This window comes from Bubalus bubalis, chromosome 2 (assembly GCF_019923935.1).
Source record: "Bubalus bubalis isolate 160015118507 breed Murrah chromosome 2, NDDB_SH_1, whole genome shotgun sequence".
Lineage (NCBI taxonomy): Eukaryota > Metazoa > Chordata > Mammalia > Artiodactyla > Bovidae > Bubalus > Bubalus bubalis.
Window position 1 is genome coordinate 93,636,800 of NC_059158.1, and position 72,089 is coordinate 93,708,888.

At 39.4% G+C, this 72,089-nt stretch overlaps 1 non-coding gene and 1 pseudogene across 1 annotated transcript; both read right to left on the bottom strand.

Moving 5' to 3' along the window:
* Nucleotides 1–24,285: 24,285 nt before the first annotated feature.
* On the bottom strand, nucleotides 24,286–25,676 carry LOC102412368 (annotated as a pseudogene).
* A 25,483-nt stretch (nucleotides 25,677–51,159) lies between these two features.
* Nucleotides 51,160–51,231, bottom strand: TRNAC-ACA. Its single transcript has one exon. It is a non-coding gene; the product is annotated as a tRNA-Cys (tRNA).
* Between the last annotated feature and the right edge of the window lie 20,858 nt (nucleotides 51,232–72,089).

Genomic DNA, 72,089 nt, shown 5'->3' on the forward strand with positions numbered 1-72,089 from the left:
CTTTAGCATCATTCCTTCCAAAGAAATCCCAGGGCTGATCTCCTTCAGAATGGACTGCTTGGATCTCCTTGCAGGCCAAGGGACTCTCAAGAGTCTTCTCCAACACCACTGTTCAAAAGCATCAATTCTTTGGCGCTCAGCTTTCTTCACAGTCCAACTATCACATCCATACATGACCACTGGAAAAAAAGGGCAGTTTATATTTGCAGGCTAGGAAGACAATAATTTTAAGGAACAATAAATGTGAGTGAGGGAGGAGAAGAGCTTGTATAATTGAGGATGTAGAGCCATGTAGAGACTGGGCAGTCCAAAGTCTTTATAGCCATATAAAGTATTTAACTGTTTTATTCACACACAGAATTAAATTACTTAGAAGAAAAGCACATTTGCTTTCACATATTTTTACATAAAATTTCCTTAATCCTTAACTGAGCTTGCCTTAAAAATTCCTGATATGATCAATCATTAATTTCCCTAAAGCTTGGTGAGGTGAGGTTTCAATGTTACATGAAGAAGAATTTCAGTAGTATTGTATATTTTAGTAGAGGATTGAACCAAAAGACAAATGATTGATAATAATAAGTAATAGAATAATAGGTAAATTAAAAATTAGTTTTATTTAAAAAGTTAGTTTTATTGATGCAGTGTGCCAAAGATTTTCATTATCACATTAAGTTTCATGTCCATATGCTCATAGTCCCAGAAAGGCATGTGTTTGAAATACATACATATATGATAATTGCATATAGATCTATAGCTACAGGAACAAAAGTGAAAATAAAAAATACAGCTATTCATATTTAATTTAAAAAATACAGATGGTTGAGTCATTTATGTGTTAATTTTAAAAATAGACTTATCTGGACTTCCAGTTTTATTTCTCCCTCTTGCATTTCAGAATTTAGAACATACATACACAGAGGGAAAAAACATAACCATGCTTTGGCATTACTCAAAGTGTTTAATTAGTTAAAGGATAAACATTGTCATTTACTTTTTCAGCCCTGTAGGCAAAGTTTGCATTATTTAAAGAAAAGAGAATGAATTGCTGAGCAATAAGTGGGTGATTCAGAGCTGTATAAATACACCTCCCGGGGTATTCAAATTCTTATCTTTCATCAAACTCAAGATTGAGAGTCAGAATTATATGGACCATTTCCCCATCTTGCCACTTTGCCATCTGTCCTAAAATAATGATTATTTTCTACAACAATTGCATTGCGGAATCTTCATTAAGAAACAAACCACTACTTGGAACAATTAGGATGGCATTGAGGCTGTTGGCCCAACAAAGTGCGTTATTCACAAATCCCACATGCTCCACATATGTTGGTTCCTCTGCAGAAAGAAGGAGTCTGTAGTTTTACCCTAGACTTGAGAGCTTAGAATTAAGACCAGTAACTTAAGTAAAGCAAGCCAAACATCAATTTTCATTAAGAAGCAAAAGTCAAGATCTTAAAATCTCCTTAATTGTGGCAGCAACTGGAGAATTAGATACTTTCACTTTACTGATGTGTTCATTGACCATCAGTTCAGTTCAATTCAGTTCAGTCAGTTAGTCCTGTCTGACTCTGCAACCCTATGAACTGCAGTACACCAGGCTTCCCCATCCATCACCAACTCCCAGAGCTTGCTCAAACTCATGTCCATCAAGTCAGTGATGACATCCAGCCATCGCATCCTCTGTCATCCCCTTTTCCTCCTGCCTTCAATCTGTTCCAGAATCCGGGTCTTTTCAAGTGAGTCACTTTGCATCTGTTGGCCAAAGTATTGGAGCTTCAGCTTCAGCATCAGTCCTTCCAATGAATATTCAGGACTGATTTCCTTTAGGATTGACTGATTTGATCTCCTTGCAGTCCAAAGGACTCTCAAGAGTCTTCTCCAACACCACAGTTCAAAGACATCAATTCTTAAGTGCTCAGCTTTCTTTATGGCCCAATTTTCACATCCATACATGACTACTGGAAAAACCATAGCTTTGACTATACAGACCATTGTCGGCAAAGTAGTGTCTAGATTTGTCACAACTTTTCTTCCAAGGCAGAAGTGTTTTTTAATTTCATGGCTGCAGCCGCCATCTGCAGTGATTTTGGAGCCCCCCCAAAATAAACTCTCTCACTGTTTCCATTGTTTTTAAATCTATATGTCATGAAGTAATGGGACCAGAAGCCATGATCTTAGTTTTCTGAATGTTGAGGTTTAAGCCAGCTTTTCACTCTTCTCTTTCACTTTCATCAAGAGGCTCTTTAGTTCTTCTTTGCTTTCTGCCATAAGGGTGGTGTCATCTGCATATCTGAGGTTATTGATATTTCTCCTGGCAATCTCAATTCCAGCCTGTGTTTCATCCAACCCAGGATTTTGCATGATATATTCTGCATATAAGTTAAATAAGAAAGGTGCCAACATACAGCCTTGACTTACTCCTCTCTCAATTTGAAAACAGTTTGTTGTTCGATATCCAGTTCCAATTGTTGTTTCTTGACCGGCATACAGATTTCTCAGGAGGCAGGCAAGGTGAAATAGTTTTCCCATCTCTTTAAGAATTTACCACAGTTTGTTGTGATCCACACAGTCAATATCTATATTGATGGTAGACCATTATATCTACTATTGTGGGCAGGAATCCCTTAGAAGAAATGGAGTAGCCATCATGGTCAACAAAAGAGTCCAAAATGCAGTACTTGGATGCAATCTCAAAAACAACAGAATGAACTCTGCTCATTTCCAAGGCAAACCATTCAATATTACAGTAATCCAAGTCTATGCCCTGACCAGTAATGCTGAAGAAGCTGAAGTTGAATGGTTCTATGAAGACTTACAAGACCTTTTAGAACTAACAGCCAAAAGAAATGTCCTTTTCATTATAGTGGTGGGGAATGCAAAACTAGGAATCAAGAAACACCTGGAGTGACAGGCAAATTTGGCCTTGAAGAACAGAATGAAGCAGGGCAAAGTCTAATAGAGTTTTGCCAAGAGAATTCACTATTATAGCAAACACCCTCCTCCAACAACACAAAAGAAGACTCTACACATGGACATCACCAGATGGTCAACACCGAAATCAGACTGATTATATTCTTCGCAGCCAAAGATGGAGAAGCTCTATACAGTCAGCAAAAACAAGACTGGGAGCTTACTGTGGCTCAGATCATGAACTCCTGATTGCCAAATTCAGACTTAAATTGAAGAAAGTGGGGAAAACCACTAGACCCTTCAGGTATGACCTAAATCAAATCCCTTACAATTATACAGTGGAAGTGAGAAATAGATTTAATGGACTAGATGTGATAGACAGAGTGCCTGATGAACTATGGATGAAAATTCATGACATTGTACAGGAGACATGGATCAAGACCATCTCCAAGAAAAAGAAATGCAAAAAAGCAAAATGGCTGTCTGAGTGAAAAACAGCAGTGAAAAGAGAAGCGAAAAGCAAAGGAAAAAAGGAAAGATATACCAATTTGAACGCAGAGTTCCAAAGAATAGCAAGGAGAGATAAGAAAGCCTTCTTCAGCAATCAATACAAAGAGAGAGGAAAACTATAGAATGGGAAAGACTAGAGATCTCTTCAAGAAAATTAGTGATACCGAGGGAACATTTCATGCAAAGATGTTCTCAGTAAAAGACAGAAATGGTATGAACCTAAAAGAAGCAGGAGATATTAAGAGGACGTGGCAAGAATACACAGAACTGTACAAAAAAGATCTTCATGACCCAGATAATCACGATGGTGTGATCACTCACCTAGAGCCTGACATCCAGGAATGTGAAGTCAAGTGGGCATTAGGAAGCATCACTACAAACCAAGCTAGTGGAGGTGATGGAATTCCAGTTGAGCTATTTCAATTCCTGAAAGATGACACTGTGAAAGTGCTGCACTCAATATGTCAACAAATTTGGAAAACTCAGCAGTGGACACAGGACTGGAAAAAGGTGAGTTTTCACTCCAACCCAAAGAAAGGCAATTCCAAAGAATGCTCAAAGTACCACAGAATTGCCCTCATCTCACATGCTAGTAAAGTAATGCTCAAAATTCTCCAAGCCAGGCTTCAGCTATACGTGAACCATGAACTTCCAGATATTTAAGCTGGTTTTAGAAAAGGCAGAGGAACCAGAGACCAAATTGCCAACATCTGATGGATCATGGAAAAAGCAAGAGAGTTCCAGAAAAACATCTATCTCTGCTTTATTGACTATGCCAAAGCCTTTGACTGTGTGGTTCACCATAAACTGTGGAAAATTATGAAAGATATGGGAATACGAGACCACCTGACCTTCCTCTTAAGAAATCTGTATGCAGGTCAGGAAGCAACAGTTAGAACTGGACATGAAACAACAGACTAGTTCCAAATAGGAACAGGAGTACGTCAAGGCTGTATATTGTCACCCTGCTTATGTAACTTATATGCAGAATACATCATGAGAAACACTGGGCTGGGTGAACCACAAGCTGGAATTAAGATTGCCAACAGAAATATCAATAACCTCAGATATGCAGATGACACCACCCTCATGGCAGAAATTGAAGAGGAACTAAAAAGCCTCTTGATGAAAGTGAAAGAGGAGAGAGAAAACCTTGGCTTAAAGTTCAACATTCAGAAAATGAAGATCGTGGCATCAGGTCCCATCACTTCATGGAAAATAGATGGGGAAATAGTGGAAACAGTAGCTGACTTCATTTTTCTGGGCTCCAAAATCACTGCAGATGGTGATTGCAGCCGTGAAATTAAAAGACACTTACTCCTTGTAAGGAAAGTTATGACCAACCTAGATAGCATATTAAAAAGCAGAGACATTACTTTGTCAACAAAGGTCCATCTAGTCAAGGCCATGGTTTTTCCAGTAGTCATTATTGGTGTGAAAGTTGGACTATAAAGAAAGCTGAGTGCATAATTGATGCTTTTCAACTGTTGAGAGTCCCTTGGACTGCAAGGAGATCCAACCAATCCATCCTAAAGGAGATCAGTCTTGGGTGTTCATTGGAAGGACTGATGTTGAAGCTGAAACTCAATACTTTGGCCACCTGATGTGAAGAGCTACTCATTTGAAAAGACCCTGATGCTGGAAAAGGTTGAAGGCAGGAGTAGAAGGTGATGACAGAGGATGAGGTGGTTGGATGACATCACCAACTCAATGGACATGAGTTTGGGTAAACCCCAGGAGCTGGTGATGGACAGGGAGGCCTGGCGTGCTGTGGTTCATGGGGTCACAAAGAGTCGGACATGACTGAGCGACTGAACTGAACTGAACACAGTCAAAAGCTTTGGAGTTTTCAATAAAGCAGAAGTAAATGTTTTTCTTGAATTGTTTTGCTTTTTTCATTATCCCATGGATATTGGCAATTTGATCTCTGGTTCCTCTGCCTTTTTAAAAATCCCGCCTGAACATCTGGAAGTTCTTGGTTTATGTGAAGCCTTGCTTAGAGAATTTTCAGCATTTACTTTGCTAGCATGTGAGATGAGTGCAATTGTGCAATTGTTTGAACTTTTGGCATTGTCTTTCTTTGGTATTGGAATGAAAACTGACCATTTCCAGTCCCGTGGCCACTGCTGAGATTTACAAATTTTTTGGCATATTGAGTGCACTACTTTAACAGCATCATCTTTTAGGATTTGAAATAGCTCAACTGTTATTCCTCGGAGAAGGCAATGGCACCCCACTCCAGTACCTTGCCTGGAAAATCCCATGGGCAGAGGAGCCTGGTAGGCTGCGGTCCATGGGGTCGCTAAGAGTCGGACACGCCTGAGCAACTTCACTTTCACTTTTCACTTTCATTCATTGGAGAAGGAAACAGCAACCCACTCCAGTGTTCTTGCCTGGAGAATCCCAGGGACAGCAGAGCCTGGTGGGCTGCCGTTTATGGGGTTGCACAGAGTCAGACACGACTGAAGCGACTTAGTAGCAGCACCAGCAGCAACTGTTATTCCATCACCTCCACTAGCTTTGTTCACTGTGATGCTTCTAAGGCCCCCATGACTTCGCATTCCAGGATATCTGGCTCTACGTGTGTGATCACCACCACGTGATTACCTGTGTCATGATGAACTTTTTTGTATAGTTCTTCTGTGTATTCTTGCCACCTCTTCTTAGTATCTTCTGCTTCTGTTAGGTCCATATCATTTCTGTCCTTAATTGTGCCCATCTTTACATGAAATATTCCCTTGGAGTCTGTAATTTTCTTGAAGAGATCTCAAGTCTTTCCCATTCTATTGTTTTCCTCTATTTCTTTGCACTGATCACTGAGAAAGGCTTTCTTGTCTCTTCTTGCTATCCTTTAGAACTCTGCATTAAAATAGGTATATCTTTTCTTTTCTCCTTTGCCTTTCCATTCTCTTCTTTTCGCAGCTATTTGTAAGGCCTCCTCAGACAGCCATTTTGCCTTTTTGCATTTCTTTTTCTTGGGGAAGATCTTGATCACTGCCTCCTGTACAATGTCACAAACCTCCATCCATAGTTCTTCAGGCTCTCTCTGTCAGATTTAATCCCTTCAATCTGTTTGTCACTTCCACTGTATAATCATAAGGGATTTGCTTTAGGTCATATCTGAATGGTCTAGTGGTTTTCCCTATTTTCTTCAATGAATCTGAATTTTACAATAAGGAGTTTATGGTCTGACCTTGGTCAGCTCCCAGTCTTGTTTTTGCTGACTGTATAGAGTTTCTCTATCTTGGGCTGCAGAGAATGTAATGAGTCTGATTTCAGTATTGACCATTGGTGATGTCCATGTTTAGAGTCTTCTCTTGTGTTGTTGGAGGAGGGTCTTTGCTATGACCAGTGTGTTCTTTTGGCAAAACTCTATTAGCCTTTGCCCTGCTTCATTTTGTTCTCCAAGGCCAAGCTTGCATGTTACTCCAGGTATCTCTTGACTTCCTACTTTTGCATTCCAGTCCCCCGTGATTAAAATTACATCTCTTTCTGGTGTTAGTTCTAGAAAGTCTTGTAGGTCATCATAGAACCATAAACCTCAGCTTTTTCAGCATTAGTGTTGGGGCATAGACTTGGATTACTGTGATGTTGAATGGTTTGCCTTGGAAATGAACAAAGATCATTCTGTCGCTTTTGAGATTGCACCCAAGTACTGCATTTCAGACTCTTTTGTTGACAATAAGTGCTATTCCATTTCTTCTCAGGGATCTTGCCCACAGTAGTAGATATAATGGTCATCTGAGTTAAATTCACCCATTCCAGTCCTTTTTAGTTCACTGATGCCTAAAATGTCGATGTTCACTCTTGCCATCTTCTGTGTGACCACTTCCATCTTACGTTAATTCGTGGACATAACATTCCAGATTCCTATGCAATATTGTTCTTTACAACATCAAAATTTACTTTCATCACCAGTCACATCCAAAACTGGGCATTGTTTTCACTTTGGGTCCATCTCTTCATTCTTTCTGGAGTTATTTCTCCACTCTTCTGCAGTAACATATTGGGCATGTACCGACCTGGGGAATACATCTTTCAGTGTCATATCTTTTTGCCTTTTCATTCTGTTAATGGGGTTCTCAAGGCAAGAATACTGAAGTGGTTTGCCATTTCCTTCTTCAGTAGACCACGTTTTGTCAGAACTCTCCACCATGACCTATCTGTCTTGGGTGGCCCTGCACGGCATGACTCATAGTTTCATTGAGTTAGACAAGGCTCTGATCCATGTGATCAGTTTGGTTAGTTTTCTGTGACTGTGGTTTTCTTTCTATTGCCGTCTGATGGATAAGGATAGTTCTATTTAAAGCTTCCTATTTGACTCTTACTCTTTTACTTTATACTCTGCTGTCAGCAATTACAGGTGTCTTTTGGAGTGGCTTACAATCACTGAAATAAGTGAGAGATTTTATGTGTTTGACAATCTAATAATGTCACACTGTACTACTTCTCCCTAAGAATTGATATACATCTAAATGATACAAATATTAGCTAAGTGTATTAGATTAGTGTTCTCTTTACTCCTTTGTTCAGTAGTATGCAGTCAATACCTGCATAGCATACAGGCTTATCATGACAGGCCTTGAAAAGAAAGGGATGCTTAAGTAACGGAGATGATTGTGCTTCTGTATTGTTAAGTAATAATAGAGGGAAACAAAATAGATTTCATCAAGCTTATTGTTTTATTTTCTGGTGTATTATTTATTTCTTTTGCTTACATTCTGTTTGCTGCTGTTTGGCAGTGAATAAAAGTAGGACGTGTAATAAACAAAACATTTCCTGTACCTAAATTTTTCTGTGAATTCTTTTTGTTTAAAGGCTTAAATTATTTGATTATAAAATTTCATGTTTCTAATCACTAAGAGAAGTATCTGTGATATTTTTGGTCAACTCAAGTACAGAACATGAGGTCAGTATGGAAACAATGGTGGGTTGACATATTTTATCCTTTGCAAATTCTTTTTTTGTCTTTGCAAAAATTTAGTGTTCTTCTAAATCCAATATAATATTCTAGTGGAGAGTATAAAGAATTAAGAAGAATTCTTAATTCTTTTCATAATATGGGCTTCCCTGGTGGCTCGGATGGTAAAGTATATGCCTGAAATGAGGGAGACCCGGGTTCAATCCTTGGGGTGGGAAGTTCCCTTGGAGTAGGGTATGGCAACCCACTCCAGTATTCTTGCCTGGAGAATCTCCATGGACATATGAATCTGATGGGCTGCAGTCCATGGGGTTACAAAGAGTCAGGCACGACTGAGCAACACATACACACAGGGAAATGCAAATCTACTTCTCTCTTGCAATGGATAGTAATTAGGAATTTCATTTTCCAAAAATAATCTACAAAATTATTATTTTATAAATAGCAGTTGTTCTTTCTTAAAATGGAAACAAAAACTAACATATCTAATAATCATGCTTTTTCAACTTTAAATTAAAAATACCATCAAGAAAACTCTAAGATGGTGGCATAGGAAGACCCTGAGCTTACCTCTCCCACAGACACACTGAATCTATACCTACATATAGAGCAATTTCTGTTAAAGACTTGAAAGATGATAAAACATCATCTAAAGGGTATTATGTTAACTGAAATAAGTTAGACAGAGAAAAGCAAGTACTATATGACTTCATTTATATGTGGTATCTAAACAGCAAGGGAGACACACATATATAGAACAGTCTCTTGGACTCTGTGGAAGAAGGTGATGGTGGGATGATTTGAGAGAATAGTATTGAAACATGCATATTATCATATGTGAAACAGATCCCCAGTCCAGGTTCGATGCATGAGACAAGGTGCTCAGGGCTGGAGCACTGGGATGACCCTGAGGGATGGAATGAGGATGGAGGTGGAAAGGGGTTTCAGGATGGGGAACACATGTATACCCATGGCTGATTCATGTCAATGTATGGCAAAACCTACTACAATATTGTAAAGTAATTAGCCTCCAATTAAAATAAATAAATAAATAAAACACACAACAAAGGAACAAACAAAAGAGAAACAGACTCATAGATAGAATCATAGAAACAGAAACTGGTGGTTGTCAGACAAAAGGTGATGGAGGAATGGACAAAATAAGCAAAGTGAATTAAGAGTTTCAAACTTCCAACCCTAAAATATGTAAGTCAGGGGATGTAATGTAAACATAGACAATATAGTCAGTAGTATTACAACAGCTTTGTATGGTGATGGTAACTTTTTATTGCATTGATCATTTCATAATATACAAATACATCAAATTGCTATGTTGTACATCTAAACCTAATGTAGTTAGTATGTATGCTAATTATAACTCAATGAAAATACAGTCAAATGTAAGTGAAATAAAGTTTCACCCATTAAGACAGTTATTATAAAAATAGAAAATCAGTGTTGGAAGAAAATTGGAACTCTTGAGCACTGGTAGCATGAATGTAAAATGGTACATATACTTTGGAAAATGGTATAGCCACCCAACAAAAATTAAAAACAGAATTATTATGTTATCCAGCAATTCCACTTCTGGGTATATATATTCAAAAGAACTGAAAGCATGGACTAGACCCAGGTTCACAGCAGCATTAGTCACAATAGCTGAAAGGTGAAAGCAACTTAAATGCCCATGAATGGATGAATGGATAAACAAAATGTGGTCTATACATACAAAGGAATGTAATTCATCCTCCAAAATGAAGGATATTCTGAAAAATGCTACAACATGGATGAAACTTGAAAACATGCTGATAGGTGAAACAAGCTATTAACAAAAGGTCAAGTAATGTATATTCCACTTACATGAGGTACCTAAAGGAGTCAAATTCATAGAGACAGGAAATGAAATGGTGGTGGCCAAGGATAGGAGGGAAGATGGATGGAGCGTTACTGAAAAGTATTTTATATTTGCAGGATAAATTGAGTTTCAGGGATGGATGGTGGTGATGGATGCACAGCAGTGTAAATGTACTGAAAAGCACTGAGCTGTACGCTTGAAAATGGCCAAAATGGTAAAAATGTTTATATATATTTTACCACAGTTTTAAATTAAAAATGAAAAAATTTTAAATGGTGAAATAAGATTAAAATTCTTGTTCTTTCTTATAAAGTACATGAATGAACTCAAATGTGATTGAGTTTTCTGGCTATGTTAATATGTAATATGTATTTTGGGCTTCCCAGGTGACACTAGTGGTAAATAACCTACTTGCCAAGGCAGGGTTGATCCCTGGGAAGATCCCTCAGAGGAAGAAATAGCAGCCCACTCCAGTATTCTTGCCTGGAGAATCCCCATGGACAGAGAAGCTGGGCAGGCTATAGTCCATGGGGTTACAAAGAGTTGGACACACCTGAAGCGACTTAGCAGGCACATTTACAGATAAAATAACAGAATTGAAAATGAAGTCACCTTGCTTCTACTGGTTAACAATTCCTTTGTGCTCTCTCTGATCCACCTGCCTGACTTTTTTCAGAGCTCATCCAGCTACTGAGAACTGTATAGACACAACCAGAACAAGAAATTTTGAGCTTCCATGAGTGGCTTCCTTGAAAGAGCCTGTGCTTGATCAGGTGAAGCAGCAGGAAGCCACAGACTACTGAAAATGGAGAAATAGAATGCTATTAAAAATTAAAAATTAGAGAAACCAATCCATTTGCAAATATGATAGTGACTGTGTTATATACATCTGGAAACACAGAACAAAATGTTAATAAGAGCTATTCATTTTTGTTCTTTTTAATTATGTATATTTTCAATTTTGTACATAATGAGCATTCCATATGAAAAATTGAAAGGAGGAAAAAGCAGCAGAAGAAGAAAAAAATAAAATGTAGTTGGTTTTAACATTGTGTGATGCTAATAGCCTGATAAATATGGATTGTTTGGGAGTCATATCTCAGGCATTTTATGACCTTATTTCTAACTGAAAGAGTCCTTTTTACACAAACGTTGTCCTCTATCAAAGTTAACAGTGAGCTATATTTAGTACCATCTGCAGATTTAATGAATGTGTGTTTTCTTTCTTTTTTGGATGATTAACATAAGATGTGGTAAATATGCTACTGCTGCTGCTGGTAAGTCACTTCAGTCGTGTTTGACTCTGTGTGACCCCATAGACAGCAGCCCACTAGGCTCCCCCGTCCCTGGGATTCTCCAGGCAAGAACACTGGAGTGCGTTGCCATTTGCTTCTTCAATGCATGAAAGTGAAAAGTGAAAGTGAAGTCGCTCAGTCGTGTCTGACTCCTAGCAACTCCATGGACTGCAGCCCACCAGGCTCCTCTGTCCATGGGATTTTCCAGGCAAGAGTACTGGAGTGGGGTGCGATTGCCTTCTCTGGTGATAAATATGAGGTCTCACCAATCTCTATAGCATCCTACTTGATAGTTCCCCTTTATCCATTAAGAATGGTCATTAGATCTAATATTCTCTTTATCACTTCAGTCAGTCATATGACCCCATGAATCGCAGCACACCAGGCCTCCCTGTCCATTACCAAATCCCAGAGTTCACTCAAACTCATGTCCATCGAGTCAGTGATGCCATCCAGCCATCTCATCCTCTGTTGTCCCCTGTTCCTCCTGCCCCCAATCCCTCCCAGCATCCAAGTCTTTTCCAATGAGTCAACTCTTCGCATGAGGTGCCCAAAGTACTGGAGTTTCAGCTTTAGCATCATTCCTTCCAAAGAAATCCCAGGGCTGATCTCCTTCAGAATGGACTGGTTGGATCTCCTTGCAGTCCAAGGGACTCTCAAGAGTCTTCTCCAACACAACAGTTGAAAAGCATCAATTCTTTGGCATAGTCTTAGAAATAGAGTATTTCCTCAGTGGTACTAGAGCATAGAAGAGACCCACAACGTCTCTCTGAAAATAGGGAGGATGGCAGAGGGTGGACAGTGGGCATTGTATGCATCACCTGTGCAGGACAGGTCAATGTAGAACCAAATAACAATCCCCTCCAGAAGCAGAACTTAAGAATTTCCAACTGCCTGCTGCCTTGAAAAGACCATCAGGATAACATTTTGATCAAGCAAAGCAAAGCTTATTACAGTTATTTCAAAAAAAGGTGAACAACATGTTGACAGTCTTAATAAGATCTCAGAAGTGGGAGATCAGATAAAGGTATTTATAGGGCTGTGGGTTTCATCCCAGTAGTTTAATTCAGACTTAATTAAATTTTTATTTGATAAGTTAGCTGTTTGTTCAGGTGAGACAATTTGTCTGAACAAATTGATCTTTGGGAATTTTCTGAAGTTATTTATAATTTAACAGCATTACTTTCCTGGGTAAGAATTTCCTGGAAAAAGTGCTTAAGTTGACACAGGTGATCTCATGTCCAAATCCTGAAAATTAAACTCTGGATGCAGTTGGTCTCAGTTCTGACTTCTAAAAAGATTATCTGGGAATAAGTCCTTTCTACCTTGTATCTCCTTGACAATCCTTATATCACAGTCATCCTAATATTTAACAAGATTCTTATTAATTGCTGTAGGATGATTCCAACCCCCTAATTATTCTTGATGTCAACATTTCCAATTAGAAAGGCTTGAAATGGCAAACCACTCCAGTACTCTTGCCTGGAAAATCCCATGGACGGACAAGCTTGGTGCAGGCTACTGTTCATGGGATCGCAAAGAGTCCGGCACAACTGAGCGACTTCACTTTTAAAAGACAAAGGGCTCATTGAGATAAGGCGTTGGCTGAAACTCCTTAAAATGAATGGGTGATCAGCTTGTAAACTGGCAAGTTTAAAAAGATTTCCCAAATGCCAACTTGGTTTTCAAAGAATAAAGAGATAAGAAAGAAAGCAAAAGCACTTTAGCATCTAAAATGTGAAATGGAAGAGAAGATGGACAATAAGAAGTAAAAGATGGAGATACAACAAATGAAGACTAGAAGGTTAAGTATTTTGGTTTAGCTATTGTGAAGGTGAGAAAGTATTAGTTCCTCAGTCCTGCCTGACTCTGTGACCCTATGGACTATAGACCACCAAGTTCCTTTGTCTATGGAATTTTTCAGACAAGAATACTGCTTCATGGGGAATTTGACAAATTACATCCATACAGGAACAATCTAATTATTTTAAAACACAGGTTTAATTACTGTTTACAAACTTCCAAAAATAAACTAAATCCTCAAGCTTCTGCTTTTCAAGTGTTTAAAGAAAGCATTTTATATGATTGAGTCAAATTTTACCTAACTGTTCATTGGTGATTACAAGTGATTACAAGGTGTTCACAAGTGATTACAAATACTACATTTTTAGGGTATTTGACCCAATTCTGAAACCAGATATAAAATATTTATCACTGTATGTAACATCATTTGCAATGCCTTGCCTGATTTTTTTTGTTTGCTTGTTTTATATATGAAGAAATTAAAACACTCCTTTTATGGGGTCAGCTACCAGGTGTTAATATCATGTAACTTTATTTGTCAAGAGTATAATAAAAGAAATATGCTGTTTGGGTATAGTTTATTCAGCATATGTTTTATCCTCCTAGCATTACTTCTTTGACAACAAGTGGCCGCCTAAGAATACAGACTGGGCTCCAAAATCACTGCAGATGGTGACTGCAGCCATGAAATTAAAAGACGCTTACTCCTTGGAAGGAAAGTTATAACCAACCTAGATAGCATATTGAAAAGCAGAGACATTACTTTGCCAACAAAGGTCTGTCTAGTCAAGGCTATGGTGTTTCCAGTGGTCATGTATGGATGGGAGAGTTGGACTGTGAAGAAAGCTGAGTGCCGAAGAATTGATGCTTTTGAACTGTGGTGTTGGAGAAGACTCTTGAGAGTCCCCTGGACTGCAAGGAGATCCAACCAGTCCATTCTAAAGGAGATCAGCCCTGGGATTTCTTTGGAAGGAATGATGCTAAAGCTGAAACTCCAGTACTTTGGCCACCTCATGCGAAGAGTTGACTCATTGGAAAAGACTCTGATGCTGGGAGGGATTGGGGGCAGGAGGAGAAGGGGATGACAGAGGATGAGATGGCTGGATGGCATCACTGACTCGACGGATATGAGTCTGAGTGAACTCTGGGAGTTGGTGATGGACAGGGAGGCCTGGCATGCTGCGATTCATGGGGTCGCAAAGAGTTGGACATGACTGAGTGACTGATCTGATCTGATGTATAATTAAGGCAGGACAACTCTTATATTATGACATATTTACAAATAAATATTTTAAAATGAGCATTCTATTTTTGTTAATTCAATTGATTAAATATGTATATACATTAATCATTTTTCCAATCATATATACACCCCTCTGGTGTATTAAATTTACATGGAAACTTTCTGGTCATAGCTCATGAAAAGGACAGGAAAGTGGATATTCTTCTTTACAATAATGGTTATCATCTTTGATATCAACTCCCATTATTTCATGGTTTTTGAAAAGCCATACCAGAGTAAGCAAAATTATAATAATAGTTTTAACTTTGAAGATAAGAACTCCACAACCGGGATTATTCTGAAAATTAAACCAATGGATTTATTATTTTTTTTATTAAAGATACACATACTAGCCAAATTAGGAATTATTACAGTACATCTCTTCCCATAATCATTACTTTCCTTTCATCTTATATTCTTGATAAGAAAAGCCATCACCTATTTAATCATCTTTACATGATATTCTGGCTTACAAATGATTACAGTATGCTAAGACATTATTTCTTTTTCAAAAAATGAAGTAATAAAAATAATAAAAGAGGTACAGTTGCATCCCTTCATGACCAGGACCTAAAAGTTACACGGATGCATACTTTCAACAGATCATTCCTTGGTTTTTTTTCCTACTACATTCTTTTTTCCTGCTAAGTTCTTTAATCAAACTTAAGTCTTTTTAATAGGAGCTTTAAAACGAGACTTTCTGTTTGGAATTTCTGGATAAAGAAACTAAGGACAAGCTATACCAAAGGGCCCTCGCTTTCTAAAGCAGTGAGAGACACCAGCCCTCTCTCCACCTCAAGACAACGGGAAGGAAGGTTGAGGAACATCAGGAGGAAGAATGCTGCCTGAAACTTCCTTGTGAATATGGTCATAGAGTTACCGTTCCCTCCGTGCCCACCTGTTCAGAGAAAGGACAGATTTTCCTTTTCTGCAATCAAGTTGTCAGAGCTCAAGAGATGCCCCCTTGGAAGCCGCGCCCCTTCGGTTTTCTCTTCTCAGAAGCTCGCGCTGCACTGCGGGGAGCAAGATGGCGGCGCCACAGCAGGGCCGAGGTCAGAGCGAAGGCGACCTCCTGAGCTATTTCGAGTGCTCGGTGTGCTTGGAGATGTCAGAGAAGCCAGTGCAGTTGCCCTGCGAACGCATCTTTTGCCCTGAATTCCTGCAGGAATGTCTGAAGCCAAAGAAACCTCTCTGTGCCCTGTGTTGCAACGCCCTGGCACCGGAGTCCAGCGTGGGGATGGGAGGACGGCCACGCAGCCAATGGAGAGCACGAAGACTTCCTGCCATGGCTTCTGCAAACATTTCAAGAAGCCCTTGGGGAACTTGACATGTGCCCCTTGAAGTTGGGTGGCCACACAACTTATGTATGTCTCATACGTAAACAACTAGTTTGAAGCCTAGCTGGAAAGAGAAACAACAACTCTGCAGTAAGAATGAGTCACTCGTCTACCAGGGGCGGCCAGAATTGCTTGTTTTTCGAGAGTCCACTGTGGCCCCTGCAGAACAGAACTAGAACTGAGTTCTCTTAAAAGGAAGCCCACATGTGAGGCCGAAATGGACGGTCAACATCAACTCTAGAGAAGCCAGGAGCTGAGGGACGAGCCAGCCCGGAGGAAGTTGTCGCCTAGGAGGAGAAAGGCGACTGTGGGAGGGCACGGGTGAGTGGATCTTCTAGAAATTCACAGCCACTCCACAAGAAAAGTGGCATTTGGTCATGTTACAGAGAACTCCAAAGACAAATTAGAACCATTAAAGTTAGAATTGGTCAACACAGTGCTTGCAGCTGTGGAGTTACAGGACAGGGAACTGGCAGGTGGAAAAGATGATTCAGATGAACAGTGAGGCAACCTTTCATTACCCTTATGTAGCTAAGGTTTGGTCTCTTTATTCCGGTACCAAATTGAATCTTGGAGGCAGACTTTTGGGTGAAGTAGAAAAGATTTGCTTGATAGCTTTGCCTTGCAAAGGGGGGCTGCTGTAGGCTAATCGTCTGGAAACTGTGTGTCCTGATCTGGAGAAGGTAGTGAGGAGTTCTATAGCAGTGGTTCCAAGAAGGCAGTGATCAGCTGGTGGACTTTCTTCTGTTTGGTTGGGGGTGAGTTAAATGGGAGTCAGCATCATTAACCTTCTAGTTCCAACCAGTCTGGGGCCTGTGTGCTTGTGGATGGCACACAGTTAACTTCTCTCACCTGATAGGGGTTTCAGTAACTGCATGTGTTAAGTAGCTTCAGTTGTGTCTGACTCCTTGCCATCCTGTGAACCTTAACCTGCCAGGCTCCTCTGTCCTTTGGCTTCCCTAGGCAAGAATACTGGCGTGGGTTGCCATTTCCTTCTCCAGGGAATCTTCTGGACCCAGGGAACAAACCAGCATCTCTTAAGTCTCCTGCATTGAGGCAGCTTTTTTTTTTTTTTTTTTCTAACCACTAGCACCACCTGGGAAACAGTAAGTGCAAAACAGCTCAGATATTCTTACGTATATTCCTTGAGGGGGAGCCTGTACCCTGCCCTAGGGCTGCACTATTGTTTCCTGACTGTTCCTCCCTTATCTCCCGGTCCCCTCTCTACCCTGATTAGCAACTGTTTGAATCTCCTTTTTGTAATTTTGGGGCTTCCCTTGTGGCTCAGCTGGTAAAGAATCCGCCTGCAATGAGGGAGACCTGGGTTCGATTCCTGGGTTGAGAAGATCCCCTGGTGAAGGGAAAGGCTACCCACTCCGATATTCTGGCCTAGAGAATTCTATGGTCTGTATAGTCCATGGGGTCTCAAAGAGTCGGACAGGACTGAAGGACTTACACTTTCACTTTTATAATTTAGGGAAGATCCTGGAGGCTTAATTAAGCCTATTTCCTGCTAACAAGAAAATGGGGGACAAGGAAAACTTTTGTGCCCAGGAACCCCACAGGGTTCTGCACGGTTTCACTTGCTTTGCTGGCTTCCATGCCCTCCAGGCCTGAAGTGTGAGGGGGAGGAGCAGGTTTTCAGTCAAATAACAATAGAAATTTTACTTTAATAGTTTTACACCTTGAAAAATTAATTCCTGAGACTGAAATATTTAAGGCGTCTAAGAGATAACATTCAGAAAAGAGAAAAAGGATTTGATAAATGCTTTTGAAAATAGTAATGGAAGAAAATAAATCCATTTTCTCATGTGCTCATACTGCATTTCCTTACATTGATACACTGATAAGTTGGTTTTGCAGTTTACACTATTTATGTTTATGCGTATTTCAGTTTCTAATATGTTTTATGGAGTTATCACTTTCGATCATCACCAAAAACCTGCAGATGCCAGAATAGATATCATTGCTGTCCTGCGGTAAAGAAACTAGGTTTAAAAAATGTCAGTTGTCTTTCTCAAAGCTGAATAAGTGGTACTGGCAAAGGCAAGACTTTACATAGCACTTTCCTCTCAAATGGAATCCACTACGAAGGAGTATATTTGGGATTCATTCCATTTATTCAGTCCGTGGACTTCCCCAGGTGGCTCAGTGGTAAAGAATCCTCCTGCCAATGCAGGAGATGTGGGTTCGATCCCTGGGTTGAGAAGATCTCCTGGAGAAGAAAATGGAAACCCATTCCAATATTCTTGCCTGGGAAATCCAATGGATAGAGGAGTCTGAGGGCTACAGTTTGTGGGATTGCAAAAAATTGGACATGACTGAGTGAGCATACCCATGCATTTATTCACTTGCACACTGCCAACTAGCCTATTCCTCTTCATGTTTCAGTTAAAAAAAATTTTTTTAAGGTAAGTGCATTGCTGCTGGCTCAGATATTTGAGTGAAAACTTAGTTAATTGCACATATAGAACTTGTGACAAGATCTAACTGATTTTTAAAAATAGTTACGTTTTTAATTTACATAGAATAAATGGTACACATTCATGTATGCAATTTGGTATTTTGACATATGTATGCTGCTGCTGCTGCTAAGTCGCTTCAGTCGTGTCCGACTCTGTGCGACCCCAGAGACGGCAGCCCACCAGGCTTCCATGTCCCTGGGATTCTCCAGGCAAGAACACTGGAGTGGGTTGCCATTTCCTTCTCCAATGCATGAAAGTGAAAAGTGAAAGGGAAGTTGCTCAGTTGTGTCCGACTGTTAGCAATCCCATGGACTGCAGCCCACCAGACTTCTCCGTCCATGGGATTTTCCAGGCAAGAGTACTGGAGTGGGGTGCCATTATTCGCATGAAGATAAATTAACATATCAATGAATCCCAAAATTTTCTCAGTGACTGAAGCCTCCCTCCTGCCTATCCTGACTTTCTCTCCTGCCTAGTTGGGTCCTGCCAAGTTGTACCCTGCTTCGGTCATGTCTGACTCTGTGCGACCCTATGGACTGTGTAGCCCACCAGGCTCCTCTGTCCATGGGATTCTCCAGGTAAAAATACTGGAGTGGGTTGCCATGCCCTTCTCCAGGGGATCTTCTTGACCCAGGGATAGAACTTGTGTCTCTTACTTCTACTGCATTGGCAGGCAGGTTCTTTAGCACTAGCGCCACCTTGGAAGCCCCAGACCTTCTCCCCAGGCAGCCGCTAATCTGGTTTCAGTCTTTGTAAGTTAATTTGTATTTTGTATGAAAGAATTCATATGGTATATAATCTTATTTTCTGCTTCCTTCTGCATGACATAATTGGGATATTCATTCACAATTATTATTTATCAATATGTGTTGCTGAGTAATATTTCATTGTATAGATATACAGAATATTGTTCTCCAGTTCTTCTGTTGAATGTTTGGATTTTATCTAGTTTAGGTTTTTACAAATAATGCTTCTCTGAACATTTTGCACAAATCTTTGTATAAATATATACTTAAATTTTTCTTTAAGTACTTAGGAATGGAATGGCTAGATAAATATGGTGGGTGTATTTTTTTCTAGAAACTTGCAAACTGTTTTCCAAAGTGGTTGTACTACCTTACATTGCCAATAGCAGTACATAAGAGTTTTAGTTCCTCCATCAGTTCAATTCAGTCGCATTGTTGTGTCTGACCCTGTGACCCCATGAACTGCACCACCCCAGGTTTCTCTATCCATCACCAACTCCCAGAATTTGCTCAAACTCATGTCTGTTGAGTCAGTGAGTCAGTGATGCCATCCAGCCATCTCATCCTGTGTTGTCCCCTTCTCCTGCCTTCAATCTTCCCCAGCATCAGGGTCTTTTCTAATGAGTCAGTTCTTCACATCCGGTAGCCAAAGTATTGGAGCTTCAACATCAGTCCTTTCAGTGAATATTCAGGACTGGTTTCCTTTAGGATAGACTAGTTGGATCTCCTTGCAGTCCAAGGGACTCTCAAGAGTATTCTCCAACACCACAGTTCAAAAGCATCAATTCTTTGGGATTCAGCTTTCTTTATAGTCCAACTCTCACATCCATACATGACTACTGGAAAACCATAGCTTTGACCAGACTGACCTTTGTTGGGAGAGTAATGTTTCTGCTTTTTAATATGCTGTCTAGGTTTGTCATAGCTTTTCTTCCAAGGAGCAAGTGTCTTTTAATTTCATGGCTGCAGTCACCATCTGTAGTGATTTTGGAGCCCCCCAAAAATAGTCTGTCCCTGTTTCCATTGTTTCTCCATCTATTTGCCATGAAGTGATCGAACTGGATGCCATGATCTGAGTTTTCTGAATGTTGAGTTTTAAGCCTACTTTTTCACTTTCCTCTGTCACTTTCATCAAGAGGCTCTTTAGTTCCTCCTCGCTTTCTGCCTTAAGGGTGGTGTCATCTACATTTCTGAGGTTATTGATATTTCTCCCAGCAATCTTGATTCCAGCTTGTGCTTTATCCAGCCTGGCATTTTACATGATGTACTCTCCATATAAGTTAAATAAACAGGCTGATGATATACAGCCTTGACATATTCCTTTCCCGATTTGGAACCAGTCTGTTTTTCCATATCCAATTCTAACTGTTGCTTCTTGACCTGCATGCAGATTTCTTAGGAGGCAAGCAAGGTGTCTGGTATGCCAATCTCTTTAAGAATTTTCCACAGTTTATTGTGATCCATACAGTCAGAGACTTTGGCATAGTCAATAAAGCAGAAGTAGATGTTTTTCTGGAACTCTCTTGCTTTTTTTGATGATCCAACAGATGTTGGCAATTTGATCTCTGGTTCCTCTGCCTTTTCTAAAACCAGCTTGAACATCTGGTAGCTCATATCCTGTTGAAGCCTGGCTTGGAGAATTTTGAGCATTACTTTACTAGTGTGTGAGATGAGTGCCATTGTGCAGTTGTTTGAACATTCTTTGGCATTGCCTTTCTTTGGGATTGGAGTGAAAACTGACCTTTTTCAGTCCTGTGGCCACTGCTGAGTTTTCCATATTTGCTGGCATATTGAGTATAGCACTTTCACAGCATCATCTTTTAGTATTTGAAATAGCTCAACTGGAATTCCATCACCTCCACTAGCTTTGTTTGTAGTGATGTTTCCTAAGGCCTGCTTGACTTCACATCCAGGATGTCTGGCTCAAGGTGAGTTCCTCCATGTCCTTGCCAAAATTTGGTAAGGCCAATCTTCTTCATTTTAATCATTCTAGTAGGTTCCTAGGGGGTATTACAGAGTGGCTTTAAAATGAATTTCTTTAATAATTGAGCTTTGCTCTCCATATATCTTCTCTGGTGAAGTGTCCAAATTTGTTTGCCTATTTTGTTAGGGTTTTTGTTTTCTTATAGTGAGTTTAACAGTTCTGTATTCTGAATATAATTCCTTTATCAGATTTATAACTTGAAAATATTTTCTTCTAGTTTCTTGCTTGTCTCTTGGTTCTATGTTTGTCATAGACCAGAGTCTTTAATTTTGGTTGAAGTAGGATTATCTTTTCTTATATGGATTTTTTTTCAGTGTCATCTAAGTACCATCTTTTTTTTTTTTTAAGCTACACTTGCTTTATTTCAAAGATTTCTGAATGGTAAAGGTGTATTAATGGGACATACAGCACTGTAAACATTTCAAAGTCCCTTGAGTTTATCACTGAGGTGAGATTCCAGATGTGGCCAGATAAGCAGCTGCTGAGTCCAAAGTCACAGTGGGAGGTGGGGAGAGGATCACCCCTGAGGACAAGCACAATATTGAAACTGCGTTAACCTCTGTTGTTGTTTAGTGGCTAAGTCGTGTCTGACTCGACAGCCCCACGGACTGCAGCATGTCAGGCTTCCCTGTCCTTCGCTATCTCCCAGAGCTTGCTCAAACTCATGTCCATTGAGTTGATGATGCCATGCAACTGTCTCATCCTCTTATGTCCCTTTCCCCTGCCTTCAATCTTTCCCAGCATCAGGGTCTTTTCCAGTGAGTTGGTTCTTTTCATCAGGTGGCCAAAGTATTGACATTAACCTCTACTTGATACTTTGTTACTAATTTGAGATTCCAAGTCAAGGGGTGCATATTTCTTTGAATTTTTTTTGAACAAAAGAAGAAAAACTCTAATTATAATTATTTGTAGAAAAATATAAATAATTACAATTTTAAAGGAGCCTTATTGGAAAGAAAAAAAAAAACCCACACTGAAAAAGGCATTTATTTTTTTTCATTTTGAAGTTACCATTTATAACTCTTAGAGCAGGTACAATGCTTATTAATTCTGGGTAGGTAAAAAGTTTGCATGTTATCTTAAAGGTGTTTTTTAACATCTTTAAATGGTAAAAAAAAAAAGGGGGGGGAAGTGGGAAAAGGTAAAAAAGGTAAAAAAATGGGGGGAAAAAGAGTTCTCCTTTTTTAGACTTCAGAGGGTTAACGAGGATATGACATTAAAGTCAAACTGAAGGTAACAGCCGTTAGAAGATGGAGGAAGTGTGAATGGGTTACCTTATAAACACCTGTGGGATAGAACACAGGGCTTTTCTCTCTGACCCAGGACAAATGTAATGCTGATGGTTAAACTGTTTCTTGTTTCTAAATATAACTAAAAGATGTCTAAGCGAGACCTAAATTAGATATCTCTTTTATTAAGTTAAAAAAAAAAACTTAAAAATAACCACCTTAAAAACCAGGAAAGTTAAATAGCTGGATTTGGAGCAGATGTGCATAATAACTACTTGGTAGCCCCCATCAGAATTAAAAACAGCATTGGGGGAAAAATTATATATAGGTGGGGGCATGTCACTAGGGGCACTTATTCTTCCAGTAAAAATGGTGTGCCAACAGAGTGCTGCCACAACCAGGACTTCTGGAAGAGTCTGCATGGTAAGTCCAGCTCACAGCAAAACCTGTGTCCTCCATAGGGTAGAAGTCATGTGTATGTGTGTTCAGTTGTGTCCCACTCTTTGCAACCGCATGGACGATAACCTGCCAGGCTCCTCTGTCCATGGGATTCTCCAGGCAAGAATACTGGAGTGGGTTGCTGTTTCCTTTTCCAAGGAATCTTCCAGACCTAGAGATCGAACCCACGTCTCCTGCATCGCAGGTGGATTCTTTATCACTGAGACATAAGGGAAGCCGTGGGGTGGAAGTCATTGTTCAGTAAAAATGTGATGTAATTAATGAGAAGGTATTCTTGCCAAGAGTACACAAAACAAGAAACAGCATTTTAGACTGGTTCACGGTAGGAATAAGTGGACAGGTTTGCTTAAGAGCTAAAGGCTTTTTAACTGCCCCATATTTTCTGCTGCTTTGACTCGCATTCCCATTATGATTAAAAAAGAAAAGTAGTTGCAGGACTCCAGTGGAGTAGAAACAATGCCCACAGGTTTCTTTGCCTCAGAAGGAGCTGGTGCTTTTGGTTTGCTGGATTTTCCATCACCTCAAATGGCTGTTTGCCTAAAAATTACTATTGGTCAAAAGTGGGTTTCAATTTTACTAATGGAAGAAGTCTGGAACTAAGAGATCTCTCACTGTCATAAAAAAGGGCTCCACTTTGGTTTTAAGAATAAAATTTGTCAAAGCTATAAGAATAATATAAGTTAAACCATGGGGCCTATTCTGCAAGCATGTTATTATTGCTGTTTTAATGGCAGAAATTAGACACCCAGGCATGTATAGAAAATACAATGACCTTAGTTTTTTGTGGCAGATTTTAAATATTTCAACTAAGACGCAACTGCAAAAGAGAGTTTCTGATGTCAGTACCAGAACATTCTTCTATGCTTTCCTTTAAAAAGGTAGTGGCTTGATAAATACTGTTTTTAATGCAAAAAAGCAACACCTGACAACAGGCTGTAAAGAAACTAGCACTAAGCAGGCAGAATTATGCAGAAACAAAGAACTAAACTGTATGAATTCCTAGCTTGAAAAATTCAAATTAAAGTTTCTGAGTGGAGAGCCGGTGGTTGCTCTTTGTGTCTCATCTAGGTTTTATTTTCCTAGGTTTATTTTCCTCATGACCCAGGTGGTCTTCTGACATCTAGCTAGCTCAGTGCAAGGCTAGATGCAAAGATTTTATGAACAATGAAGGGCTTCCTATCAGAATTTTGTTCAGCTTAAAGACAAAGTGTTTCTCTTTTTTGGTATTAAGGCAGAATGCAAGGTTTTGAGTGGCATAGACAGGAATGTGGGGACAGTACCAAGAGGAGTTAAGAGGAAGGGCCTTCACCTCCATGGTTAAGTGCCAGCACTTGATCTGGCCGGTGCATAGGAGCCCCAAATCGGCCTCTTGTCTGGGAGTTGTTGGGAAGTATGATTGGGCCTTTGACACAGTCTTGTGTGTACCATGTCTGCTAACAGCCTGATGATTGTTTACTAATATTCTGACTTGTATTACTTCACAGTGATTGCTCCCTGCTACAGTGTTGAAATTACATTCAGAGATGTAAAAAAAAAAAAAAAAATACTATGTATATAGCAATATTTTCCCACTAAATTAAGGGAAAATATTTGAAACAAATAACAATAGTAGTTAGAAATATTTGACATAGTTGTGCAAAAATGCATCTCCGTTTACAAAGTCTTAAAACATTTCCAAAATGTCCCTAAGCTTTTACAGTGAACCTTAGAATCTTACTCATTTTTCTTTGCCACTTAAACGTGGCTGTTTTTCTAAAAAATGGTAACATGCAAGTCTGATGACCTCCAGTCCATCAAATATTCTCTCCTGCAGCACAGAGGTGATGATTATAAAATATCACTGGACAAACTGTACAAATAGATGAGCAGGTAATTGCAGGACTGAGCAGGGTCCAGTACAGTAAGAGAACAATTTGACCACAAGGACTCTGGGCTCGGGCTTGCAAGGTGGAATGGCAGTCTGTCTCATAAAGTTAAATGTCTTTTCTCCTCAATAGAAGGAGCACAGCTTCTCTTCTTTCTCCTCTCACCATTTTTGGCACCAGAGCTGGAGGTCCTCCTCGTACGTGGGGAGGGTATCCATTGGGTATCAGTGGACGTGGAAGTGGATTTCCTTGAGAAAGTCCCTGAGGAGGAGGTGCCTCTCTGAGGAATGTTGTGAGACTGTGTCACCTTGATGTCATGGGCAGCATGCAGGCTCTTAGATGGTCTACTACAAAAGTAAAGCTGTAGCTTTTGGATATAAGACATATTCATATTTCTGAAGTCCATTCTTTTCAACAAATTTATTATTTCAAGCCATGCTATTTTCTATGAGATCAGTCCCTTCTGGGAATATGAGGAGCTGAAGTGGTTCACCGATATCACAAAAATAATCGTGTCTTAAAATAACTCTTGTCATCCTTCCATTTCCTCTGAATGAAGATATAGGCACCAGCCTGCATGGCCCAACCAAATCCAGGGACGCATTTGAGACTGGCTTTGAGGTAAATTTTCTCTAATCTGAAATAGCTATATCTCATCAGATAATTCCCCAGGAATATCCAGTCCACTCTTGCCCAGTGATTCATGATGATAAAACGTCTTTCTCCAGGAACAAATGCATTACCTATTATAAAAGTGATTATAACAGGTGATGCATTTAACAAATGCATTACCTCCAGCAATGCCACAGGTAGTGTGAGCCAAGTTGCCACAAGGCAGATCCAGCAATACCATGATGGGTTTATAAACGTCAAAGGTGAAAAAGGATCCAGCATGAAAATGCTTCCAAAAAACCTTCCCCCAAATAGAGTGACTATAAAATAAATCCCTCTCCATGACACCATGATTATTCTGAAGTGAGTCCTTGATCAGACAGATGAATTGTAAACTTCTTCCAGTCTGTGTTTTGCCCTTCAGGCTCTCTGTGGTGCCGTAGGTGATTCTTCCCTTGAAGTGGCTTTCCTCCACTGGGCTTCCTTTACACTAGACTTTGTTGACTTTGATATAATTAAGTTTTCTGTAGTAGCAGAAATCAGAAAACTAGAGGCTTCTGTTAAGGCTGGTGCTGTTATACCTTATTTGACACAACAATTCTCAAAGGGTTTAAAATTCTCCCCAAACTCAGTAACAAAGTACTCCCTACTCTATTATTTTTCCTAAATTAATAAACAGTATCCCTGGGTCTGGAAGATCCCCTGGAGAAGGGCATGGCAACCCACTCCTTATTCTTGCCTGGAGAATCCAGTGGACAGAGGAGCCTGGCAGGCTATAGTCCATAGGGTTGCAAAGAGTCAGACATGACTGAAGCAACTTAGCACACATGCACATCTCCACTCGTATAGTTACCAAAAAACCAAAACAAATGAAACACCTTCGTATTCTCTTTACTTGCTCAGCAGGTGCTCCCCTCCTCTAACCCATTATTCTTCACATCCAGTCAATCTTCCATTCTGCCTTCAACATGTGTGATGGACTGTGAACTCTACTTCATCACAGTTAATAACCTGACTTACTCCGTCGCCATCTCTCATGCCATCTCTTGTCTGGAGCATGGAAACTGCCCTTAACTGGTCTCTTCCTTACATTCTATCTTTGACCCTGTCACTGACAAAGTCCCCTCTTCAGGATATGAAGTTGATCATGTTACTCACCTGATTAAGATCCTTCTGTAGGTCCCATTGCCCAAAGGATAGAGACACTCTTTTAGCTGAGAATTCACAATCTGGCCCTAACCTTTCCTGTCTTCTCTCTCAGAAACATCTGCAAAACTCTGGTCTGACCCCGATGAGTGCCCTCTCACTCATCCTAACTTCGCACTGCTTTCTTTTTTGCCTCGAAGCCCTTTCTCCCTTTATCCCACAGACAGTTCCCTTCCTTTCTTTCACAGACCACCCCAGCAGAAGCAGCTGTTCCCTTGTATGTGTTCACCCAAGTGTCATGTTCATGTCATGAAAGAAGTCTTTGCCAAACTTAGATAATAAATATTTTTCTTCTTTGTTTCCCTCTAGAAATTTTATTTTTTTAGTTTCCACACTTATTAAATATTTGATTATTGGTAAACAATGTGAACTATGGATTGAAGCTCTTTATTTTTTTTCTTCTTTGTCTTCATCTTTATCATCTTCATACAGAAATATATTTGTTGCCTCATTATTTTAAAAAATCCTTTGTCTATCGAGTTGTCTCTGAACCTTGTCAAAAATCAGTTGTCTAAATATGTATGGATTTATTTCTGGATTCCCTGCTCTCTGATGCCAATACCACACTCCCCAAATTACTGTCATTTAAGAATTTAAGTTTTAACATCCAGTAATTTTAATCCTCCAACTTTTTATTCTTTTTCAAAAATGTTTTGCCCTTTGATTTTCCTTAAAAGTATTAGAATCCACATTTCAATTTCTAAAACAATTTTTTTTTCTTGGATTTTGACTAAGATGGCATTGAGTCTGTATATCTATTTGGAGGGAACCGTTAATAACATCTTAACAGTATTGAGGCTTTCAACTAGTTAAAATATCATTTTTAAAGCTCATTTAAATTTCTCCCAGCAATATTTTGTAGATTTCAGTGTGTACACAGATCTTGCCTGTTTTTTTTTTCTTCAGATTTATCCTTATGTGGTTAAAAGACCATGTAAAACTGAAAACTAGTTTTCTGAGACATGAGAACTATAGGCTTTACCTTATAGTAAAAGCAAGGAGCCACACTTCAGCACACTACAGACAGTGGTATATAAAATAAGACAGTAGAGTCCTCTGAAAAATGACTGTGGTTCATGTTGATAGAATTGCCAAGAGTAGGCTGGATGGGTGGTGGCAGGCTTATGATTGGAATCAGTCTTCTTAAGGATTTACAATAAAACTGGTCAAAAGTGAATAAAGTCTAGGAATCTGTTGTGCATGGACTGTTAATTTTTTTTTTCTTTTTTTTTTAGTGATAACGTTAAAACTTTTAGGCTGGTCTGAAATGACTCCTCATGTCTCCTTGACACTTTCAGATAGATACACTGTTTATTTCAGTATCATAGAGTTTAACAGATGAGATGAGATAGCTACTTTATTCTATTGCTAATTAACACCAGGTCAGGTTCTGTTCAATGATAGTGAAACCCCCATGTCTGGCAACCTTTAAAAATTGAATAGCTAATAATCTGTGATGGATGGTGCAGATACTGACCTCCTGAGAGTCAAAGGCTACATGACTGTACAACCTCCAGAGACACCTTAGAGCTCTGTGTACAATTAAATAATAATAATGTTAAATGAGAGTTATTTAACTTTAACAAAGGACACCCCTTGAGTTTATGTCACTATAAGTGGATTTCCTTCTATCCTTGAATCCTTCTAGGCAGGGAAAATATTTGCTATTGAAATGCTTTGCAGCTAAGTCATTTGAGTGGCAGTTGACAGTTCTGAAAGGCTGTGGTCTTGGAAGCTGATGCGTCCCCTACCCATCCTGAATTCCAAATAGAGTTATTTTTAACTCCATTATCAGTGCACATGACTGTCCTTGCTGGGAAAGTGAGCCAAACTGATGTGATGTTTCTGTTGCTGAGGTGAGAGAGAGAGGGGGGCAGCCAGTTGTTTCACATGGTTCTTTAAGGAGTAGACAACACTAAAAAAAGAATCACAATCCAAATAATTCAAGTGTTGATGGGATCATGGTGATGGTATGAAGACCAATTTCAGAAGATGTCTTGACATTCATTTCATAGAGTGCTTTTGAAGACATGTTTAATCCTCCCGACATTTTTATCTCTCTGGAGAACCTCATTCAACTCACACATTATCCCATTTTTCATAAACCACTCAGCTACAGACTTCAAACTTCAGTTCACTCAATTCAACACTTACTGAGTTAGCACGTGCAAAGCATTACATTAGAGCTGGAGGGGATTCCAAGAGAGAGAGAACATAGCCTTTACCTTCTAGGGGATCACAGTCTAATAGGGAAGAGAGATACACACATCAGTAATTTTAAAGCAAGGGAATCTCTGATATGTGTTTCTGCTGTGTTGTGGAAAGAGAGAGGAATCATGGTTGTGTGCAAAGATGTAGAAATAGTACTTTTCTTATATGGATGACTTCTTCAACCTCTTCCTAAGTCTGTTTTTGCTCATCATGTTATGACGAATCATCATGCCAAATATTTGCAGATGCAAGTACAATAATAATTAACTAGCACTGGCTAAGTGAGAAAAAGAAATCTTATACAAAGTAATCTGGAAGTAGGTGCTTACTTCCAGTACAGTCACATAGTATCATTAAGAACTTGGACTCTTTATTTACCTCTCCACTCTACCATCTTCAGTAGTGAGTACAGTCACATAGTATCATTAAGAACTTAGGACTCTTTATTTACCTCTCTGCTCTACCATCTTCAGTAGTGAGTTTTCATCATTTAGCTTGATGCTTCCTGGTTGCAGGAGGACTGCTTCAGCTCTAAGTGTCACTTGCTATGCAATTCACCTAAAGTGAGAAGAAAAGATTTCTCACTCTTATATCAGGGAGAAAAGTCCTGCTCAGGAGAAACCCAGGACAATTTCTCTTATTGAAATTGTCTTAACATATAACTCTTATGTTATTTGCGAGCACTAGATCATGTTTACTTCTTAGCAAAGGGGTAACTTTTAGCTTACTTATCTTTGATCAGTCATACTGCATTTCCTGAATCTGTGGTTGGGTGAGAGTTTTGCTTTCCCTGAGAATGTTAATGGTTGGGTGAGAGTTCTGCTTTCCCTGAGAATGTTACTGCACAAACACAGCTAAGAATATAGAAACCAAAAAGAGGAGGGAAGGAGAGTTAGTTACCAACAGCATCTGCAAGAACACATCTGTTTATCTGAACACTCAGAGCTTATATTACTGGAAGGGAGATCCCTTCTAGGACCCAAGAGTGAGCTCTTGTCTAACACTCAGAAATGTCTGAGGAGACACACTTACTGACAAAGCAAAAGACTTTATTGGGAAGGGATGCCCAGGTGGAGAGCAGTGGGGTAAGGGAACCCAGGAGGACTGCTCTGCCATGTGGCATTTAGTCTCAGGTTTTATGGTGATGGATTAGTTTCCAAGTTGTCTCTGGCCACTCATCTTACTTTTGCCATATTTGGGTCCTTCCTGGTGTTATGTGCATGACTTAGCCAAGATGTATTCCAATGGAAAGGTTTCTGGGAGGTTGTCAGGATATATTATGAGCTAGTGTCTCCTCCATTTTTTTGGCCCGTCTTTAATGCTTTTGGAAAAGATCCTGATGCTGGGAGGGATTGGGGGCAGGAGGAGAAGGGGACGACAGAGGATGAGATGGCTGGATGGCATCATGGACTCGATGTACATGAGTTTGGGTGAACTCTGGGAGTTGGTGATGGACAGGGAGGCCTGGCATGCTGCGATTCATGGGGTTGCGAAGAGTTGGACACGACTGAGCGACTGAACTGAACTAATGCTTTTGACTGGTGGTGGTTTGTCATTTCCATGTTCCTTATAGGGACCTCCCATAAGGAGGTCTCTTCTGTAACTACTACTTGTTTAGAGTGGGCACTATCCTGGCTAGTAGAGTAGAAGTCTCTCTCTGCCTGATCTAAATCAAGATATTCTATTGGCTTCCACTCTTGTTTAGTGACTAAGTCATGTCTGACACTCTTGGGACCCCATGGGCTGTAATCCACCAGCTTCCTCTAACCATGGAATTTTCCAGACAAGAATACTGGAGTGGATTTCCATTTCCCTCTGCAAGGAATCTTTCCGACCCAGGGATTGAACCCACGTGTCCTGCATTAGCAGGGAGATTCTTTACTTCCAAGCTACCAGGGAAGCCACACTTTAGTAATATCACTTTAGTCTGAAGCTGTTGGAGCCTGATAAACTTTGTGAGCAGTTGAAACAGACAGGATCCAAACCAGAGGCCTAATAAGATACCCAGAAATGGCAGGAGCCAAGGGAGGAAGGAGAGAAAGTGCCAAGTGCCTGTCGTGACCAAATCTTGTTTTTTTTGTGGCCCTTAATACCTTCTTGGACCTGGTCAGACTGGTTATAATAAAAAAACAATATTCTTCCTTCAGATAGACAGGTGCTCCCCTGTCCTAAGGTCAGTATAGGGCCTGGTGATTTTGTAGGATCATAGTGGCTAAGTAATCTTGGGATTGTAGACATCAGAGGGTCCTTGCAGTCTTTTTGTGGTTACAGCAGTGTCACTAGAAAGCTGCTGAAACTTACGTAGAGAGGTCCCTTTGATGGCAGCTCCTGCCAAACCTTGAGGTTAATCCCAGGGCCAGAAACAAGAGGGTAAGTACCACTACGCAGTATATCCTCTGGTGGTGATACACTGATTGAGGCAAGGAGGCATTACTCCAGGCCAGATTTGTGTCAAGTGTGACTTACCCTAGAGAGCAGGTCCCTGACCAAAAAGGGGAAGAGGTAAGTAAGCTGTATTCCTGCATATGAGGCAGACACCATGACTGGGTTCAAGCTGGGTGACAAAATGGTTTTGCCAAATGGGGATAGAACTTCTCTCTTACAAGTGGAACACAGCATAACAGAACGGGGCAGACCTTCAGTATCTGGGTGAAATTTGTCACCCTGCTTGCCCCAAAGCCAGGAGCAATAAGAGTGTTTGGAAAGGGACTCAAGTGCTGAGCGGCATCTTGGTATGTGTCCTCAAGGTAGAGAGCATTATATGTGGATTGCCACCATAGGGCTTGGTTCTCAGGGATGAGGACCCCTACAAGGGAATAATAACAGTCAAAGGTGCCCATCTGATTTAGAAATCAGGATGATTTAGAAATCGGGACATGTTGGTTATACCGAACAGAGCATGGATTTTTAAGACTGGATGATGGCATCTAAGGAGGGCCTCAAACCTAGGGATAGGTATAGTGTGTCTTTTTTTTTTTTTTTACTTCTAATTTCTAGGCTTTGGGCTAAATCATATTACTGCAGAGCAATTGCTGGATCCTGGTTTTTCCTGTTAGTTCCAATGCTGAAGGTTACTGTACATTGTGAACTGTCCAGTTCTTCCACAGACTCTCCTGTTGGAGACACTCCTGTTTTTTTTGAAGAAAATAGGGAACACCACTCAGGGGATGTTGGTCAAGAGAGAAATTAAGGATTCAAGTGGCATTACAGATGTCACTGTGGGGGTAAATATAGCCAAGTGTTGCTGGTTCCAGGGCATAAAGCTATTTTCCCCTTTTATCTGAAAGGCTATGCCGTGACCAAGATGGGTGCATGGTGTGATAGCATACATCTGGAAGAGTGGCCCTAGACATAGTTTAACTAGGGCTCTTTTAAGAATCTGGTTGGCATGCTCGACCTTCCCTAAAGTTTGGGGCCAGCAGGATGTTGTTATTGTTCAATCATTCAGTCATGTCCGCTGACTCTTTGCCACCCCATGAACTTCCCTGCCCTTCCCTATTTCCCAGAGTTTGCTCAGATTCATGTCCATTGAGTCGATGGTGCCATCCAACCATCTTATACTGTGTTGCCCCTTTTCCCCTGTGTCCTCAATCATTCCCAGCATCAGGTCTTTTCCAGTGAGTCAGCTCTTTGCATCAGGTAGCCAGAGTATTGAAGCTTCAGCATCAGTCCTTCCAATGAATATTCAAAGCTGATTTCCTTTAGGATTAACTGTTGGACCTACTTTCAGTCCAGAGGACTCTCAAGAGTCTTCTTCAGTACCACAGTTCAAAAGCATTAATTCTTCGGTGCTCAGCCTTCTTTATGGTCCAACTCTCACATCCATACGTGACCACTGGAAAAACCGTAGCTTTGACTATATGGACCTTTGTTGGCAAAGACATGTCTTTGCTTTTAATACACTGTCTAGGTTTGTCATAGTTTTTCTTCCAAGGAGCAAGCGTCTTTTAATTTCATGGTTGCAGTCACTATCCACAGTGATTTTGGAGCGAGCCCAAGAAAATAGTCTGCTGCTGTTTCCATTTTATCCCCATCTATTTGCCATGAAGTGATGGGACCAAATGCCATGATCTTAGTTTTTTGACTGTTGAGTTTAAGCCAGGTTTTTCACTCACCTCTTTCACCTTCATCAGAGGCTCTTTAGTTCCTTTTGGCTTTCTGCAATGAAACTGGTATCATCTGCATATCAGAGATTATTGATACTTCTTCCAGCAGTCTTAATTCCAGTTTATGAGTCATCCAGCCTGGCCTTTTGCATGATGTAATCTGCATGTAAGTTAAATAAGCAGGGTGACAATATACAGCCTTGATGCATTCCTTTCCCAATTTTGAACCAGTCCATTGTTCCATGTCCAGTTCTTTTTTTTTTTTTAATTTTATTTTATTTTTAAACTTTACATAATTGTATTAGTTTTGCCAAATATCAAAATGAATCTGCCACAGGTATACATGTGTTCCCCACCCTGAACCCTCCTCCCTCCTCCCTCCCCATACCATCCCTCTGGGTCGTCCCAGTGCACTAGCCCCAAGCATCCAGTATCGTGCATCGAACCTGGACTGGCAACTCATTTCATACATGATCTTTTACATGTTTCAATGCCATTCTCCCAAATCTTCCCACCCTCTCCCTCTCCCACAGAGTCCATAAGACTGTTCTATACATCAGTGTCTCTTTTGCTGTCTCGTACACAGGGTTATTGTTACCATCTTTCTAATTTCCATATATATGCGTTAGTATACTGTATTGGTGTTTTTCTTTCTGGCTTACTTCACTCTGTATAATAGGCTCCAGTTTCATCCACCTCATTAGAACTGATTCAAATGTATTCTTTTTAATGGCTGAGTAATACTCCATTGTGTATATGTACCACTGCTTTCTTATCCATTCATCTGCTGATGGGCATCTAGGTTGCTTCCATGTCCTGGCTATTATAAACAGTGCTGCGATGAACATTGGGGTACATGTGTCTCTTTTCCTTCTGGTTTCCTCAGTGTGTATGCCCAGCAGTGGGATTGCTGGATCATAAGGCAGTTCTATTTCCAGTTTTTTAAGGAATCTCCACACTGTTCTCCATAGTGGCTGTACTAGTTTGCATTCCCACCAACAGTGGAAGAGGGTTCCCTTTTCTCCACACCCTCTCCAGCATTTATTACTTGTAGACTTTTGGATCGCAGCCATTCTGACTGGTGTGAAATGGTACCTCATAGTGGTTTTGATTTGCATTTCTCTGATAATGAGTGATGTTGAGCATCTTTTCATGTGTTTGTTAGCCATCTGTATGTCTTCTTTGGAGAAACGTCTATTTAGTTCTTTGGCCCATTTTTTGATTGGGTCATTTATTTTTCTGGAGTTGAGTGTAGGAGTTGCTTGTATATTCTCGAGATTAGTTGTTTGTCAGTTGCTTCATTTGCTATTATCTTCTCCCATTCTGAAGGCTGTCTTTTCACCTTGCTAATAGTTTCCTTTGATGTGCAGAAGCTGTTAAGGTTAATTAGGTCCCATTTGTTTATTTTTGCTTTTATTTCCAATATTCTGGGAGGTGGGTCATAGAGGATCCTGCTGTGATGTATGTCAGAGAGTGTTTTGCCTATGTTCTCCTCTAGGAGTTTTATAGTTTCTGGTCTTACGTTGAGATCTTTAATCCATTTTGAGTTTATTTTTGTGTATGGTGTTAGCAAGTGTTCTAGTTTCATTCTTTTACAAGTGGATGACCAGTTTTCCCAGCACCACTTGTTAAAGAGATTGTCTTTAATCCATTGTATATTCTTGCCTCCTTTGTCAAAGATAAGGTGTCCATATGTGCATGGATTTATCTCTGGGCTTTCTATTTTGTTCCATTGATCTATATGTCTGTCTTTGTGCCAGTACCATACTGTCTTGATAACTGTGGCTTTGTAGTAGAGCCTAAAGTCAGGTAGGTTGATTCCTCCAGTTCCATTCTTCTTTTTTTTTTTTTTTTTTTTAATTTTATTTTATTTTTAAACTTTACATAACTGTATTAGATTTGCCAAATATCATTCTCAAGATCGCTTTGGCTATTCGAGGTTTTTTGTATTTCCATACAAATTGTGAAATTATTTGTTCTAGCTCTGTGAAGAATACTGTTGGTAGCTTGATAGGGATTGCATTGAATCTATAAGTTGCTTTGGGTAGTATACTCATTTTCACTATATTGATTCTTCCAATCCATGAACATGGTATATTTCTCCATCTGTTAGTGTCCTCTTTGATTTCTTTCACCAGTGTTTTATAGTTTTCTATATATAGGTCTTTAGTTTCTTTAGGTAGATATATTCCTAAGTATTTTATTCTTTCCGTTGCAATGGTGAATGGAATTGTTTCCTTAATTTCTCTTTCTGTTTTCTCATTATTAATGTATAAGAATGCAAGGGATTTCTGGGTGTTGATTTTATATCCTGCAACTTTACTATGGTCATTGATTAGTTCTAGTAATTTTCTGGTGGAGTCTTTAGGGTTTTCTATGTAGAGGATCATGTCATCTGCAAATAGTGAGAGTTTTATTTCTTCTTTTCCAATTTGGATTCCTTTTATTTCTTTTTCTGCTCTGATTGCTGTGGCCAAAACTTCCAAAACTATGTTGAATAGTAATGGTGAGAGTGGGCACCCTTGTCTTGTTCCTGACTTTAGAGGAAATGCTTTCAATTTTTCACCATTGAGGATAATGTTTGCTGTGGGTTTGTCATATATAGCTTTGATTATGTTGAGGTATGTTCCTTCTATTCCTGCTTTCTGGAGAGTTTTTATCATAAATGGATGTTGAATTTTGTCAAAGGCTTTCTCTGCATCTATTGAGATAATCATACGGTTTTTATTTTTCAATTTGTTAATGTGGTGTACTACATTGATTGATTTGCAGATATTGAAGAATCCTTGCATCCCTGGGATTAAAGCCCACTTGGTCCTGGTGTATGATCTTTTTAATGTGATGTTGGATTCTGATTGCTAGAATTTTGTTAAGGATTTTTGCATCTATGTTCATCAGTGATATTGGCCTGTAGTGTTCTTTTTTTGTGGGATCTTTGTCAGGTTTTGGTATTAGGGTGATGGTGGCCTCATAGAATGAGTTTGGAAGTTTACCATCCTCCGCAATTTTCTGGAAGAGTTTGAGCAGGATAGGTGTTAGCTCTTCTCTAAATTTTTGGTAGAATTCGGCTGTGAAGCCGTCTGGACCTGGGCTTTTGTTTGCTGGAAGATTTCTGATTACAGTTTCAATTTCCGTGCTTGTGATGGGTCTGTTAAGATTTTCTATTTCTTCCTGGTTGAGTTTTGGAAACTTGTACTTTTCTCAGAATTTGTTCATTTCTTCCACGTTGTCCATTTTATTGGCATATAATTGTTGATAGTAGTCTCTTATGATCCTTTGTATTTCTGTGTTGTCTGTTGTGATCTCTCCATTTTCATTTCTAATTTTATTGATTTGATTTTTCTCCCTTTGTTTCTTGATGAGTCTGGCTAATGGTTTGCAATTTTATTTATCCTTTCAAAGAACCAGCTTTTGTTTTTTTTGATTTTTGCTATGGTCTCTTTTGTTTCTTTTGCATTTATTTCTGCTCTAAGTTTTAAGATTTCTTTCCTTCTACTAACCCTGGGGTTCTTCATTTCTTCCTTTTCTAGTTGCTTTAGGTGTAGAGTTAGGTTATTTATTTGACTTTTTTCTTGTTTCTTGAGGTGTGCCTGTATTGCTATGAACTTTTCCCTTAGGACTGCTTTTACTGTGTCCCACAGATTTTGGGTTGTTGTGTTTTCATTTTCATTCGTTTCTATGCAAATTTTGATTTCTTTTTTGATTTCTTCTGTGATTTGTTGGTTATTCAGCAGCGTGTTGTTCAGCCTCCGTATGTTGGAATTTTTAATAGTTTTTCTCCTGTAATTGAGATCTAATCTTACTGCATTGTGGTCAGAAAAGATGCTTGGAATGATTTCTATTGTTTTGAATTTACCAAGGCTAGATTTATGGCCCAGGATGTGATCTATCCTGGAGAAGGTTCCATGTGCGCTTGAGAAAAAGGTGAAATTCATTGTTTTGGGATGAAATGTCCTATAGATATCAATTAGGTCTAACTGGTCTATTGTATCGTTTAAAGTTTGTGTTTCCTTGTTAATTTTCTGTTTAGGTGATCTATCCATAGGTGTGAGTGGGGTATTAAAGTCTCCCACTATTATTGTGTTATTGTTAATTTCTCCTTTCATAGTTGTTAGCATTTGTCTTACATACTGTGGTGCTCCCATGTTGGGTGCATATATATTTATAATTGTTATATCTTCTTCTTGGATTGATCCTTTGATCATTATGTAGTGACCTTCTTTGTCTCTTTTCACAGCCTTTGTTTTAAAGTCTATTTTATCTGATATGAGTATTGCTACTCCTGCTTGCTTTTGGTCCCTATTTGCATGGAAAATCTTTTTCCAGCCCTTCACTTTCAGTCTGTATGTGTCCCCTGTTTTGAGGTGGGTCTCTTGTAGACAACATATGTAGGGGTCTTGTTTTTGTATCCATTCAGCCAGTCTTTGTCTTTTGGTTGGGGCATTCAACCCATTTACGTTTAAGGTAATTACTGATAAGTATGACCCCGTTGCCATTTACTTTATTGTTTTGGGTTCGAATTTATACACCGTTTTTGTGTTTCCTGTCTAGAGAATATCCTTAAGTATTTGTTGGAGAGCTGGTTTGGTGGTGCAGAATTCTCTCAGCTTTTGCTTGTCTGAAAAGCTTTTGATTTCTCCTTCATACTTGAATGAGATCCTTGCTGCGTACAATAATCTGGGCTGTAGGTTATTTTCTTTCATCACTTTAATTATGTCTTGCCATTCCCTCCTGGCTTGAAGAGTTTCTGTTGAAAGATCAGCTGTTATCCTTATGGGAATTCCCTTGTGTGTTATTTGTTGTTTTTCCCTTGCTGCTTTTAATATTTGTTCTTTGTGTTTGATCTTTGTTAATTTGATTACTATGTGTCTTGGGGTGTTTCGCCTTGGGTTTATCCTGTTTGGGACTCTCTGGGTTTCTTGGACTTGGGTGATTATTTCCTTCCCCATTTTAGGGAAGTTTTCAACTATTATCTCCTCAAGTATTTTCTCATGGTCTTTCTTTTTGTCTTCTTCTTCTGGGACCCCTATGAAAATGTTGCTTCTTGACCTGCATACAGGTTTCTCAGGAGACAGGCATAATGGTCTGGTATTCCTGTCTCTAAGAATTTTCCACAGTTTGTTGTGATCTACACAGTCAAAGGCTTTAGCATAGTCAATGAAGCCGATGCTTCTTTGGAATTCCCTTGCTTTTTCTGTGTTGCAGTATATGTTGGCAATTGGATCCCTGGTTCCTCTGCCTTTTCTAAATCCAGCTTGTACAACTGGAAGTTCTGAGTTCACATACTGTTGAAGCCTAGCTTGAAGGATTTAGAGCATACTCTTGCTAGCATTTGAAATGAGTGCAATTGTATGGTAATTTGAACATTCTTTGGCATTGCTTTTCTTTGGGATTGGAATGAAAATGACAAAGGAGGCAAGAATATACAATGGATTAAAGACAATCTCTTTAACAAGTGGTGCTGGGAAAACTGGTCAACCACTTGTAAAAGAATGAAACTAGAACACTTTCTAACACCATACACAAAAATAAACTCAAAATGGATTAAAGATCTCAACGTAAGACCAGAAACTATAAAACTCCTAGAGGAGAACATAGGCAAAACACTCTCTGACATACATCACAGCAGGATCCTCTATGACCCACCTCCCAGAATATTGGAAATAAAAGCAAAAATAAACAAATGGGACCTAATTAACCTTAACAGCTTCTGCACATCAAAGGAAACTATTAGCAAGGTGAAAAGACAGCCTTCAGAATGGGAGAAGATAATAGCAAATGAAGCAACTGACAAACAACTAATCTCGAGAATATACAAGCAACTCCTACACTCAACTCCAGAAAAATAAATGACCCAATCAAAAAATGGGCCAAAGAACTAAATAGACGTTTCTCCAAAGAAGACATACAGATGGCTAACAAACACATGAAAAGATGCTCAACATCACTCATTATCAGAGAAATGCAAATCAAAACCACTATGAGGTACCATTTCACACCAGTCAGAATGGCTGCGATCCAAAAGTCTACAAGTAATAAATGCTGGAGAGGGTGTGGAGAAAGGGAACCCTCTTCCACTGTTGGTGGGAATGCAAACTAGTATAGCCACTATGGAGAACAGTGTGGAGATTCCTTAAAAAACTGGAAATAGAACTGCCTTATGATCCAGCAATCCCACTGCTGGGCATACACACTGAGGAAACCAGAAGGAAAAGAGACACGTGTACCCCAATGTTCATCGCAGCACTGTTTATAATAGCCAGGACATGGAAGCAACCTAGATGCCCATCAGCAGATGAATGGATAAGAAAGCAGTGGTACATATACACAATGGAGTATTACTCAGCCATTAAAAAGAATACATTTGAATCAGTTCTAATGAGGTGGATGAAACTGGAGCCTATTATACAGAGTGAAGTAAGCCAGAAAGAAAAACACCAATACAGTATACTAACGCATATATATGGAAATTAGAAAGATGGTAACAATAACCCTGTGTACGAGACAGCAAAAGAGACACTGATGTATAGAACAGTCTTATGGACTCTGTGGGAGAGGGAGAGGGTGGGAAGATTTGGGAGAATGGCATTGAAACATGTAAAAGATCATGTATGAAACGAGTTGCCAGTCCAGGTTCGATGCACGATACTGGATGCTTGGGGCTGGTGCACTGGGACGACCCAGAGGGATGGAATGGGGAGGGAGGAGGGAGGAGGGTTCAGGGTGGGGAACACATGTATACCTGTGGCGGATTCATTTTGATATTTGGCAAAACTAATACAATTATGTAAAGTTTAAAAAATAAAATAAAATTAAAAAAAAGAAAAAAAGAAAATGACCTTTTCCAGTCTTATGGCCACTGTGTTTTTCAAATTTGCTGGCTCATTGTGTGCAGCACTTCAATAGAATCATCTTTTAAAATTTGAAATAGCTCAGCTGGAATTCTGTCATCTCCACTAGCTTTGTTTGTAGTAATGCTTCCTAACACCCACTTGACTTCACACCCCAGGATGTTTGACTCTAGGTGAGTGACCACATCATCATGGTTATCTGGGTCATTAAAACCTTTTTTGTACAGTTCGTCTGTGTATTCTAGCCACCTCTTCTTAATCCTTTCTGTTTCTGTCAGGTCTTTACCATTCTGATGTTTATTTTGCCCATCTTTGCATGAGATGTTCATTTGGTATCTCCAGTTTCTTTGAAGAGATCTTTAGTCTTTCCCATTCTATTTTTTCCTCTATTTCTTTGCATTATTCACTTAAGAAGGCTATTAATAGCTCCATATCTTTCTCTATTTTCTTTACCTTTTGCTTCTCTTCTTCTGTCAGCTATTTGTAAGGCCTCCTCAGACACCACTTTGCTTTCTTGCATTTCTTTTTTTGGGGGATAGATTTGGTCACCACTTCCTGTACAGTGTTTTGAATATCTATCCATACTTCTTCAGGCACTCTGTCTCCGGGATCTAATCCCTTGAATCTACTTGATATTTCTCCTGGCAATCTTGATTCCAGCTTGTGAGTCATCTAGCCCAGCATTTTGCATGATGTTCTATGCATATAAGCTAAATAAGCAGGGTGACAATATATAGCTTTGATGTAGTCCTTTCCCAAATTTTGAACCAGTTTGTTATTTCTTCTTTCCAGGATGTCTGGCTCTAGGTGACTGATCACACCATCATTGTTATCTAGGTCATGAAAATCTTTTTTTGTATAGTTCGTCTGTGTATTCTTGCCACTTCTTCTTAATATCTTCTCCTTCTGTTAGGTCCATACCATTTCTGTCCTTTATTGTGCCCATCTTTGAGTGAAACTTTCCCTTGGTATCTGTAATTTTCTTGAAGAGATCTGTAGTCTTTCCCATTCTGTTGTTTTCTTCTGTTTCTTTGCATTGTTCACTTAAGAAGGCTTTCTTATCTCTCCTTGCTCTTCTTCAGAACTCTGCATATAGATGGATATATCTTTCCTTTTCTCCTTTGCCTTTCACTTCTCTTCTTTTCTTGGATATTTTCTAAACTAAATGTTTAGAAAAACTGTGATTGTACATTTTTTCTCTGTTCCTTTGAAATGTATGTAATTCTTTCCCAGCCTCTTTCTTTGGAAGGGTAAGAGATGACATGAAACTGTTGGATTGGCCAAAAAGTTTGTTTTGGTTTTTCTATTAAATTATACAAAAACCTGAACAAACTGTTTGGCCAACTCAATATTAGGGTGGCCAGAAAAACAGGGTGCCAATGTGTAGGTATTGATCTGCTTTTCATTTCCACAGAGAAAAAGTTGGGATAAGAGACAGAGAAGAGAGGGTTACAAAGATAATATTAATTTTCAGATTGCCCCTGAAAACTCTTCTTATCTGTACTACTGCCTAGGTAATCGTGTCCAACTCTTGATGTGACCCCATGGACTACTTAGTCCATGGAATTCTCCAGGCCAGAATAATGGAGTGGGTAGCCTTTCCCTTCTTCAGGGGATCTTCCCAACCCACGGATTGAACCCAGGTCTCTCGCATTGCAGGCAGATTCTTTACCAGCTGAGCCACGAGGGAAGCCCAAGAAAACATTAAGACTAGATAAATCACCCTTAGCTAAGTCCTAGTTTTCTACATTCAAATTCTGCCCTCTTTGTAACAGGAATTTTGGGGAGTAGGAAAGCAACTGATAGGAACCTGCATCAATCTCCCTCCTCAGTGTCAGTTTAGGTCAGTGTATTTAGCATGTAATTGTCATAGAATTGGTTATATGTGGATGAGGATTATGGCCAGATCTGTGGAAACAATTCCATGGAGAGTTTGTGAAAGTTCAATTCCCAGATCAGAAGTTAGGTCTGTTACCAAATTAGATGTGAGGCCCTCCTCTTGGGGCCCTAGCTGAACCAAAGCCCCACCCCTGCCCAGTCAGGGAATTCTTTATTTCTCTGGTTCACCCTGCCAATGAGGAAACTGAGTTTGGTGCAAGCCAAATAGGCTTTCATTCAATCCCGCAGAATGGAGAAAGGGAACTCAGGTTCTAAAGATAACTTCTCTCTGAAGGGTGAGAAGGGTGGCAGGGGTGTGGGAGCAGTCATGGAGAGGGGCTTTTAAAGGGTAAGAGGCAAGTGCAGGATCAGAAATTGGGAAAAAAGGGTGGATATTTCCAGGAATAGCTTGTGCATTGCTCAGTCCCTCAGCATATGGCATATCTTGCCTAGCAGGGGACAAGTCTCCGCATTGGGCAAAGATCTTAGTGTGGTAATGAAGCAAAGGCAACGTTCTGACACCTCCAGGTTTCATCTGCACGCACACATTCCTCAGGTCAAGTCAGATCCAGTTAAGGCCGTTGACCACTGAGTATGTCTCAAAGTATAGCTGCAAAGTATCTTTGCCCAATACCAGGTAATTTGGAAACAGGGCTAGATCAGGGCAAGGAAAGTTGTGACCTTTAGCCTACTTTGCCTGATAATCTTAAATCTAGGAGGTTCATTCTGGAGGTTTTGTTGGAGGCCTTTGTGTCATCCTATTGAGAAAGCACAAACAACCTGTATGGTTAAAAACAGTTTCTGCAACTAGAGTCCAGTGACATGGAGCATTAGTGACATGTCTAGAAGTTGGAGAGAACCTTCTTCCTTCATGGAACGCAGCACCTTTTCCACAGTTAAACTTCTGGTACATAGAAAGGGAGAGACAGTGTTTCTTGGCATTGGGTATAGGCATTTTCATGTATGCCATGGAAATTACAGAATTTTTCCAACTGTATTAGACAAGACTCAAGGGGGAGTCAAAGCAGGATGGGAGGAAGCCACACTGGTACTGAAGCTAACAAAAAGGTTTGAAGGTCCAGGGGAGGCATCTTTGTAATGCCTAGAGAATACTGGGGAGTTGCTGGTGTGCTCTCTAAGTCCTGAGTGAGAGGTTATAAATTAGCAAACTTTTGGGTTAAAGCTGTATTTAAATTACCAAAATTAACTAACAAAAACGAAAACATTCAAGAGCTAGTTTTTCTTAGGAAAGGCATAGGCCAGTAGATCCTATGCCAGCTGCTATTGCCTCTCATATATCCGTGCCTGTATCAGTCAGCAAGTTTGCTGTGAAGCTGACCTCAGAGTGATAAGGACCAGCCTGTCCATGCTGGTCTTACATACAGAACTCCTGAGACAACTCCAGATATGACAGAAAGTTTTCACCAAAACTTCAGAACCAATCACCAACCTGACACTTGAATTTATCTGCTTATCCGCCATAAATGCAAACTCAGTGACTCCTTCTAAACCCAAATGAAAACTCTATTTTTGGATAAAAGCCTAAAAGTGTCATTGATTAGCAGTTTCATGAAAACTAAAATTTAGAACTGTTGATACTACTTTCAAATAAATCTTTTATCCAGAAATGAGCAGGGGGTAAAGTTTTTATGACAAGCCAAGAAACCATTTCTCCACTTAATTCAAAACAAGTGTTCAGTCACCACATATCTGTTGGATGTCACTTGGTGCCCAGCACTATAATCGACTGGGGAGTTACTGTTGAGTAAAGGAAACATGGTCTCTGCTCTGGTTGAAACTGCAATTTAGTGCAGGAAGTTGAGCATTAATGAATAAACTCAGTAACAAACACGAATTACTAAGAGAAAAGTGCCCTGTGTGAAAAAAAAAAAAAAAAAAGAGCCTAGCTTGCACTTAAACAACTTAGTTACCTGCTTTCGACTGAAGCTCAGGCAAGAACACCCTGAAGAAGTGACAGGATGAGAGAGAGTGAAAGAAGTTAACCAGGTAAGAGTAACTCAGGTATATTTAAAACCGAAGTGACTAGACAACACACCAGAACCTCTGCAGTTTGAATAAAGTATCCCTAGAGAGAGATGGCGGAGAAGGCAATGGCAGTCCACTCCAGTACTCTTGCCTGGAAAATCCCATGGATGGAGGAGCCTGGTAGGCTGCAGTCCATGGGGTCACTTTCACTTTTCACTTTCATGCATTGCAGAAGGAAATGGCAACCCACTCCAGTGTTCTTGCCTGGAGAATCCCAGGGACGGGGGAGCCTGGTGAGCTGCCGTCTACGGGGTCGCATAGAGTCAAACACGACTGAAGCAACTTAGCAGCAGCAGAGAGAGATGGGGGAAGGCAATGGCAACCCACTCCAGTACTCTTGCCTGGAAAATCCCATGGATGGAGGAGCCTGGTAGGCTGCAGTCCATGGGGTCGTTAAGAGTTGGACACGACTGAGCGACTTCACTTTCAATTTTCACTTTTCATTTTCATACATTGGAGAAGGAAATGGCAACCTACTCCAGTATTCTTGCCTGGAGAATCCCAGGGACGGGGGAGCCTGGTGGCCTTCTGTCTATGGGGTTGCACAGAGTTGGACACTACTGAAGCAACTTAGCAGCAGCAGAGAGAGATGATCTTCATGAGCACATGCAGTGTGAAAGATCACCTTTACAAGGATAAGAAGTAAAATGCACCTTAAGTGGTAGACACAATCTTGGAATGTAGCTTATAGTCAGACTTTTTATATTAAATATGCTTATTTCCCTCAGTTGAGGTCTGTCAGGTATACTGGCTAAGCCTGGGCTCTGTGCATTCAACCCTGGTCTGGCTCACATCCTTGTGGTTTCTGAAGAGCAGTAACTACCATTATGTCATTTGTGTTGTCATTACTTTGTGATGACAGATACTACTTACTAAGCATGTAGTAAAGTTTAAAATATTATTATTATTGGCCACACTGTACAACTTGCGGGATCTTAGTTCCTCAACCAGGAATTGAACCCAGGCCCTCACTGGTGAAAGTGCAGAGTCCTAACCACTGGACCACAAGGGAGTTCCCTAAAATAGTCTCAAAATTTCTTAGTATTTTTAATGTGCTACTGTCAAGTAGTAGAAAGAACAATGTGAAAACAGAAAAGCCTGAAAAAGACCCAGACTTGACGTCAGGTATTTAACACTCATGAGGCTTTGATTTCTATCTGCAACTAAATCATTCTGTGATCCTGAGAAAGTCACTTATTCTAGTCAACTAAATATCCCCATTGATAGTAACAGGAGGGGTTGTTATTTTACTCTCCCTATACTTTTTAAGGGTAGAATAACTCAACCTTGAATGCACTGAGGCAAGAAAACCTTCCTTCTATACTCTGTTCTTCCTAATTTTTATTATTTTTAAAAAATTAATTAATGAAGCGTTTGTGTCCTTTGTTGGTTTCATGAAATCTTACTCTCCAGAACTTTGAGGCTACTACTCATTTGGTAGCTACTACTTATTTTGTAGCTATCTGAAAACATTTAAGATCATAAATGTAAAATAATTTTTGAGTACTTCTGTATCAGATCTTCTGTTATTAATAAATATAGATGATCTCATTCAGCTATCAAGACAACTGTATGAAGTAGATATTATTACTTCCTCCATTTTACACATTAAAAAAAAATGAAGGATTAAAGTGACTAACTTCCCAAGGTGGTAATTTTAGAAAGTGTTAGAGTTGGTATTTTATCTTGAGTCTGGATTCTGAATTGTCTCCTTGCCTAGCACAAATTATGTAACTCTTTATAGCTGCAATAAAAAAAGAAAAAAATTAGCAGATAAATTCTCAGTGTACTTGTTTTTTTTACTTCTATTTATAAACTCAAATGTTTACATCAGGAAACTTCCCAGGTAGCATCCTCCTTCCAGGTATCATGGGGTAATTCATGTAACAAATCCATATACCTGCTGCATAGGTTTTTTGTGCAGGCCCACTGTATTAGAATCTCCAGGTGGGTATTCACACAATACTTGAGGACTCTGACATGTTTCACATTTTCCCAAGAAATTCAATCCAGTAGCCTCTTGAGTATGAAAACATAAATAAGCCACAGAGAAATTAATTAATAGTGCCATCCTTTCCACCACTTCTTTGTTGTGAAAACCAAAGAGAATTTCCAGGGAGGAATAAAAATAGACCAAAGTTCACACTCACCTCCCTGGCTATGTAATAAATTTCATCAAGGGTGTTTGAAATCATAGTTTCAGCTTGTTGAGGGAAACAGTAAGAAACCCATGAGAATGTTCTGAAGATTAAAATGCATTCTATTCTCTTTTTTGTTTTTTAACGACTGTGTTCCATGTTCTTGTGTAACTTTGGAACTTGCACAACTTGGTTTCTGAGTCTGAAGATTCAAACCCCCAGTTATTTAAAGCGCAGAGCATGAGAAAACACTTTACTAATTTGATCTTTAATAAGTCACTCCTCTGTGGTTAGACTTGAAGATCCTGTTCACCAAATCTCTTCAGTTGACAAGAAAATAGTGACTAGAAGCAACCGTTCAGCTAATTTAGGCAAAAGGGTAGTAAATGCTGAAAGGATATTCTAGTGGTGCTAAGTCAGTGATACAAATTAATCAAAATATTTTAAAGATCAGTATGTTAAATGTGTTACTCATTCACTAACAAATTTCTAAGGCATAAGTTAGGTGAGCTCTTGTGAGCTAGGCACACTACTAATATAATTTCTTTGTGCTCTGACTTCTACAAGAGTATTGGTGCTTATTATAAATTTTTTCTCTGCCATGAGTTTTCAGAGTAGAATTAAAAAAAAGGAAATGGGCTTCTAGTTTATTTTCTAGTTTAGTTTCTTGACAGAAAACAAAGTAGTTAACCAGAGCTTCATTTACCCATCTGTTACAACAGAAAATAATATCCACTTTTAGTTATAAGTATTAACGTGCATCATATAGAGTGGGCAGCTTCTCCCTATATTTCTTTGATCTTTTGTAATGCTTAAAACAGAGGGTAGTGGAATTATTTGCTACCAACCATTTTTTTCCCCTGAGGATGATTAAATCTTCATTTCTGATCATTGTTAGTGTTGTACGAGAGTAATAATTCATAACTGACACAATTCCCATTTATATAATAAAAATACCAGTGTTGCCCCCTGATAGTTTCAATAGATAAGGTCCACACACATAATTTTCTGATCTTAGGACCTTCTATCCAAGGTGCATTGTCGGAGAGTTAGTTTTTGAAACTTTCTCCTCTGGGTTTGTTGGCCTGTGAATCACTCTGTCTCTCTAAGGATCTAATCTGCTCTACTTAAAAAGGGCCTTGATTTCAGTTAGCTCTAATCTTGTTTTGATAGGGTTCTTCTGAAATTTGGGCCAAAAGGGCTTCATCTATTCATTCAAGAAATATTTTCACTGCCTGCCATATATTGTTGCTAAATGTGAAAGTATTATGCATGACCCCATGGACAGAGGAGCCTGGTAGGCTGCAGTCCATGGGGTCGCTAGGAGTCGGACACGACTGAGAAACTTCACTTTCATGCATTGGAGAAGGAAATGGCAACCCACTCCAGTGTTCTTGCCTGGAGAATCCCAGGGACAGGGGAGCCCTGTGGGCTGCCGTCTATGGGGTCGCACAGATTTGGACACTACTGAAGTGACTTAGCAGCAGCAGCAGGCTGTGGTTTTTTTCTTTCTTTCTTTTGGTATTAAAGCCCTCCCAAAATCAAATAAATCATGACAAATAATTCCACTATGCTTAAGAATGGCTCAATCCAAAACGATTTTAAAGAAGAGGAAACATTTAAGTTTCTCAATTATTTAGATGCTGAGATTTTTCTTTCTTTTCAGATTTTCATTTAATATTGGAATATAGTTCTTTTCCAGTATTGTGTTAATTTCAGGTGCATAGCAAAGTGATTCAGTTTGTTGTTGTTCAGTTGGTAAGTCGTGTCTGACTCTGTGCAGCCCTATATGGACTGCAGCGTGCTGGGCTCCCCTGTCCTTCACTGTCTCCTGGAGTTGGCTCAAATTCATGTCCATTGAGTCTGTTATGCTGTCTAACCGTTGTATCCTCTGCCACCCCCTTCTCCTTTTCAATCTTCCCCAGCATCAGGGTCTTATACAGTGAGTCGGCTCTTCACATCAGGTGTCCCAAAATACTGGAGCTTCAGGATTCAGTCCTTTCAATGAATATCCATGGTTGATTTCCTTTAGGATTGACTGGTTTTATCTCCTTGCAGTCCAAAGGATTCTCAGGAGTCTTTTCCATCATGACAATTCAAAAGCATCAATTCTTTGGTGCTCAGCTTGTTTTATGGTCCAGCTCTCACATTTGTATGTGACTACTTAAAAACCATAGCTTTCACTATATGGACCTTTGTCAGCAAAGTGATGTCGCTGCTTTTTAATATATTGCCTAGATTTGTCATAGCTTTACTTCCAAGGAGTAAGAATCACACACACACACACACACACACACACACACACACACACACTTCCCCAAACTTTAAACATTTTTATTTTGTATCAGGGTATAGCCAGTTAACAATGTCATGGTAGTTTAAGGTGAACAGTGAAGGGACTCAGCCATGCATATTCATGTATCTATTGTCCCCTAAACCCCTCTCCCATCCAGGCTGGCATATAACACTGAGCAGAGATCCGTATGCTACACAATTGATCCTTGCTGGTTATCCATTTTAAATATAGCGGTGTGTAGATGACATACATGACCTTCCCAAAGTCCCTAACTATCCTTTCCCCCTGGCAACCATAAGTTTATTTTCTAAGTCTATGAGTCTCTTTCGTAAGTAAGTTCATTTGTATCGTTTCTTTTAAGATCCCACATATAAGGGTTGTCTGCCGGAGTCCAGCTCCAGCAGCCAGGGAATCAGCCTGAAGGGGTGAGTGGTGTCCATGGATGATGATGTAGCCTCTGACTCATAGTAGGCAACTACATGTTTATTTCAAGCCTCAGGTTTTCTTTTATACTTTGACAAAAGCATTAGGCCAGAAGTTTGACATTTTAGTTTTCCCCACCCAGATTTATTGTCTCCAGAAATCATTGTTGTCCTACAAACAGAGTTCCTGCTTTAGCAATTCTCTCAGAATCAGCTTTACTATCTATTATCTACTTTCTCTTATGTGTCCTATACTTAACTTGTGATTACATTGTAACTCATGCCACATTCCTCAGTTTATTTCTTATCTTTCTAAATCCTGTTTGCCCCTAGCATTTTAAGATCACTATCTCCTAAAAAGGCTTCTAGCTATTCTTAATTATTCCTAAACCCTAAACTCAGCAAACTTCTTTTGCCATAAACATTCCCCTCACAAACAGGTCTCAGATAACAATCCTTCCCATGGCCTCAAGCTGCGGCCTATGTGCTCATCCTGGAACATTCTTTGTAAAGATCCTTGAACAAATGTCAAAGGTTACTTTATAGATTATTTTCTGGGCACAAATGCAGAAGGCTTTGTGCTTTCTCATGCTTCTCTCAAGCACCTTAACATTCTTTCCAGCCAACTCAACCAAAGAAAGGAAAGAACAAGTCAGAATCACAAGGCCTAACTCCTTCATCCCGGGACCGTGCCTGCAAGATGAGGAGAGGGAGTTGGGGCCATGCCTCCATTTTGTCAGTAATGCCTAACGTGGCTCCCGACAGGTGTCATACAATATTTCTCCTTCTATGTATGACTTACTTCACTTAGTATGACACTCTATAGGTCCATCTGTGTTGCTGCAAATGACATTATTTCATTCTTTTTAAAATAGAAAATGACTGAGTAATAGTCCATTGTGTATTATACACAACGTCTTTATCCATTCCTGTGTCAGTGGGCATTTAGGTTGCTTCCATGTTTTGGCTGTTGTAAACAGTACTGCAGTGAACATTGGGGTGCATGTATCCTTTTGAATCATGTTTTTCTCTGGATATATGCCCAGGAGTGGGATTGCAGGGTCATATGGTAGCTTTTTTTTTTTTTTTTTTTAAGGAACTTACATACTGTTCTCCATACTGGCTGTACTGATTTAAATTCCCACCATCAGTGTATGGGGGGTTCCCTACCCTACATCCTCTCTAGCATTTATTGCTTGTGGATTTTTTGATGATAGGCATTCTGGCTGGTGTGATGTGATATCCTGTTATAGTTTTGATTTCCATTTTTCTAATAATTAGTTATTATTTCATGTACCTCTTGGCAATTTGTATGTCATCTTTGGAGAAATGTCTATTTAGGTCTTCTGCCCGTTTGTTGATTTGGTTGTTTGTGTTGATGCTTTAAGCATCATGAGCTATTTGTAAATTTTTGAGACTAATCGCTTTTGGTCACATCATTTGCAAATATTTTCTCCCATTCTAAGGGTTGTCTTTTCATTTTGTTTTCTTTGCTGTGCAAACAAAAGCTTTTGAGTTTAAGCAAGTCCCATTTTTTTCTTTTCGTTTTTATTTCCATTATTCTGGGAGAGGAATAGAAAAAGATATTGCTGCAATTTATGAGTGTTCTGCCTAAGTTTTCCTCTAGGTGTAAATTCATTGGTGATCCCTAGTAGTTTTCTGGTAGCATTTTTAGGATGTCCTATGTGTAATATCATGTAATCTGCAAACAGTGATGGTTTTCTTTCTTTTCCAATTTGATTTCCTTTTATTTCTTTTTCTTTTCTGATGGCCATGCTAAGACTTCCAAACTGTGTTGAATGAAAGTGGCGAGAGTGGACATCCTTCTTGTTCCTGATTTTGGTGGAAATGCTTTCAGTTTTTCATCATTGAGAATGATGTTTCCTGTGGGTTTGTCACATACAGCACTTATAATGTTGAGGTAGGTTTCCTCTTTGCCAACATTCTGATGAATTTTTATCATAAATGGGTGTTGAATTTGGTCAGTAGCTTTTTCTGCATCTGTTGAGAAGAATATATGATTTTCATTCTTCAATTTATAGTATGATATATCATGTTGATTTTGCATATATCAATGTGATGTATCATACATGCATCCCTATGATAAATCCCATTTGATCATGGTATAAGATCCTTTTAATATGTTGTTGGATTCAGTCGTCTATTATTTTGTTGAGTATTTTTGCCTCTATTTTTGCTCAATGATATTGGCCTGTAATTTTCTTTTTCCTTTTTCTTTTCTGGTATCTCTGTCTAGTTTTTGGTATCAGGGTGATACCTCATAGAATGAGTTTGGGAATGTTGCTTCCTCAGCAGTTTTTTGTGAAGAATTTCAGAAGGAAGTTGTTAACTCTTCTCTAAATGACTAATAGAATTGGCCCATGAAGCTGTTTGCTTGTGGACTTTTGTTTGGAAGATTTTTAATCAGGTTCAGTTTCAGTACTTGTGATTGTTCTGTTTATATTTTCTGTTGCTTCCTAATTCAAACTTTGTAAGGTGTTTGTCCATTTGTAAGGTTGTACCTTTGTAAGTATTTGTGCATTTCTTCTAGTTTACCCATTTTGTTGGCATATAGTTGCTTGTGATGGTCTCGTGAAGTGAAGTGAAGTTGCTCAGTCATGTCCGACTCTTTGCGACCCCATGAACTGTAGCCTACCAGGCTCCTCCATCCATGGGATTTTCCAGGCAAGAGTACTGGAGTGGGTTGCCATTGCCTTCTCCAGAGGATCTTCCCCACCCAGGGATCGAACCCAGGTCTCCTGCATTGTAGGCAGACGCTTTACCATCTGAGCCACCAGGGAAGTCTTATGATCCTTCATATTTCTTTGGCATCATGTTTAACTTTCTTTTCATTTCCAATTTTACTGATTTGAGTCCTCATCTTTTTTTTCTTGGTGAATCTGGATAAAAAGTTTTTAACAATTGTTTATCTCTTCAAAGAATCAACTTTTACTCTCTTGATCTTTGCTATTGTTGTTTTTATCTCTATTTGATTTATTTCTGCTCTGATCTTTTAAATTTCTTTCTACTAACTTTGGTTTTTTTTTTTTTTTTCTTTCTCTAGTTGTTTTAGGTGTAAAGTTAGATTCTTTATTTGATATTTTTCTTATTTACTGAGTTAAGATTTTATTCCTATAAGCTTCCCTCTTAGATCTTGTTTTGCTGTGTCCCATATATGGGTTTTGGATTGTTGTTTTCATTTATCTCTTAGTATTTTTTAAATTTCTTCTTTGATTTTTTTTTTAGTGATCCATTGGTTATTTAGCAACATATGCTTTAGCCTCTATATATCTGTGTTTTTTTGTAGTTTTCCCCCCATAATTGATTTCTAATCTTACAGCATTGTAGTCAAAAATATGCTTGATATAATTTCAATTTTTAAAAATTTACTGAGGTTTAGTTTGTGACCCCAGATGTGATCTATTCTGGAGAATGTTCCATGTGCACTTCAGAAGAAAGTACATTCTGCTGCTTTTAGATGGAATGTCCTATAAATATTAAGACTGTCCAGGATAACATATCATTTAATTTTCTATCTGGTTTATCTGTTCATTGATGAAATTGGTGTGTTAAAGTCCCTCACTGTTACTGTGTTAATATCAGTTTCCCCTTTTATTGATGTTAGCATTTGCTTTGTATGTTGACATGCTCATATATTGGGTGCATACATACCATCATTATATCTTCTTGGATTGATCCTTTGATTGTTGCATGCATGTGTACTGACTCGCTTCAGTTGTGTCCAACTCTGTGTGACCCAATGGACTGTAGGCTGCCAGACTCCTCTGTCCAAGGGATTCTTTAGGCAAGAATACCGGAGTGGGTAGCTATACCCTCCTCCAGGATCTTCCTGACCCAGGGTTTGAATCTGCATCTCTTTTGTCTGCTGCATTGGCAGGCAGGTTCCTTAACACTAGTGCCACCTGTTCTTTACTTGTCTTTTGTTAACAGTCTATTTTAGCATCTGTTTTGTCTTATATGAGTATTACTTCAATGTTCTTTTGATGTCAGTTTTCATGGAATATCTTTTTGGATCCTGTCACCTTCAGTGTGTTGTTCAATCATGTCCAACTATTTGTGACCCCATGGACTGCAGCATGCCACGCTTCCCTGTCCTTCACTATCTCCCAGAGTTTGCTCAAACTCACATCCATTGAGTTGGTATTGCCATCCAACCATCTTGTCTTCTGTTGCCCCCTTTTCCTGCCTTCAGTCTTTCCCAGCATCAGAGTCTTTTCCAGTGAGTCGGCTCTTCATGCAGGTGGCCAAAGTATTGGAGCTTCAGCTTCAGCGCCAGTCATTCCAATGAATATTCAGGGTTGAGTTCCTTTAGGGTTGACTGGTTTGATCTCCTCTCTGTCCAAGGGACTCTCAAGAGTCTTATCCAGCAGAGTTTGAAAGCATCAGTTCTGCTGTGCTCAGCCTTTATGGTCCAACTCTCACATCCATATATGACTACTAGAAAAACCAAAGCTTTGACTATGTGGCCTTTGTGGGCAAAGTATGTCTCTGCTTTTTAACATGCTGTCTAGGTTTGTCATAGCTTTACTTCCAAGGAGCAAGCGTCTTTTAGTTTTATGGCTGTGGTCACCATCCGCACTGATTTTGAAGTCTGAGAAAATAAAGTCTGTCACTGTTTCCATTGTTTTCCCATCTATTTGCCATAAAGTGATGGGACTAGATGCCATGATCTTTGTTTTTTGAATATTGAGTTTTAAGCCAGCTTTTTTACTGTGCTCTTTCACCTCCATCAAGAGGCTCTTTAGTTCCTCTTTGTTTTCTGCCATTAGCATGGTGTCCTCTGCATGTCTGAGGTTATTGATATTTCTCCCGCAATCTTGATCCCAGCTTGTACTTCATCCAGCCTGGAATTTCACATGATGTACTCTGCATGTAAGTTAAATAAGCAGGGTGATGATGTACAGCTTTGATGTACTCCTATCCTAATTTTGAACCAGTCCATTGTTCTATGTTCAGTTCTATTTGTTTTTTTCTTGACCTGCATACAGGTTTCTCAGGAGACAGGTAATGTGATCTGATCTTCCCTCTCTTTAAGAATTTTCCACATTTTGTTGTGATCTACATAGTCAAAGGCTTTAGCATAGTCAATGAAGCAGAAGTAAATGTTTTTCTGAATTTCTCTTGCTTTTTCTGTACTCCAACAGCTGTTGGCCTCTGCCTTTTCTAAATCCAGCTTGTGCTACTGGAAGTTCTCAGTTCACATACTGTTGAAGCCTAGCTTGAAGGATTTTGAGCATTATCTTGTTAGCACATGAATGAACACAGCAGTGTGGTAGTTTGAACATTCACTGGCTTTGCCCTTCTTTGGGATTTGGAATAAAAGCTGACTTTTTTCAGTCCTGTTGTCACTGCTGAGTTTTCTAAATTTGCTGGCATATTGAGTGCAGCACTTTCACAGCATCATCTTTTAGGATTTGAAGTATTTCAGCTGGAATTCCATCACCTCCACTAGTTGTGTTTGTAGTAATGCTTCCAAAGTCCCACTTGACTTCGTACTCCAGGATATCTTGTCTAGGTGAGTGACCATACCATAGTGGTTATCCAGGTCATTAATATCTTTTTTGTTAAGTTTTGTGTATTCATGCAACCTCTTCTTAATCTCTTTTGCTTCTGTTCGGTCCATACTGTTTCTGTCCTTTATTGTGCCCATCTTTGCATGAAAGGATCCCTTGGACTCTGATTTTCTTGAGATCTCTATGCTTTCCTATTTTATTTTTTCCCTCCTTTTCTTTGAATTGTTTATTTAAGAATGCCTTCTTATCTCTCCTTGCTATTCTTTGGAACTCTGCATTCAGATGGGTATATCTTTCCTTTTCTCCTTTGTCTTTCACTGCTCTACTTTTTCAGCTATTTGTAATGCATCCTCAGACAACCTTTTTGCCTTATTGCATTTCTTTTTCTTTTTTTAAAATTTATTTTATATTAATTGGAGGCTAATTACTTAACAATATTGTGGTGGTTTATGCCATACATTGGTGTGAATCAGCCATGGCTGTACATGTGTCCCCTATCCTGAACCCCCTTCCCATCTCCCTCCACATGCCATCTCTCTGGGTTGTCCCAGCGCACTGACTTTGAGTGCCCTGTTTGATGCATCGTTGTTGGAGTGGTCATCTATTTCACATATGGTAATATATATGTTTCAATGCTATTCTCTCAAATCATCCCACCCTCGCCTTTTCCTACAGAGTCCAAAAGTCTGTTTTTTATATCTGTGTCTTTTGGTGTCTTGCATATAGGGTCATCATTACCATCTCTCTAAATTCCATGTATATGTGTTAATATACTGTATTGGTGCTTTTCTTTCTGACTTATTTCACTGTGTATAATAGACTCCAGTTTCATCCACCTCATTAGAACTGACTCAAATGCTTTCTTTTTAATAGCTGAGTAATATTCCATTGTGTATATGTACCACAACTTTCTTATCCATTTGTCTGCTGATGGACATCTAGGTTGCTTCCATGTCCTAGCTATTGTAAACAGTGCTGCGGTGAACATTGCAGGTACATGTGTCTCTTTCAGTTCTGGTTTCCTTGGTGTATATGCCCAGCAGTGGGATTTCTGGGTCATATGGAAGTTCTATTTCCAGTTTTTCAAGGAATCTCCACACTGTTCTCCATAGTGGCTGTACTAGTTTGCATTCCCACCAACAGTGTAAGAGGGTTCCCTTTTCTCCACACCCTCTCCAGCATTTGTTGTTTGTAGACTTTAATGGCAGCCATTCTGACTGGTATGAGATGGTACCTCATTGTGGTTTTGATTTGCATTTCTCTGATAATGAGTGATGTTGAGCCTCTTTTCATGCATTTATTAGCTATCTGTATGTCATCTTTGGAGAAATGTCTGTTTAGTTCTTTGGCCTGTTTTTTGATTGGGTCGCTTATTTTTCTGGTATTGAGCTGCATGAGCTGCTTGTATATTTTTGAGATTAATTCTTTTTCAGTTTCTTGGTTTGCTGTTTTCTCCTCTCCTGAAGGCTGTCTTTTCACCTTAGTTTCCTTCATTGTGCAAAAGCTTTTAAGTGTAATTAGGTCCCATTTGTTTATTTTTGCTTTTATTTCCATTACTCTGGGAGGTGGGTCATAGAGGATGTTGCTGTGATTTAGGTCAGAGAGTGTTTTGTCTATGTTTTCCTCTGGGAGTCTTATAGTTTCTGGTCTTACATTTAGATCTTTAATCCATTTTGAGTTTATTTTTGTGTATGGTGTTAGAAAGTGTTCTAGTTTCATTCGTTCACAAGTGGTTGACCAGTTCTCCAAGCACCACTTGTCAAAGAGATTGTCTTTTCTCCATTGTATATTCTTGCCTGCTTTGTCAAAGATAAGGTGTCCATAGGTGCATGGATTTATCTCTGGGCTTTCTATTTTGTTCCATTGATCTATGTTTCTGTCTTTGTGCCAGTACCATACTGTGTTGATGACTGTAGCTTTGTAGTATCGTCTGAAGTCAGGCAGGTTTATGCTTCCAGTTCCATTCATCTTTCTCAAGATTGCTTTGGCTTTTCAAGGTTTTTTGTATTTCCATACAAATTGTGAAATTATTTGTTCTAGTTCTCTGAAAAATACCTTTGGTAGCTTGATAGGGATTGCATTGCATCTATAGATTGCTTTGGGTACTATACTCATTTTCACTATATTGATTCTTCTGATCCATGAACATGTTATATTTATCCATTTGTGTCATCTTTGATTTCTTTTATCAGTGTGTTATAGTTTTCTATGTATAGGTCTCTTGTTTCTTTAGGTAGATTTATTCCTGAGTATTTTATTCTTTTCATTGCACTGGTGAATGGGATTGTTTACTTAATTTCTCTTTCTGTTTTCTCATTGTTAGTGTATAGGAATGCAAGGGATTTCTGGGTATTAATTTTATATCCTGCAACTTGACTATATTCATTGATTAGTTATAGTAATTTTCTGGTGGTGTCTTTAGGGTTTTCAATGTAAAGGATCAAGTCATCTGCAGACAGTGAGAGTTTTACTTCTTCTTTTCCAATCTAGATTCCTTTTATTTCTTCTTCTTTTCTAATTGCTCTGGCTAAAACTTCCAAACCTATATTGAATAGAAGTGGTGAGGGTGGGCACCCTTGCTTTGTTCCTGACTTTAGGGGAAATATTTTCAGTTTTTTTTGCCATTGAGGATAATGTTTGCTGTGGTTTTATCATATGTGGCTTTTATTATGTTGAGGTATGTTCTTTCTATGCCTGCTTTCTGGAGAGTTTTTTTTTTTTTTATCATAAATGGGTGTGGATTTTGTCAAAGGCTTTCCCTGCATCTGTTGAGTTAATCATATGGTTTTTATCTCTAAATGTGTTAATGTGGTGTATCACATTGATTGATTTGTGAATACTGCATGGCTGGGATAAAGCCCACTTGGTTATGATGTATAATCTTTTTAATACACTGTTGGATTCTGTTTGCTAGAATTTTGGTGAGTATTTTTGCATCTATGTTCATCAGTGGTATTGACTTGTAGTTTTCTTTCTTTGTGGCATCTTTGTCTGGTTTTGGTATTAGGGTGATGGTGTCCTCATAGAAGTTCATAAAAATCGTGAACTTCCAGATGTTCAAGCTGGTTTTAGAAAGGCAGAGGAACCAGAGATCAAATTGCCAACATCTGCTGGTTCATCGAAAAAGCAAGAAAATTCCAGAAAAACATCTATTTCTGCTTTATTGACTATGACAAAGCCTTTGACTGTGTGAATCACAATAAACTGTGGAAAATTCTGAAAGAGATGGGAATACCACACCACCTGACCTGCCTCTTGAGAAACCTATATGCAGCTCAGGAAGCAACAGTTAGAACTGGATGTGGAACAACTGAGTGGTTCCAAGTAGGAAAAGGAGTACGACAAGGCTGTATATTGTCACCCTGCTTATTTAACTTATATGCAGAGTACATCATGAGAAATGCCGGACTGGAAGAAGCACAAGCTAGGAGAAATATCAGTAACCTCAGATATGTAGATGACACCACCCTTATGGCAGAAAGTGAAGAGGAACTAAAAAGCCTCTTGATGAAAGTGAAAGTGGAGAGTGAAAAAGTTGGCTTAAAGCTCAACATTCAGAAAACGAAGATCATGGCATCTGGTCCCATCAGTTCATGGGAAATAGATGGGGAAACAGTGGAAACGGTGTCAGACTTTATTTTGGGGGCCCAAAAATCACTGCAGATGGTGACTTCAGCCATGAAATTAATAGACGCTTACTCCTTGGAAGGAAAGTTATGACCAACCTAGATAGCATATTGAAAAGCAGAGATATTACTTTGCCAACAAAGGTCTGTCTAGTCAAGGCTATGGTGTTTCCAGTAGTCATGTATGGATGTGAGAGTTGGACTGTGAAGAAAGCTGAGCACCAAAGAATTGATGCTTTTGAACTGTGGTGTTGGAGAAGACTCTTGAGAGTCCCTTGGACTGCAAGGAGATCCAACCAGTCCATTCTGAAGGAGATCAGCCCTGGGATTTCTTTGGAAGGAATGATGCTAAAGCTGAAACTCCAGTACTTTGGCCACCTCATGCGAAGAGTTGACTCATTGGAAAAGACTCTGATGCTGGGAGGGATTGGGGGCAGGAGGAGAAGGGGACGACAGAGGATGAGATGGCTGGATGGCATCACCGACTCAATGGATGTAAGTTTGAGTGAACTCCGGGAGTTGGTGATGGACAGGGAGGCCTGGTGTGCTGCGATTCATGGGGTTGCAAAGAGTTGGACACAACTGAGCGACTGATCTGATCTGATGAGGCATAATTATAACTAGCTTAATTTGTCTTCACCAAACGGACCTAAAGTCACTTATTGCATATTCTTCCATTATTTTTATGATTTCTTTAATTCTTCTAACCCTCAGTTTTTTCATTTCTTCTTTTTCTATTTGCTTCAGGTGTAAAGATAGGTTATTTATTTGATTTTTCTCTTGTTTCTTGAGGTAAGCTTGTATTGCTATGAACCTTCCCCTTAGTACTGCTTCTACTGAATCCCATCGGTTTGGAGTTGTCGTGTTTTCATTTTCATTTGTTTCTATGCATGTTTTGATTTCCTTTTTGATTTCTTCCTTGATTTGTTGGTTTTTCAGAAGCATGTTGTTTAGCCTCCATAGGTTTTTATTTTAATAGGTTTGTTTTTTTTCCCCCTGTAGTTGACATCTAATCTTACTGCATTGTGATCAGAAAAGATGCTTGAAATGATTTCATTTTTTGGGGGGAACTTACCAAATTGTAAAATCTGCTAGATTCATGGCCCAGGATGTGATCTATTCTAGAGAATGTGCTGTGTGCACTTGAGAAAAAAGTTAAATTCATTGTTTTGTGTTGAAATGTCCTTTGTTCAGTTTAGTAGCTCAGTCATATCTGACTCTTCGTGACCCCATGAACCACAGCACACCAGGCCTCTTTGTCCATCAGCAGCTCCCGGAGTTTACCCAAACTCATGTCCATTGAGTGATGAGTGATGTCATCCAACCATGTCATCCTCTGTCATCCCCTTCTCCACCTGCCCTCAATCTTTCACAGCATCAGGGTCTTTTCAGATGACTTAGCTCTTTGGATCAGGTGGCCAAAGTATTGGCGTTTCAGCTTCAACATCAGTCCTTCCAATGAATACCCAGGACTTATCTCCTTTAGGATGGACTGGTTGGATCTCCTTGCAGTCCAAGGGACTCTCAAAAGTCTTCTCCAACACCATAGTTCAAAAGTATCAACTCTTATGCACTCAGCTTTCTTTATGGTCCAACTCTCACATCCATACATGACCACAGGAAAAACCATAGCCTTGACTAGACAGACCCTTGATGGCAAAATAATGTCTCTGCTTTTTAATATGCTATCTAGGTTGGTCATAACGTTCTTCCAAGGAGTAAGAATCTTTTAATTTCATTGCTGCGATCACCATCTGCAGTGATTTTGGAGCCCCCCAAAATAAAGTCAGCCACTGTTACCATTGTTTCCCCATCTATTTGCCATGAAGTGATGGGACCGGATGCCATGATCTTAGTTTTCTGAACGTTGAGCTTTAAGCCAACTTTTTCACTCTACACTTCCACTTTCATCAAGAGGCTCTTTAGTTCTGCACTTTCTGCCATAAGGGTGGTGTCATCTGCATATCTGAGGTTATTGATATTTCTCCTGGCAATCTTGATTCCAGCTTGTGCTTCCTCCAGCCCAGTGTTTCTCATGATGGACTCTGCATATAAGTTAAATAAGCAGCGTGACAATATACAGCCTTGACGTACTCCTTTTCCTATTTGTAACAAGTCTGTTGTTCCATGTCCAGTTCTAACTGTTGCTTCCTGACCTGCATACAGGTTTCTCAAGAGGCAGGCCAGGTGGTCTGGTATTCACATCTCTTTCAGGATTTTCCACATTTTATTTTGATTCACACAGTCAAGGGCTTTGTCATAATCAATAAAGCAAATATAGATGTTTTTTCTGGGACTCTCTTGCTTTTTTGATCCAGCGGATGTTGGCAATTTGATCTCTGGTTCCTCTGCCTTTTCTAAAACCAGCTTGAACATCTGGAAGTTCACGGTTCATATATTGCTCAAATGTCCTATAGATATCAATTAGATCTAACTGATCCATTGTATCATTTAAAGTTTTTGATTCCTTGATAATTTTCTGTTTGGTTGATCTATCCATAGGTGTGAGTGGGGTATTAAAGTCTTCCACTATTATTGTTTTACTTTTAATTTCCCCTTTCATTCTTACTAGCATTTGCCTTACGTATTGAGCTACTCCTATGTTGGGTGCATATATATTTATAATTTTTATATCTTCTTGGATTGATCCTTTGATCATTATGTGGTGTCTGTCTTTGTCTCTTTTCATGGTCTTTATTTCAATGTCTATTTTATCTGATATGAGTATTGTCACTCCTGCTTTCTTTTGGTCTCCGTTTGGATGAAGAATCTTTTTCCAGCCCTTCACTTTCAGTCTGTATGTGTCCCTTGTTTTGAGGTGGGTCTCTTGTAGACAGCATACATAGGGGTCTTGTTTTTTTATCCATTCAGCCAGTCTTTGTCTTTTGGTTGGGACATTCAACCCATTTACATTTAAGGTAATTATTGGTAATAAGTATGATCCTGGTGCCATATACTTTGTTGTTTTGGATTAGAGTTTATGAGCCTTTTCTGTGTTTTCTGTCTAGAGAAGCTCCGTTGTCATTTGTTGAAGAGCTGGTTTGGTGGTGCTGAATTCTCTCAGCCTTTGCTTGTCTGTAAAGCTTTTGATTTCTCCTTCATATTTGAATGAGATCCTTGCTGGGTATAGTAATCTGGATTGTAGATTTTTTTCTCTCTCATCACTTGAAGTATATCCTGCCATTCCCTTCTGGCCTGGAGTGCTTCTGTTGAAAGATCAGCAGTTATCCTTCCATGGGGATCCTCTTGTGTGTTATTTGTTGCGTTTTCCTTGCTGCTTTTAATATTTGCTCTTTGTGTTTGATCTTCATTAGTTTGATTAATATGTGTCTTGGGGTGTTTCACCTTTGATTTATCCTGTTTGTGACTCTCTGGGTTTCTTGGACTTGGGTGGCTATTTCTTTCCCCATTTTAGGGAAGTTTTCAACTATTATCTCCTAAAGTATTTTCTCATGCCCTTTCTTTTCATCGTCTTCTGGTACTCTGATGATTCAAATGTTGGGGCATTTAACATTGTCCCAAAGGTCTATGAGGTTGTCCTCATTTTTTTATAGTCTTTTTTTCTTCTCTGCTTCATTTATTTCCACCATTCTATCTTCCACGTCACTTATCCTATCTTCTGCTTCAGTTATTCTGTTGATGCCCTCCAGAGTGCTTTTGATCTCATTTATTGCATTACTCATTATTGATTGACTTTTTTATTTCTTCTAGGTCCTTGTTAAACATTTCTTGCATCTTCTGAACTCTTGTCTCTAGTCTATTTATCTGTGACTCCATTTTGTTTTCAAGATATTGGATCATTTGTACTATCATTATTTTGAATTCTTTTTCAGGTAGATTCCCTTTCTCCTCCTCTTTTGTTTGGTTTGCTGGGCATTTATCATGTTCCTTTACCTGCTGAATATTTCTCTACCTTTTCATCTTCTTTAGATTGCTGTGTTTGGAGTGCCCTTTCTGTTGGCTGGAAATTCATAGTTCCTCTTTATTGTGGAGCCTGCTTCCTGTGGGTGGGGTTGGACTAGTGGCTTGTCAAGGTTTCCTGGTTAGGGGATCTTGTGTCTGTGTTCTGGTGAGTGGAGCTGGATCTTTTCTCTCTGGAGTGCAATGAAGTGTCCAGTAGTGAGTTTTGGGGTGTCTTTGGGTTTGGCATGACTTTGGGAAGCCTGTATTTTAATGTTCAGGGCTGTGTTCCTGCTTTGCTGGAGAATTAGTATGATATGTCTTGTTTTGGAACTTGTTGGCTCTTGTTCACTTGGTTTTATTGTAGATATGGAGGCTTTTGGATGAGCTCTTATCTATTAATGTTCCCTGGAATCAGGAGTTGTCTGATTTTCTCAAGTTCTGGAGTCAGGCCTCCTGCCTCTGGCTTTCAGTCTTATTCTTACAGTAACCTCAAGACTTCTCCATCCATACAGTACAGATGATAAACATCTAGGTTAATGGTGAAACAGTTCAAATTAAGGGACACCCAGATAGGTTTGCAGAGTTACATGGAGAAGGGAAGAGGAAGAGGTGACCAGGAGGGAGAAGAGGGGGAATCAAAAGGGGAGAGAGCAGTCTAGCCAGTAATCAATTCCCTATGTGCTCTCCACAGTCTTGAACACCCAGAGAGATTCACAGAGTTACACAGAGAAGAGAAAATTGAGGAGGGAGATAGAGGTGACCAGGAGGAGAAGAGGGGGAGTCAAAACAGGAGAGACCAATCTAGTCAGTAATCAGTTCCCGAAGTATTCTTCACAGCCTGGAACACCCAGAGAGATTCACAGAGTCAAGTAAAGAGAAAGGGGAGGGAGGATATAGAGCTGACCTGGAGAAAAGGGAGAGTCTAAAGGGGAGAGAGCAATCAAGCCAGTAATCACACCCCTAAATGAAAATGGATACTGAAGATTAGCTTCTTAGAGGTACAAAATTGACAACAAATACCAAAAAGAAAAGATTAAAAATCTAGGGTAGAGGTTAGACTCTCAAAAAAAATTTAAAATACAAGACAAAATTATTCACAAAAATTATAATATATATATATATGAAATTTGCTTTAAAAATAGGGTCTTATTTTGCAAGGTAATAGTAGGTTTTAAAAATGAAAATTAAAGGAGTAATAAAGGACTTTAAAAAATTAAAAAGTGATAATAGTAAGAATATTATTTAGGAATTTCTCTGGAGCTGTTGTAGGCAGTGTGGGGTCAGTTAAGTTTCACATAGTTCCTTGTTTCAGCTTGTACTTGTTCTCAGCGTCTATAGGCCCCCTCCAATGCTTAGTCAATATTAACTACAGGGTTTTACTCTGTTGCATCTGTCACTTCCAGAGTGGTTCTGTCTTCTTTGTTTATTTTGGCTTCCTCTGTTTGCAAGTGTCTTCAGTGTCTAATTTCCACCCTGATGCAAGGGGGCGAAGGTGGTCACTTATTTAGGCTCACTTCAGTTGTGTTGTGGGGAGGGAGGGACACTGCAAACAAATATCGCTGGCATGTGTGGGGAGTACCTGCAGTGTAGGGAGCACATTGGGTTTGCCCCAGCTCAAGGCAGCATGTGCTTCCTGGGTCTACACTGCTCAGTCTCCAGGGTGCTCTGCAGGGTCACTGTCCAAAGCAGGCCCTGCATTTCATGCACTTCCAAGGTCTAAGCCACTCAGGTTCTCGGGTACTCTGCAAGGACACAGACTCTGTTGGGTGTGCGTTTTTGTGCCTTTCCCAGGTCTGAGCAGCTCAGGCGACTAGGTGTTTGGTGAGTGGACTGTCTCATGTGGGCCGTACATCTTAATCACCTCCCCAGTCCCAGCCACTTGGTTTCCCCGGTGTGCCGTGTGTCTCCTCTGGGGAGCTGATCTCAGGCTGCAACTCTCCTGGCAGATGTCAACCATCCAGGATCCCAGGGAAACATGGTTAGCAACTGGAAGCCTGCTCACAGTTTGGTGGAGGATGGCAGTTTCTGGAGCCAGGATTGGAGCAGCCCCTTGCCATCTGGCTCTGGCTGTGCACGCCTGCCTCTCTGACTCCACTGGTGGGGAGGGGCCTGTACGCAGGCGGCTAGCTCTCCTTTGCTATTAGCTCAATCCTTTGTTCTGTGAGCAGGCCAGGCTGTGTGTTAGAGCCTTTTGCAGGCAAGTTTTTTTTTTTTTTTTTCCTTTCGTGATCCCACAATTTGGGTTGCTATCTCACATTAGCTCCTCAGATTGTCCTAAGGGCATTCAGGCCCGGTCCTTAGCCTAAGCACTGATTATGCAGCCTGTGCCTCCCTGTCCAGCCTCCACTGGCTGGTGGGGACCCCGAGCGTCTGGGTTACTTCTCCGCTGGCAGTTGTGCTGGCATTTGCAGCTTGTATTCTGTTTTTGTTTTTGTTTTCTCCTGGATATTTTGCACTCTGAGATTCCAAAACTCCCCACAGACTGGCCTGTGAGGGGGTTTGCTACTGTTGGGACACTTCTCCTCCTTCACGACTCCCTCCTCAGGACGGGTCTGCATCCCTAACTCATTTGTCTCTCTTTTTGTCTTTTATAGTTTTTTTACCTCTTTTCGAAGAGAATGGGCTGCCTTTCTGGATGCCTGGTGCTCCTCTGCCAGCATTCAGAAGTTGTTTTGTGGAAGTTGCTCAGCATTCAAATGATCTTTTGATAAATTTGGTCTCCCGGTCCTATTCCTCTGCCAACTTGGGACCATGTCCCGCCCCCGCCCCAACCCTCTGACACACACACACAGACACACACACACACAGACACACACACACACACACTTCTTTTTCTTGGGGATGGTTTTGGTCACTGCCTCCTGTACAGTGTTATGAATCTCTGTCCATAGTTATTCACATACTTTATCAGGTCTAATCCCTTGAATCTATTTGTTACTTCCACTGCATAATCATAAGTGATGTGATTTAGGTCGTACCTGAATGGCCTTCTTTCTTATATTTAAGTCTGAATTTTGAAATAAGCTCATGATCTGAGCCACAGTCAGCTCCTGGTCTTGTTTTTGCGTACTGTATAGAGCTTCTCAATCTTCAGCTGCAAAGAATATAATCAGTCTGATTCCATTATTGATCCTCTGGTGATGTCCATGTGTACAGTCATCTCTTGTGTTGTTGGAAGAGGATTTTTTTATGACCAGTGTGTTCTCTTGGCAAAACTCTGTTAGCCTTTGTCCTGCTTCATTTTGTACTCCAAGGCAAAACTTGTCTGTTACTCCTGATATCTCTTGATTTCCTACTTTTGCATGCCAGTCTCCTGTGATGCAAAGAGATCTTTTTTGAGTGTTAGTTCTAAAAGGTCTTATAAATCTTCATAGAACCATTCAAGTTCAACTTCTTTGGCATTAGTGGTTGGGGGGTACACCCTTTGAGACCCTATGGACAGTAGCTCGCCAGGTTCCTCTGTCCGTAGAACTCTTTAGACAAGAAGACTGGAGTGGATTGCCATTGCCTTTTCCAGGGGATCTTCCCAACCCAAGTTCTTGTATTGCAGGCTAATTCTTTACCAATTGAGCTGCTGACTTGCTGCATTTTCATTTCAGCATGTATGTGTCAGTTGATCTGATGTGGGTCTCTTGGGGACAGCAGTATTTTGGGGGTATTCTTTTTGTATCCATTAGGCATCCTATGTCTTTTGGTTGGAACATTTAACCCATTTACATTTAATTATCAATGCATGTCATTATGGACATTTTGTTAATTGTTTTAGTTTCTTTAGGTCTTTTTTCTTCCCTTCTGCTTTTGTTTTCTTGTGATTGGTTCTTTTTGTATGTGTGTGTATCTAATACAGATTTTTAATTTGCAGTTACCATGAGGTTTTGAAATAGCAGTCCAATATATGTACATATTATATATATAATAAATTGTCTTCAGTTGCTGTTCTCTTAATTTTAAATTCATGTCCAATATCCTGCATTTGTAATGTCCTTTTCTCACGATTGCTGGTTTTGATACGACACTTTGTGTGGATGATTTCCTACCTTTACTGCATTTTGCTTTTACCAGTGTTCAGTTCAGTTGCTCAGTCGTGTCCAACTCTTTGTGACCCATGAACCACACCACACCAGGCCTCCCTGTCCATCACCAACTCCCAGAGTCCACCCAAACCCATGTCCATTGAGTCGGTGATGCCATCCAACCATCTCATCCTCTGTTGTCCCCTTCTCCTCTTGTGAGCTTTCTTATTTATAAATTTTTTGGTTGTAGTTATGGCCTTTTCTTTTTTGCTTAGAGAATTTCCTTTAGTGTCAGTTGTAAAGCTAGTTTGACGGTGCTGAATTCTTAGTTTTTACTTGTGTATAACACTTTGGTTTTCTCTATCAAATCTGAACAAGAACTTTGCAGGGTAGAGTATTCTTGGTTGTAGATCTTCACTTTGATCACTTTAATTATATCGTGGCTCTCCCTGCTGGTCTGCAGAGTTTCTGCTGAAAAATCAACAGGTTGTTTTAATGTCTCAGCTATTGTAAACAGTGCTGCAATGAATATTGGGGTGCCTGTATCCTTTTGAACCAGGTGTTTCTCCATGTGTTTGCTAGGAGTGAGATTGGTATGTGATACGGTAGCTCCATTTTTAGTTTTTAGGGAATTTCCTGACTGTTTCAGTAAAGAACAGTAACAATTTACTTTCCCACAAACAATAGAGGAAGATTCCCTTTTCTCCCCAACTTCTCCAGCATCTGTTGTTTATAGATTTTTAGATGAGGATCTTTCTGACTGCTGTCAGGTGATACCTCATTGTAGTTTAGATTTGCTTTTCTCTAGTCGTTAGTGATGTCTAGCATCTTTTCAGAGCTTCCCTGATAGCTCAGTTGGTAAAGAATCTGCATGCAGTGCAAGAGACCCCAGTTTGATTCCTGGGTTAGGAAGATTTGCTGGAGAAGGGATAGGCTACCCAGTCCAGTATTCTTGGGTTTCCCTTGTGTCTCAGCTGGGAAAGAATCTGCCTGCAATGTGGGAGATCTGGGTTCAGTCCCTGGGTTGGGAATATCTGCTGGAGAAGGGAAGGATACCCACTTCAGTATTCTGGCCTGGAGAATTCATGGACTGTATAGTCCATGGGGTTGCAAAGAGTCGGACACAACTGAGCAACTTTCAGTTTCACTTTCAGCATCTTTTCACGTAGCTCTTGCTCATCTGTATATCTTCTTTGGAGAAATGACTCCTCTGGTCTTCTGCCTGGTTTTGTTTTTGTTTTTTTATATTGAGCCACATAAGCCATTTGTAAATTTTGGAGACTAATCCCTTGTCGGTTGCATTATTTGTAAATGTCTTCTTCAATTCTATGGGTTGTCATTTTGTCTAAGATCTTTCTGTCTAAGCTCCTGGGAAAGCTTTTGAATTTAATTAGGTAACATTTGTTTATTTTTATTTCCATTACTATGGAAATGGCTCAAAAAAGGTCTTGCTGTGATTTATATCAAAAAGTATTCTATGTTTTTTTCTTAGAGTTTTATAGTGTCTGGTCTTACATTTAGGTCTTAATCCTTTTTAAATTTATTTTGTGTATTGTGTTAAAGAATGTTTTAATTTCATCTTAAACAATTAGCTGTCTAGTTTTCCCAGTACCATTTATTGAAGAAACTATCTGTTCTCCATTGTATAGTCTTGTCTCCTTGGTTGTAGACTGTAGGTGTATTAGTTTATTTCTGGGCTTTCTGTACTGTTACATTTGGAGAAGGCCTTGACGCCCCACTCCAGTACTCTTGCCTGGAAAATCTCACGGATGGAGGAGCCTGGTAGGCTGCAGTCCATGGGGTTGCTTTTCATTGTTGAGTATGATGTTAGCTCTAGGTTTGTCATTTTTTAGTTGTTGCTGTTCAGTTGCTAAATTGTGTTGACCCTTTGCAACCCTATGGACTGTAGCCCACTGGGCTCCTCTGTCCATGGGATTCTCCAGGGAGGAATACTGGAGTGTGTTGCCATTTCCTTTTCCAGGGGATCTTCCTGGACCAGGGATTGGACCCACATCTCCTGCATGGGCCGGCATATTCTTTACCACTGAGCCTCCAGGGAAGCCCAGGTTTATCCTATGTGACCTTTATTATGTTGAGGTGAACATGAGTGAGCAAACTCAAGGAGATAGTGGAGGATCGGATATACTGGTGTGCTACAATCAATGGGGTCACAAAGAACAGGATATGACTGAGCGACTGAACAACAACAGATGTCCCCTATATGCTAACTTTCTGGAGTTTTTTTCATAAATGGATATTGAATTTTATTAAAATGTGTTTCTTCATCTATTGAGATGATCATATGGTTTTATTCTTCAATTTGTTGGTGTGGTGTATGACACTGATTCATTTGTAGATATTGAAGAATCCTTGCATCCCTGGGATAAATAATCCCACTAAATATCAGTGTATGGTCTTTGTAATGTGTTGTTGGATTCAGATTGCTAGTTTGTGTTGAGAACTTTTGTATCTGTGTGGTGTGTCACACTGACTGACTTGCAGATACTGAAAAATTTTTGCACCTGTGGGATAATACTACTTGACCATGGTGTATATGATCCTTTTTAACATGCTTTTAGGTTCTCTTTCCTGGTATTTTGTTGAGAATTTTTCATCTATGTTCATCAGTGAAATTGATCTTTATTTTCAATGTTTGTAAGAATTTGTCCATTTCTTCTTGTCCATTTTATTGGCAGGTACTATAGTTTCTTGGAGTACTATCCTATGATCCTTTTTTCCCCCCTCCATGGGGTCCATTGTAATTTCTTTTCATTTCTGTTTCCATTGTAATTTCTCCTTTTTCATTTCTAATTTTATTGATTTGAGCTCTCTCCTTTTTTTCTAATGTGTCTTACTTAAAGTTTATTTACCTTTTTTATCTTTTCAGAGAACCACCCTTTTAGTTTAATTGATCTTTTCTCTTGTTTTGTTCACTTATATTTCATTTACTTCTGCTCTGATCTTTATGATTTCTTTCCTTTTACTAACTTTAGGTTTTGTTTGTTCTTCTTTCTCTGGTTGGTTAGGTAAAGGTTAAGAAGTTTATTTGTGATTATTTTTGTTTCTTAAGATAGTATTGCTAAAAACTGCCCTCTGAAAATTGATTTTGCTGTGTCCCATAGATTTTGGATTGTTGTAGTTTGATTTTCATTTATTTCAGGTCATTTTTACTTTCTCTTTGATTTCTTTGATTCCTTGGTTGGTTAATATGGTATTGTTTATCCTCTACATGTTTGTGTTTTTTACAGTTTTTTTTTTTTTTTTCCTTGTAGGCTATTGCTGTTCTCTTAGTATGTGGTCAGAAAAGGGTCTTACTATGATTTCAGTTTTTTAAACTTTATCAAAACTTGCTTCTTGGCCCAGTATGTGGTCAGTCCTGGAGAATATTCAGTATACACTTGAAAAGGATGTGTATTCTGCTGCTTTTGGATGGAATTTTCTGTAGATATTGATTAAGTCTATCAGGTTTAATGTGTCATTTAATGTATGATTTTCCTTACTGATTTTTCTGTCTTGGATGATGTGTCTGATGATGAAAGTGGAATGTTAAAGTGACCCACCATTACTGTGTTACTGTTTATTTCTCCTTTATGGGTATTAGAATTTGCCTTTTATATTTGAGTACTCCTATGTTGGGTGCATATATATTTACAACTTTTATATCTAATCTTGGATTGATCCTTTGATTCTCATGTGGTGTCCTTTGTCTCTGGTAGTATTCTTTATTTTACAGTTTATTTGTCTTGTATGAGTATTGATGCTTTCTTTCTATTTCTATTTGCATCAAATATCTTTTTTCCATTTTCTCACTTTCAGTCTATATGTGTCCCTAGATCTGATGTGAGTTTTTTGTAGACAGCATATTCATGGGTCTTGTTTTTGAATCCATTCAGCCAGTCTGTGTCCTTTTGTTGGTGCATTTAGTCCATTGATAGTTAAAGTAATTATCAGTATGTAAATGGCAATCCACTCCAGTGTTCTTGCCTGGAGAATCCTGCGGACTGAGGAGCTGGACAGGCTACAGTCCATGCGGTTGAAAGAGTCAGACAGGACTGAGTGACTAACACCTTTACTTACTTTCATGCTCATGTTGCCGTTTTTAAAATTGATTTTGATTTATTTTTATAGTTCTTTTTTCCCTTTCTTCCTCTTTTGATCTCTTGTTGTTGTTGTTGTTCAGTTGTGTCCAGCGCTTTGCAATCCCATGGACTGCAGCATGCCAGGTTTCCCTGTCCTTCACCATGTCCCTAAGTTTGCTCAAACTCATGAGTTGATGATGCCATCCAACCATCTCTTCCTCTGTCACCCCTGTCTCCTCCTGCCCCTAATCTTACCCAGCATCAGGGTCTTTTCCAATGAGTTGGCTCTTCACATCAGGTGACCAAAGGATTGGAGCTTCAGCATTAGTCCTTCCAATGAATATCCAGGTTTGATTTCCTTTAGAATTGATTGGTTTGATCTTCTTTCTGTCCAAGAAACCCTCAAGAGTCTTCTCCAGTACTATAGTTTGGAAGCATCTCTTTTCATGGGATATAATTAATAACTTTATTGCTGTGTTTGGATTCCTTTGTGTGTTTGTGTGTGTATTGTAGATTTTTAATTTTTGGTTAGTATGAGGATTTGATATGACATTCTATATATAAGCAAGATTGTTTTAAGTTGCTGGTCTTTTCATTTCAAATGTATTTCTTATATTCTGTTTTGTGCTCTTCTCACAATTGCTGGTTTTGATATATTTTTGTGCAGATGATTTCCTACCTTTACTTTATGTTTGGATCTATCAGTGAGATTTTTTTTATTTGGAATTGTGTTGTTTCTAGTAGTGTCTTTTCTGCTTAGAGTAGTTACTTTAGCATTTGATGCAAAGCTGGTTAGGTGCTACTGCATTCTCTTAGCTTTAGCTTGTCTGTAAATCTTTTGAATTACTTTAGAATCTGAATGAGAGCCTTGTTGGGTAGACTATTCTTGGTTGTAGGTCTTGCCTTTCATCACTTCAAGTATATTGTGCCACTCCCTTTTGGCCTGCAGAGTTTCTGCTAAGGAGTCAGCTTATAAACTTAAGGAAGTTCCCTTGTACATTATTTGTTGCTTTTCCCATATTGCTTTTAGTATTTTTTCCTTTACCATTTGTCAATTTTATTACTGTATGTTTTGCTGTGTTACCCCTTTGGTTTATCCTGCCTGGGATTCTCTGCCCTTCTTGGGCTTGGGCGGCTGTTTCCTTTCCCATGTTAAGGAAGTTTTCAGCAATTATATCTTCAAATATTTTCTTAGACACCTTTTCTATTCTTTTTTGATACCCCTATAATACAAATGTTAGTACTTTTAATGTTGTCCCAGAGGTCTCTTACTCTGTTCTCATTTCTTTTCAGTATTTTTTAAAATTTGGTTTGATGGCAATGATTGTTCGATGGCAATGATTACACCTTTCTTCTTTCCAGCCTGCTTACCTATTCCAGCTTACCTATTCCAGCCTGGTCACCTCCTATTCGTCTGCCTCATTTGTTCTGCTATTGATTCTTTATAGTGTATTTTTCATTTCAGTTATTTTGTTTTTTAAAGATTTTCTTAATGTGGGGCATTTTTTAAAAGTCTTTGTTGAATTTTTTATTGCTTCTGTTGATTGTGTTCTGGTATTTTGGTCATGAGGCATGTTGGATCTTAGCTCCCTGACCAGGGATTGACCCCACACCTCCTGCAATGGAAGGTGAAGTCTTAACCACTGGATTTCCAGGGAAGTCCCATTTTCAGTTATTTTGTTGTTCTTCTCTCATTGTTTGTTCTTTGGATCTTACAGCTCTTTGTTAAACATTTTTTGTATCTTCTCATTCTGTGCCTTCATTCTTTTTTTGAGATTTAGGTTCATCTTTACTGTCATTATTCTGAATTCTCTTTTGGGTAGATTGCAATTCTTTTTTGGTTAGATTGCCTATCACCACTTAGTTTTTCTTTTGGGGTTTTATCTTGTTCCTTCATTTGGAACATACTTCTTTGCTGTCTCATTTTGTCTAATCTTCATTTGCCATCTCTGTTCTGTAGGCTTCAGGATTGTCATTCCTTTTTTTTCTGATGTCCACCCCCAATCCTGTGGAATTTCTGTCATTAAGCACCACTGGCTTTCAAAGCTAAATGCTCTGGTGGCTTGTCCTTCCAATGCCAGATCTCCAGGATAGGGAGCCTGACATGGGACTCAGAACTCCCACTCCTGTGGGATAACCTCTGTGATATAATTATTTTTCACTTTGTTGGCCCCCCCACCTGACAGGTATGGGAATTGTATTGCATTTTTGACTCTCCTGCTGTCTTGTGTTGTCTTCTTTATCTATGTAGTAGAACATCATTTTTGGTAGGTTCCAATGGTGTTTTTTTTTTTTTTTTTTAATGATTGTTCAACACTTAATTGATGATTTTGGTATTTTCATGAGAGGAGGTGAGCTCATGTCTTATACTCCTGTAATTCTATGATTGCATTGTCAACTACTCAGGTACAATCTGTATTTCTCTGAATTTTCACTTACAAAAATTCAAGCCCTGAGGAAGTAGAGAGTAAAGCTTGTGGGAACGTCAGAATAGGAAAGCTCTG